The sequence below is a fragment of the Coptis chinensis genome, chromosome 8, assembly GCF_015680905.1.
Source record: "Coptis chinensis isolate HL-2020 chromosome 8, ASM1568090v1, whole genome shotgun sequence".
Taxonomy (NCBI): domain Eukaryota; kingdom Viridiplantae; phylum Streptophyta; class Magnoliopsida; order Ranunculales; family Ranunculaceae; genus Coptis; species Coptis chinensis.
The window spans coordinates 75,416,497-75,488,283 of NC_141463.1; the positions used below are offsets into that span (position 1 = coordinate 75,416,497).

The following is a 71,787-nucleotide window of genomic DNA, read 5'->3' on the forward strand; positions in this document are numbered from 1 at the left end:
ATTCACGATTTTGTCTTGAATTAAATTTGATCATATAAGGTGATTTGCTTTCTAGAGTCTTCATTTCTATATCAATCTTCTTTCTTTTCATCTTCTTTTAGCGTCTTTAGGCTCTCTCCATCATGTTCTAGCTATGGCTGAAGTTTCGTTGCTTTCTGAGTTTTGAGCTAAAAATAACCAAAATGCCCCTATAACCCTTTGGAGCCCAAATCTCGTTTCTTCCATTCTTTCTTTAGATGAGATTATTTCATATTTGAATTCCCCTTGAAAAATCCTTCAAAATGAGTACAAGCTTGCCTAGGTTCCTTTTGGATTTCAAAACCCTAATCTTGCCATATCCCGTTTTAGCCCGTTGTGCGCGCTGTTCAGTGCAATACATTTTTGGAGTAAGATTTTGACCCAAGGGTATTTTTAAGAGTTCATGGGCCTTCCTAATGGATTCATGAACAACTTTTGTGAAGAATAGTTTGCCTAATTTTGACCCGGTCAAAAGAAATTTGCAGCATTGAAAATATGGTCAAAATGGGCCTTTTTTGTGGGTTTTGGACCCGTGCTCGTGGGCTGTGGATCCAGCTCGTGTCAAACCTTTTAATTAGGGTTTCTAGACCATTCTCAAGCCTTCAAAAACCTATAGAACCTTCCTTAATTGTTTGATTTGATTTGATCCCTAAAATCAAGAATATTCTAGAGAATATGCCATTTTGGAGCCATGTTTGGAAACCCTGGATTATGGGCTCATTGAGGACGTATAAGGTTTGTTTTTTTGCCCTAATCCATCTAAAAGATCCAAAAACTAAGGGCCAAGATCGCACTCCTTATCCCACCTCTTGAATCAAGGGCCAGATTTAAGAGGTGCAACCAAAAAGATATCAAGCCATTGGATTTTTCTTAATCAATATTCAGCTATTGGATCAAACTCATTACCATATTTGAAATCTATCCCAAAAAATTATAAATAGGGGTCTCATTCAACCACAAAAAGACATCTGGAGCTAGTATTTTGGAGTTAATAATCTGGAACTAATTATTTAGAGCTAATAGCCTAGTAGTCTTCTTTTCTTAAGTGTTTCTTCATTTTTTCTTTTTTAGTTCATCATTTTAGGGTAGAATTTCTTTAGTTTAATCTTGAGTTGAAGGTAAAATTTTGACTTTGAGGTTTTTCTAATGAAGTTCGTCGTGTTCTTCGTCTTGAGTCTCTTTTTCTCCTAGTTCAATCCTGAGTAGAAGCTCCATTTCACCAAAAGTTGTTTATTCTCCTAAATCACCTGTTTCAATCCAAGAATCAAAGTTGTCAATTCAAGATCAAGTTCATCATCATCATTCATCAACAATCAATCAATCTACAATCAAGTATGATGCAACATTCCAAACAAGGTGACATCTTTCTTTTCTCTTTTATTTCATTTAGCATTGCATATTAGGTTATTTTTTTAGTTTTATTATAGCATATAGTTATTAGTCTTTAAATAATTTAGTGAAGATCATCCAATTTGGTAGATTAATTTTCAAGCTTTCTTTGTTTTCCTATCTCAAAACTTTACACCTCGATAGAAGTAAGGCTGGTTTTTACCAGGCGAGTGTGGGTGCCTAACACCTTCCCACATCGTATCTTGACTCCCGAACCCAATAATCATCTAGTTTCAAGGGCTAGTACTTCACATAGGTTTTACTTAACTTTTCCTTAATAAAGTTAGTGGCGACTCTAAAATCAATTGCATAGACCTAGGTACATATTTTTGTGCGTACAGGTTTTTTTGCGACTTTGCTGGGGACTACCCTAGAGAGTCATACTTATGTTTTCTTTTAAGGTGTTACAATTAAGATAAGAAAGAAGAAGGCTTATCTGGAAGCTAGTTCGAATAGAAAGCCAGGGTTAAGGTTATCTCGTGCAACTGTTAACTCGCTTATTGAAATGGAGAATCTACTAGCTAATTCTCCTCAAGGGTCTCTTCCACTAGCATCTCTACCAATGGTTAGTTACCCTTTTATCTCAAGATGAACAATCACTATCTAGCAACGGACAATCTCCCCATAGAGGTAGTCAAAATCTGATATCACTTTCAACCGGATCGGAAGAACTAATGAGACAAGCAATGGAGAGAATGTTTCAAGAAATGTTACCAAAATTCATGAGCATGGGGCAAGGACAACTGTCTCAAGGGCCATCCGCTCCACCACCACCAAGGTTTGATCTTAACCTACCTACTCCACATGCTCAGCTGCCTACTAGGAATTTTATACATCAATCCACCCAGCTACAACTTCCTATATCATCTCAGACTCCAAACCAACCAATCTTTCATATCGACTCAACCTACATGGCTCGACCTACCGTTCACCATTCATACTACAACCCAAACCAATATATATCCACACCCATGTTCACCCCAAATATATCCTAACCCATGAGTTCCACACCATTCATGTTCCTTCCTCCATACATCACACAGACACCACAACCTACCACCTACATGAACACCCAAAATCAAAATCCTATAAGCCAAGATCAATACCAAGGCCCAGTGGTAGATAGATTGAAAAAGATTGAGGAAGCATTGACAAAGATCGAAGCTAGTCTATGTCCATATCCACAAATCAGGGTTCCACATGGTTTCGAATTCCCTAAGATGGAGAGATATGACGGAACTGGGTGTCCTAAAGCCCATGTGAAAATGTACGCTAGCTACTTGCAATCTATGGGGATCGGGCTAGAACCATTGGTCCAATTATTCTAGAGGAGTTTAAAGGGTGCAACACTGACTTGGTGGATGAACACATACGCTCAGAAGATGAGAACGTGGGCTGAACTTGCAACAGTTTTTGTGACCCATTTTTCATACAATATAGACATCTAGATGGGTCGAAGACAATTGGAGGCACTCAAGCAAGGTCCAACTGAGACATTCACCGAATATGTAACCAAGTGGAGGACCAAGACAGCTCAGATTCTAGACAGGCTATCAGAGACAGAACAGATTTGAATGGTGGTAAAGAGTTTGAACTCAGAATATGCAAATCGATTGAGTCTCAGCTATCATCCATCTTTTCAGGCTTTGGTTTCGGTAGGGACTCAAATTGAAGATACTTTAGCTTGTGGAACTATGACCTCAATTGTATCTTCAGGTTCAAACGATGCTCAGAAGAAGAAGCCACCTTCAATTACTATCAATAAGCAGAATGACACACATGCCGTTTCCACACAAGTACAGTCTCAGCCACACGCACAGATCCAAAAAGAGGTGACAACTCATCCTTCTTCCAATCAGATTGCATATCCTCCAAGACAACAAGGATATCAAAATAAAGGGTTCCCTAAGCTACAGAGGCAGTTCACAGAGCTACTGTACCCATTGTCGGTCATTCTCAAAGCTTTGATCCAGCAAGGCCTAGTTACACTATTGTTATAACACCCCGTGTTTTTTATACGTATTTTTCTATTTAATTAATTAATTTAATTGTTTATTTTAAAAATTGCCTTCGGATTGGATTTCGGAGTTACGTTACGCTGGTTTTGGGCCAGGAATGCGTGTTGGGCTTGGGTTTGGAAGATATATAAACACTTTTCTAAAAAAATATGGTGAGGAAGATAATATAATATATTAAAAATGGAGGAGAGAGAAGTTCTGGTTTCTTTGGAGCATTGGAGCCTAATTTTAATCAATAGGAGGATTCGTCGAAGTTGTTCATACAGTGAAAGTTTAAAATTTATTTGGCTATTTCACGGAGTTATAGTTTTCGTATATATATCATCTTTGTTCAATGTTTCGTTTTCTTTACTGTTCATTACCTCGGAGGCGTCCTGTCGTGTTGTTAAAACTCGAACTCCGAAAATTTAGATTTAACTGTCCAAGCTTGGGCGTTAAGGGCAGTTAAAGTCAAATAGAAGTCGGCATTTTTCTTGTTTTCTCTGTTTGCATTTTTATTTACTGTGGATTTGGTTGTTATGGGATTGATTGATGGAGGTGGGGATATCGTTTTAAGCTTGTGTTGTCGGGGCTGTTGAGGCTGGAATCCGGCATCAATGGCGTCGCATGAGCTGTTTTATTGAACCGTTATGTTTCTTTGATGTGTTAACTGTTTTTATGGGTTGATTAGTGTGGTGGATGGATGTTTGATTGAGTGGGTGAGGGCGGTTGAATAGGGAGTGTTGAAAGCTCGGAGGGAAGCCATCAATGGCGGCCCAGACGTCCTCCAGTAAATTGACTCTTAACTGTTTTGGTGTAGTTGGTTGTGGTTTTGAATGTTGGGGTGGTTGTTGATGAATGGGGTAGTGAGGAGGAGTGAGGGCTGTCGATTTGAAGCTTGAAAACAAGCTTTAATGGAGGTCGATTTTATTAGATCTAGTTTTGAAGGAGTTAGGGATTTAATGATTTGGGGGTTTTGTTTTTATTAAAAGTGTTTGGTTTTTGTTTGTGAGTGAAACCGATTTGATGAAGTGAGGGATGGTGGCCGATGGTGGTGGCCGGATTTTGGTGGCTGTTGGTGGAGGGGATGATGAACAGTGATTGAATTTCGGTTTGGGCTTTGGGCCTTGGGCCAAAAGCCTTAAGTTTTGGTTTTGGGCCGGTTTGTTTTGTTTTGGTTTGGGCCCGATTCTATTTTATTTGTTTGGGCCCGATTTTATTTGATTAAGTTTGGGCCAGTTCAAATTTCAGTGGCTAGGCCGAAATTTCAGTGGTAGTTGGGCCGAAATTTCAGTTAAATTTTCGGACCACATTAGTTATGTTGGGCCAGTTCCCTTTGTTTCTTTGGGCCGACCCAAATTAAAGTGTTGGGCCAGTTCCAAATTAAATTGTGGACCAGTTTATATTAAAGTTTTGATTGGGCCGAATCCAATTATTTTTGGACCGAACCACTTAACTGTTTGGGCGATTCGATTATAAGTTTTGGGCCGTTTAATATTTATTCGAGGCGGTCCATTGGACTTAAAATAAATCTAATTAGGTCTTTAAATATTTCGGACTTAGGGTTCTAAGTTTTGGGCTTGGCACAGTTAGGTCCGAACCATTCGTTGGACATGAGTATGGCGTTGCCCCATAGCCATGAACCAGTAATGGTATGACCTAGACTTTGTCGAATTTTAAAAACGGTTTGACTTTGGTAGACGGTTTGACTTTGACCATCGACCCATTGACTTTGACCTTTGACCATGGACGGTTGACTTTCACCTTTGACTTTGACTTGGGCCGGTTTGACTTTGGTAGACGGTTTGACTTTGACCATGACATGTTGAGTTTGACCTTGACCATGACATGTTGAGTTTGACCTTGACCATGACATATTGAGTTTGACCTTGACCATGAGGTGTTGACCTTTGACCTTTGACTTTGACTGTTGACCGTTGACTTTGACCGTTGACCGTTGACTTTGACCGTTGACTGTGAATGTTGACTTTTCCAGTTTTTCATATGTTTGTTTATATGGATATATATATAGTAATAAAATACTGTCGGATATTGTATAACTTTGGTTGTCATTATCTAAGAAAGATTTGACCTTGATGATTGGGTATTTTTGTAAAACATAAGAAAGTAAGTTATGTGTGTTAGCTTTTTTAACGCAAAAAGCCTTGATGCATTTGGACACCTGTGGAAGCGTTGTGTCATTAGGAAGATAAAGTCGAAATCTAGTTCTTTGAATATTAGGATTTTTACCGTTTTCGACCTAAGTTTTCTTTTAGATGGGCTAAGGTTGGGACTTCGAGTTCTACATGAAAAAGTATATCTAAATACCTTAGTTTCTAAATAATTAAGTTACATGTCATTTGGATGAATGTAGGAAAAAAAAACCTTAGCATTGATTATGTGGCTGATAAGAACTACGAGGGCTTGATTCCAATCTTGAAAGATTTGGATCACGTTGAATGACTTTGAGCAAAAAGTATAAACACTACACTATATCTATAATATATATATTAGTTTGTGTGTGATAACTATGTGATTATGTTAGAAATTACTGTTGTTTTGAGACTACATAAATATATATGTGGGAGATAGAAGTTGTATATGAATATAGACTTTAGTATATGTGGATATGTTTTAGACATTAGTGTGTGTGGACTTGAATTTGGGCTAATGAACTATTTGTTTACGATATTGTATATATGAGTATGGTTATAAAAATTGTATTTGTTTGATTATAAGTCTGTTTACATTTAATGATATTTAAGTGCTTGATTTGCCTTGACGCGCGAAAGTGACTCTTTGCATGTGTGGTCTATTTTGACATGAGTAATGCTAGTATAATTATAAGTGATAATAATGTTTTAATGTGTCGCCCACATCTTTAGAACTCTCCACGCCTCAGGATTTGGTAATGAAAAGAAATGTTTATGACTTGTGATGTCATGTGATAGATGGGTATTCATTGAATGTGCCATGAATGACAGGGTATTCATTGAATGTGCCATGAATGACCCAATCGTTTGGGCCCTAAAGAGGAACTAAGGTATTAAGCCTTGGGTTGGTCGTATTCCTTGAATGTCACGGGAATGTAGGTTTGGGTATTCCTTGAATGTGGCGGGAATGACTCGGGGCATTTATTGAATGTGCCATGAATGGCAGATTAGTGTTATGATGGGTATTCCTTGAATGTAGGGCGGGAATGACCCAAGGTATTCATTGAATGTGCCATGAATGACTGATATTTTGTTATGCCCAAAAAGAGGCTTTGTGATTATGTGTATGGAAAGCCCAGGAGATGGTATCGTGACTCACAAGATTACAGAAGTTTACAAGATGAAAGTATGTTTCACGGAGGCGATAAAGCTTGGGGCATTATGTCTTGTAGTGGTACTTTCGGTGTGAGTGAAGATACGGATATGTGTGATTTGGCAAATGTGTGTAGTGCAAATCGTGGAGTAGGAACTAAATGTCATGCGGTGTCTTTGAATAAAGGAGTCAACAAGATAATTAATAAGCAAAGTAAAAATACTGATTTTACGTGTGATGGAGTTATTGCATATGATGTATATGATTTCTTATGATAAATGTTTACGTGGTTTGTATGAGTTGATACTCACAAGGGATGAATGTACTCCTTGGTTGTGACTTTTCCCGATTCTCATAAGTAGGCGAGTGATACTAAAAAGTAAAAGTATATGAATTGTGTGATGTTATGGATATGAAGTGTGACGGTGAATAATATTAGTAAATGATTGTAATTGCAATGTGACTGTGAAATGACTATAACTTGATATGTTATTACGAAAATATTAATGACTTGTGATAGTCCGAGATCTATGGTTATGTTAGAAACTTTATGACGTAATGACGTCATATGAATGATTATCATTGATATAGGTATTATGATAAGTGGTATTCCTCAAAAGATACGGAATGAACGAACGGGTTATATCAATTAGACTTCAATGTCTTAAATGAGGTTGGGTCATGAATAGAATTTTATTTGGGCCGAGATAAATCAATTTATTGTGATGTCTAAACTGTTTTGAGGGGAGGGTAGGATCTATTAATCTTTTTGCAGGGACGTAAATATCCTACCCTAAGACGGCGTGTTGGCTTAAAGGTAAGGTATACCAAACTCATATTTAATTAGGTTATCATATATGCGGTTAATAAATGAAATGTAAGTGGTATTGTATTGTGAGTTATTTTGGAAAGTGGGAATGACGAGTAATATTATATGAGATTCTTGGAATTTGTATGTTGGGGTGAAATCTTACTTGGGAAGAAACTACGCCGTTTTTTGGAAAACGGAACTATATTGTCTTCAAGTTGAAATTGTTTGTAATGTTATATTATTCATTTGAAAGATTATTATATATATATTTTGTTGTTAGTCTACTCATACCAAACAAATTCAATTTCTTGACCCATGTTTTGCTTTGTTTTGTAGCGTGGGTGTGTTCTTGGGAACATAGATGGTGGAGTGCGATGGATGAAGACCGTGACTTGGATTTGCTCTTGGAGTCTTCTGGTTTAAGTTTTTCGAAAGTGTATGGTTTTGAATTGAAACAAAGGTAATAGAGTTGGTTAGTAAAAATTTTATTTGTAAATGAAGCGTTGTTCTTTCAGTTTTAATTTGATCTCAGATTTTAAGTATTGTAGTTGATAATATGTTAGTGGGTTTTGTTTCACCCTGTGTTTCCAGATGATTGAATATCAGTTTTAATTTTTCTGGAAATTTGGGGTGTGACAATTGTAGCCTAGGCTTCATCCGAATCCACTACCATATTGGTATGATGCTTTTAGACATTGTGATTTCCATCAGTCTCTTGGACATCCTACAGAGAAGTGTGGAGCTCTCAAGCATGCGATACAAGATTTGATCGAATCAGGGAGAATTGATGCATCACATCTCGGTACTCCAAATGTTGCAACAAATCCATTACCATACTATAATGGAGAAGTTCACACATTAGAGCCTGTCAAGCAAAGTCCGGCCTCATTAATTACCCCACTCAAGCAAGCATCCAAGGTTAGTGCCATGTCGCTCTTCAAGCCGTTCAATTTTCAAGATGCAATTAAAGATTACAAGGCACAAACACAAGCAAGGCCCAATGCCAAGGCTATATCGTTGGATGAAAAAATGGCACCTCTGTTTGCTGAATCACCAACTAAGAAGACACCATTATCAGCTCCACTTTTGTTGCATGTTCTAGATAAGGAGTTTGATAAGCCTAAAGATAAGGTATATACTTCACCATCTTTTTTACGGCAGTTGAAGGATTGTGAGCCAAGTTTGTTAGGAAGACCAAGAGGTCCAAGAAGTGGTACTTGAGAAGTTTACCAAGTCTATGTTCGAACCGGGTGACCAGGATTCTCAAAACATCTCCCTAATAGATGATGTAGAATATTATGGTATCGAGCTCTTTGACATGTTTTGTCCTCCTATTTTTGATGAAGAAAAAGATTCCATTTCTGCTATCAAGATCATTTCACTAGAATACAATGAAGATGACTATAGTGATGCTTTCGCAGTACTTTTCTCTGAAAACCAACTCATAATGGCTAAGCCGGATTCCAATGTTAGGCGTTTTGAGAGTCTTACTCCTAGTCCCAAAGACTTGACATCTTCCTCACACTTGGAAGATCAGATGCCGAGCTCAAGAAAATCGAAGTCATTTGCCATTGCAATATTCTGGTAGGTTATTCTTCTAATGACCTTATTGGTATTTGGTGAATGGGACTACTTTATGTTTGTCTCTTCAAGATCTAGTTCTTATCAAACCCAGAGTGAGTTGACAATAGAGAGGTTGGGAAACACCACCAACCCTGGTCATATGAAATGGTCATTCGATCATCACCACTACTTTCAAGCTAGGGGCACGTCTAAGCACTCATGTGTCTTTGATGGCATTCATGCACTAAACCCAGGATGGAAAGCTGACTTCGTAGGGGGTGTGGCGTACAAATCACATAGCGTCACGAAGTTTGATATGTTGCTCATGGAGAAACCACATCATTCAGAAAACTCATCACTCATGCATGGAGCTACAACATTGGTTGATGGGTTCCGAATCAATTTCTCTCCTATATTTGATCCCGGTTCGCTGCTTGGCACATATAAGTTTTCTACTCTCAATTAGTTTGTTTTGTTCTTTTATTTGATGAAAAAAAAATAAAAAAAAAAATCAAATATTTCAAAAAAATAAAAAAAAAAAGTTTTCAAAATTCCACATAATATGATTTACTGACTTGCCTTGGTGCAAGATGATTTTGATTTGTGCATGTTATTATGATCCCCTCTCCCCCGAAAATGATGAAGAAATGGACAATGAAGCTACTGAGTCCATTCTTTGTCACTAGCAATATGAGGATTGACAGACACTAGTCATTATGGAGACAAAGACCATCAACCTTGGCGCCACAGATGAACCACATTATATGTGCATATTGGTATAACCTTGATCCCCTCTGAGCGTTGAAGCCTGATCAAATTACTGAATGAATCCATAGAAGTGTTGATCATACCTATGACAATCTATTGTCTTAAGGTGGTACATAATTTTCATGGTTCAAAGATGAGAGAATCACTCACCGAGAAGAAGAAATTAAAGAAGAGGAAAGTTCAGCAGTTATGTTTGAGAATATTTTTCAAATGTCTAAGATCACCAACATCAACATCAGCATTCAGCATTATACATTTACCCTTGTGGAGAGGGCAAAACTCCACAACATCATTTGATCAACTACCCTACTGATTGAAAGGGAATATTTTGCATTCCATCAATCAACGGCTACTTAGCCAATCAACCAACCAGCTACCCTACCGTGGAGAGGGTAAATTCCATATTGCATCATTAGCCTCGATCGAAGACATGAGAGCTATCTATCAAAGAAGTCAACTGACTTGAATCGGACTACATCAAAGAGATGAATGGTGAGAGGAGTTCATTTACGATCAACATTCTTGAGAGCCGAGATATATGAAGGAGGGCATTGATTTTCCACTGGGACTTAGATACTAATGGAGACAGATTGTTGCAAGTAAAGCTGAGCAAGCGGATCCAGACTAGAGTGGAATCAATACACCAGAAAGTTCAAACCCAACAGTGAATGTCCATTCACTATGAAGATTCTACATGGAAAATCCTACCAATGCCGACCAATTAAAGAGGTACTACTTTTTACCTAACTTTGTTTATTTTAAAACGAAGAGTATAGTGGAAATCTTAGAGAGACGATGGAACAGGCCATCTTTGATCGTTTTGTTTTTAGCCTCATAAGCCCACCTAATATCATATATTCCCAATTGAAGCCCATTTGAGCCCTACCCTACTTTTTGTTTTCCCATAATATAAGCTCATATCATTTAGGAAGCCTAATAAATCCTTGGCCTACCCATAGATTAACCATACCCACTCTTATAGAACTTGTCATAGTCCAGGGGCATCATTACATCCATCTTTGATCACGAACACAATCACCCCTATGTTATTTATCCCAAGAAGGTGTCGGAAAAAGAAAAAAAAAATCCTAGTGCAAGGAAAAAAAAAATCAAAACCCCGTTAGAACTCAAAATGCTTAGAGTTGCACAAAATAATCAACACCGGTCCAAAATGGAAAACCTAAACAAGGGGCAGTTTCATTTGAGATTTGGGATCCGTATCATCATCTCACTACCATCATTCTAATTACTCATCCTTTTATATGACAAGTTCTACTCCAAAAATAATTTTTTGATCCTATCCCTCCTTTCTGAGCCCATCACCTAAGCCTACATTATAGTCCTATGAAAGTCCGCTCTTGATCTCTAAGTCCACTATATCTCCTAGTTGAGAAGTACTCGAGGAAAAAAAAATTGAAAAAAAATTGGAAGGCATTGGAGGATTCACTACTAGTGATTGCGATGTATGAGGAAGTCGTCTCCAGAAGATTGGTCCTATGCTTTATGCTCTATCTATTTTGGAAGAAAGTTTTTGGGCGTCGTTCAGTGCTTTGTGAAGGTCGAACAATCAAAGGGAAAAGAATATCATCTAATTCATAGGTGCCAAGTTTGATCGTACTTCTATCCTATGGTCGTCCTCATGCTCAGCTCATCTTCTTGTCGGTAACTCATTCCCCCACCTTCACTTGTTATGCAATCATTTGTGGTATTTCTTGTTTTGTGGATAAAAAAATATTTTGTTTTACATTGTTTTCAAAATGAATTTCAAAAAAAAAAAAAAAAAAAAAAAATGATTTGTTTTCAAAAACTTGGTTTGCTTTGGATGGCTTATGATGAAAAATCTAGAATTTCAAGCATGTAGAAAATTCTGAAGCTAATATTCCTAACTAAACCATGTACTTGTTTTACTAACATAGCATGCATACACCACAATCTTTCTAACTATTCACGCTAACATAGTTGCATTGTTTTCATGCATACATATTGTATATTTCACTCTATTGTAATGTGTAGAGAGAAATAAATTGTCTAACCTTGGCCAAAGAAGTTTCTCCTAAGTTCCACAGGTTTCTAAGACATCAGATTCCAAGAGTGAGAGCAAGGCTGCCATTGGTGAATAAGGTAAGTGAGATTCCATTATATGTTGCCCCAAAGAGTCACTGTTAGTTCGAAAGAAAAGAAAAAAATGTGTTACCATAGCATGGCGTGTGGTGGACGTGGTGGCACTTCAACGCGATCTGCTATTCTTCCTCCTGGACGTTTGCAAGGTATGAGTTTTTATTTCCAATCTTATTTATAAGGGCTGCGACATGAGCTTGATTCATGTCTAGACGTCAAGTGAAGTTGCATGTGATTGCGATAGTTAAAAAAAAAAGTGGCTTTCATATAAAAAGATCAATCTTCTTCATCAGCTGTTTCGACCCCACCTACGTGGCAAACGTCCATTGGTAGGGATCTCCACTTTATCCGTTTAATCGACAGGGTGAAGGCCCAATTTGCAATATCATAGATTGATATACATGCCCATTAACTCATGTGTCTAGGGCTGAACCCTAGCCACATGGTTTGCCACTTACATACATTAATTTATGTCCAGATTTGTTTCTTAGCAAAGAGATAATCATCAACTAAGAGTCATATTCAATTACAATTACTTGTGCTACAAAAAGTCCCTACTCTACACATATAAATACAAAACTATTTTTCATAAAGAACTACGTTCTTGAGATTTGATCACATCAATAATTTGGGTACGTAGGCAATCGAAATGTACAGTCTCATCATTCTCTCGATCACCATCGCTTTTTATTATTTTTCTACGTTCTTCATCTCTTTCGTCACCACTTAGTGTTTTGATCATATTTGGTCAAAACATAATTGGCACCATTTGCGGTTTTTATTCAAAACCATCGATCACGTTCTACAACAGTTCAAGATGCACTTACTAATGAACATTCCAAACATGATATTCAAGGTCAACCTGGCGACAACAGCCAAAAAAAATCCCTTTTACTCCTCTTCAGTGCCAAACTCCACGTGACACTACTACTATTCCACACGTATACCAATGTGCAAAATTGTTCAGCACAAAGATATTGCCTCTACAAATTCTCCGCAATCTGATACTGATAATATTAGTCCAATGTCTCAAGAATGAAACACTTCTTCGATAGTTCAAGTGTGTACGGAAAAAAAACAATTACTACAAGCATCATCTACAACGAGCCATTCCTCTCGAAGATTATGTGAAATCTATCGCACCACAACATAACACATGCCAACGACACTGTAGCGTGTGGGATTTTTTACGTGGTGAGGATGAGATTCCCGTTGTTCCCAACGTTCGGTCATCCATGAGTTCTCGAAAATGGTGTTGTATCTATCACACCACAACGTAACACACGCCAACAACATAGTTGTGTAGGAGATCATTTACGTGGTGATGATTAGATTCTTGTTATTCACAATGGTTACCCACAAGTTCAAAATGGTAAATATGGACTTGCACTGGTTACTTTTCATGAATCTCTACAAAACATTTCGAATTCATCTTTGTCCATTGCCATTTGATAGTGTCGATAGTCGTATAATATTCTTTATTAGCAAGACTCTTATATCAGCTGAATCGAGACACTCTTGTATTGAGAAAATTGCATTGGCCTTGTTTCATATTGCCAGACGTCTTACGCTTATTTCTAGGAATGAATAGTCAAAGTTTATATTGAATATCCAATGCGCACATTTTTTCGCAATGTCTACAAATCGAATCGCAGAATGAAAAAGTTACTTTAGCGCTATAACATTGTCTTTGACACTCGTATATTTAAACAGTGACAAACTTTGGTTTCGCTAATGGTTAATTTTCTTATTGATGATATTCCTATGTCGAACGCATTACTCAATGAGAAAAATGTCAATCCCTAATTGTCATTCGGTTTTTCAATTTTAGCTTTCCTTTTGATGGTTTTTCGGTTTTAGCTTTCCTTTTGAGTTAAGCAGGAGACCGTAATCCGATATTTTCACATGGATGCCATTATACACCATTTTGCAGTTTTGCCCACAAACAACTAAGCGCCAATATATTTTGGATGGACCAAATAGAAAAACAAAGTTATCATGCACCTTAAACCATGATGAACATAGCATATATGAATCATCTACTAGCCCAGTCCACGTCAACTTTATTATTTAGTAGTTACTTCGGTACAATTTTCACCATCCATTTCTTTTTCGATTTTTGTGCCACCTATTTTAAATCTCACTTCAGCCTCTTTCAATTAAGTACATTGCATCCTTAGTTCATATAGATTAGTTTGAAATTATTTAGTTTACATTGATTCTCGCATATTTATCGATATTGCATTTTCACATATAATTATTCGTTTAAATTCACACACCCCTGATTATTCATTCCGTTTATTCTTTTCTCATTACTTTTCCTTATTTATTTTCTTTTATATTACTTTTCCTCATGTATTTTCTTTTATCTTCTTTGCCATATGAACTTTGTTCACATGCCAAAGAAGGGGCGATGTTTCAACCCCCACCTACGTGGCAAACGTCCATTGGTAGGGATCTCCACTTTATTCGTTTAATCGACAGGGCTAAGACCCAATTTGTAAATCATAGATTGATGATACATGCCCATTAACTCATGTGTCTAGGGCTGAACCCTAGCCACATGACTTGCCACTTACGTACATTAATTTATGTCAAGATTTATTTATTAGCAAAGAGATAATCATAAACTAAGAGTCATATTCAATTACAATTACTTGAGCTACAAAAAGTCTCTAATCTACACATATAAATACAAACTATTTTTCATAAAGAACTATCTTCTTGAGAGATCCCATCAATAATTTGGGTATGTAGGCAATCGAAAGGTACAGTCTCATCATTCTCTCGATCACCATCGCTTTTTATTACTTTTCTACGTTCTTCATTTCTTTTGTCACCACTTAATGTTTTGATCATATTTGGTCAAAACGTTATCCAAAGAGGCAAATGAGAAGGGTCTGAACTTGTAACCATCACCATGGTAGAATTTGTTCCGATATTCCACCCAATGAAGACGCAACGCATGGAGGAAAGCACTTAGGGTCTCCATCATTAGTAATATAAAAGCAGCAGCAAATACTACAAACCCCACCAAGCAAATCGCAAAATTATCATACCTGTCACCAACACCATAATCTGTTAATTTTTATCATATCATGCATCTTGCTATGCAATTCAAGCATTCGATCAGTGGTTTAATTTAGTAGTGTTCTCATCCATTCTTTAGAAAAGTCTGGTTGTAGGTCTCCTTCAAGAATTTTTTATGAAGATGTTTTCATTATTTTGAAGAAATTTTGGTGGAAAGACAACAATACGTTTATTTGCCTTTGGCATGGAAGATGAGTGTCAAAAAACAAATTGTGATAGAAATAATTCCTACTGAGCAGTCTGTTACATGTGATTCATGCCAGTGAAAGATCCCTATTGTGATAATTATTATTCGTCTCAATACTTCAACATTGCAAATGGTGCAATATGGTGTACAAACAAACATTCATTGTCACCTATATCATGATATTCACTTTAATAACTACTATGTATGCCAATATTATTACGATATTTCCTTATATTGAGATAAATGAACTTGCAAAAAAAAAACACAACATATGAAACTTAAATTAGATAAGGTAAGACACTGTAATTAGGATTTTTTTTTAGACCAACCTGTTTCAAGTATGGAATTAAGTCTTTTTCCAACCCAAGTAAAATTTTAAATGGAATTAAGCTTATGAATATCAATCCTTGATGCGGCTAAATTTTAAATTGCACTACATAAGTAAAATTTAAACAAAACAAAGTAGGGTACATGTCCATCAAAAATAATATAGAATTGCAAGTACTTAAGAATCTCAACTAAGTTTTCAAGACGATAATCAGAAGTCAATTCCCAGACTCGCATCAACTAAAGTATTTCTCACATGGCCAACAAAAGGACGCGAACTCAGATTTATTAGAAAAGAAATCCCTAAACATCAATGCAACAACAACCTACATGTAATGGGATGATCTGGGATGATAAAAAACAAATATGAATGTATGTTAAAATCAATTATAGCCAAAGTAATTTTATTATGCCAATTGGACATAACAGATAACTAAAAATAAATAAAAAATACATAAATCTCTAGAACTTGTGACCAATCCTTAACACAACTTTTCAAATCACAGGGAACTCAAAGTAAATCACTTCCAGTATACAATATATGTGATCAAGGGATAATCACGTTTTCCTATCATTGGTAATTTATTAAAATTTCTAACTATTTCAATAGTGGTAAATTTATTCTTTAATGACTGATTTGACTGAATGAATCCCAAAACAATTAAAACTTCATGTTGGCTAACTCATCTTCTTCTAAAGAAAGCAAGAGAAGGTTTATCATCATCAACCACACTTTTCATTCCCTACGTTGGTAATATGTTCAGTGTATTGAAACCTTCATAGATTGAACTTTTGAATCTTAAAGGAGTTATACTATCCAACTTCGGATCAGATCCGGAGTTCAAAAAATACACATTGCAGCACTGATATCATACATCAAAGAAACCACAAATTATATTTAGTACGTAAAGATCATCAGCAGTTTTATTTGGCCATTATATTTCCTTATCCCAAACAGCAATACATCCTAGTCCAGCCTTATACAGAATTCTATCCCCAAATTATCTCACTATCAATGTCTGGCCGGTTTATAAAAGGAGTCAAACTATCTCAGTAACCTAAAGTTGGACTGTCAAGGTACCACTTCTAAGAATTTTATTTCTCATATACAACTAGGAAATCTTTAACCATTATAAAAAATCTATTAGACAGACACATTTTTTTAATTAATTTGTATCCATAGAAACAAAGGACGAAATTGATTAGTCCATTGGGTTCCTAAGGCATAGAGCACACTTCCATTAAAATATATGAAGTAGTTTATTTCTTTGTTGCCCAACATTCTGCACCATACATGCCCGAATTACACCTCCACTTCAACCAAGCTCTTCTTATATGGGTAACATCTGCCCCAGTCTTCCCCATTTAATGAATGATGGACCTATATTGAATATTCGAAGGTGATCACTTTTAAACATTATTTCCCCACAGTTCTTTTCAAAGCATCGCTTCCCCTAATGTTACACTACATAGTTTGCTTTTTTCTTAAATCGGTTGGACTCTAAAGGATCTGTCTAATCATTGTTTTCTTTTTCTCGTAAAATCAAGCAATCAACTAATATTGCGCCAACTGCAAATAGCATGCATAAACCAATGGACCTCTTTTTGGGTGGGCAGCTAACTAAGTGTGTAATGTTTAAGCAATCAACTAATAACATAAACCCCATCGAAGTAAAACTATAGAAATTTTGAAAAAAAATTGTACCTTTAAATTTGATGATTGGATTATTGTGTTAAAGAATAAAGAGTAATCACTTACGACCATCTCAGTTTAATGATTAGAGAACAGCACCACTATGAGATTTGAGAGAGAGAGAGAGAGAGATCGTGAGAAGATGATTGGTTTTAGAGTTGTCGTTTGGGGTTTTCTACGTGAAGTAGAAATATGGGTTTTGTGGAGTCGAGCGAGTCGGCATACTCCATTGAGTTCTAAGATACCAATTACATTTGGTGTCATGTGTGTGGTGTGCAAAACTTAATCTAGACACTCAAGGAAACGAGATGTGGAATGGAGTTTTATTTTTGCTCATCATCCTCAAAAACAATTATTAGTGTGACCATTACTAATACCTTCCCAAGACCCTTCTAAGCGTAAAGGCGGAAAATTCAACCTCCAACAGTACTTATCAATAAAAAAATTCTCGTTCATCATAGTTACTGATTGAGGGTGTCGACTATATATCATTAGACATCAATGGGGTATTCCAATATTGTTTAGTGTCCAATAAAATAATAGAATCTATACACACAATTATCAATAAACTACACAAATCGAAAGAACAATGCAAACCAAAAGAGTAAATAAATTAAAATTAAAATCTTGTACCTTGAATAGGCTCAGTTGCTTCGGAGGCAATAGCAAAGTGCCAACTTGAAGCGTAGAACAATCACCCCTAGAGGAGGAAACTGATCGAGTCATTAGAGTAGTGATCAGGAACGACAACAGAGCAGAGACACGAACAATCAATACGATGGTTATTGATTTTCATAAATGGTGAAGATAAAATTCGTTTTTTTTTTAATGAGAAAAAGTTGTTGGGGTTGGGGTTAAAATTATGGAGAACATAGATATTGTTTTTGGATAGTCAAAGATTCTCGACTACATAGAATCACTGAAAAAGCTTTGATTGTTTCGTTTGCAGTAGAGATATCAATTACAATCGGCAAAGTAGTCGAGCACTCCATGGGAGACGAAAGTCGCTATATGGGTTTTCAAGATTTCAGTTTTTTTAAGTGAAAAAAAAAATTAAAGAGAGAATTTGGTGGGGTTTTTGTATCGAAGTTTAATCCGGTGAGAAAAAAGGGTTTCGGTCGGTGGAAGAGTATTGTTCAGGGAGCGACTCTAGAGGACAAATCGGCTGAAAGAGGAACTCCAGAGGACACGTTATTTTTGTAATCACTCACAAGGACTAGGTGGATGAAAGTTCAAGTTTACCCTTGATGCGAAATAAGAACGGCTCGGGTAGATGAAAGGTCAAGTATACCCCTGAAGAAAAAAAAATGGCCCGACCCAGTTGAAACAACCCGGTTATGAACATGGATACGTGTTCATACTTAAAGTAGGTATGAACAATACGTGTTCAACAGTAAAAAATGAACAATCATTGTTTGATTAACATTAAAATTTTAGAGGATCTTGGTGGAATCGAACCACCATCACCTTTGGATATCTCCAAAGTGCTCGCCTATTTAAGCTAAAGATCCACCAGGGTTTAATTATTAAAAAAAAAATAGATAAAATGATAATGGTGTGATACTTCATCTTCAATGTCTTTGATTTGTTGGATAATGATTGCCATCTTTGTTCAACTTCTTTAAAATAACTGAAGCTTCGCACAACTTCGTCTATTTCTCAACTTTGGTTTTAGGTTTTTTTTTTCTCATAATTTCGTTTGATTAAAATAGGGAAGGGGTTTTGTGTTTTTTCTCTCGTAATTTTGTTGATTAAAACAGGGAAGGGATTCGATTTGTAGTTTGATGAGGTGCGTCATGAATCAAAAAGTCAGGTCAGTTGGAGAAGAAAGGGGTTTTGGGTTTTCTCACTCGTAATTTTGTTTATTTACAGAAAAGAGTAAAAGTGGTATTTAAGAAATATAAAATAAACCGGGCCAACTTATTTTGCCTTTGAGGGTTATTAAAATAAATAAATTGGGTCTATGAGTTATTTCATTGATGAAAATGGTTTTGTGAGTCATTATCACAAAACACTGTCTTGTGCAGTTGTTTTGAATTGAAATTGGGCCTTCGGTCCAATTTCTTGTTGGACTATTGGGGGTTTTCTAAAATCAAGAGGTATAATAGAATACGAAGAGTATTAAACTTTTGGAATTCGTAAACTTTCCTGTGTTTTTTTTCTCATTACGTGTTTTTTTTCTCTATATTGTCACGAGTAAAAAGTGATGTGGACACTCATAGGTGAGAAAAAAGAACTGCTATCTCTTTAGTTTGTGTACACTTACCAGACAACGTAGACAAAATGATGTCAAGCTAAGGACCTTAAATAACTTCATAAAAATAACGAAAACAAATAAAGCATAGATTTATAGATTGCATAGTTTTGCATGAACAACAAGCAAGCCCATAACGTTTCCGAGTTTCTCATTGTTTCTTTGTTTTTCCTTCTTTCTTCTTATTATAGCTAAGCCCATAACGTTTTGTTAGGCACCAATGCACTTATGCACCGTTATCACTTAGAATGGAACTTCTGTTGTTTTCACCTCGTAGCCAAAGCTGAGTAAAAAATAATATAATTATCCGTCAAATTGATTGCCTTCATTAACAATAATGTATCTCTACTACTAAAATGGAAGAAAAAAATCTGTTGATAAATGAATCCCAATTTGTTGACCATTATTTATCAAGTCCTGTTCTATAATCTGGTTTGATCTTGTAGTCCAAATAATCCCCCGCACCATGATGTATCGGGATAGTAGTAATTAGTGAAAAAAATACTTACACAAACCAGTGAAGTGGCTCCATCTCCAACGGCCCAAAGATGGAAATTTTTGTAATATTCGAACCATTCATGAACATCACAAGCAAATACAATTAATACATTTATTGCTCCCACATAAAAATAAGGAGTCGTCGCGGCAGCTACAAAATGGGAGTTCGATGGAATATGGAATAAGGATGTACAAACAAGAACCAATCCCAATGAAAAGGCAGAAAAAATTGGATTGGTAAGTAATACCACTCCTAGACCTCCCGCTATAAGACCCAATCCCAAAAATACTAAAAGAAAGTCGTGTATTGGTCGGGTAAATCCATTCTATGTAAAAAGCGATAAATTAAATCGAAATGCTTCATAACCCTATTGATTGACCAAACGGGGAAAAAGAAGTTACCCTTTTTTTTTATCGTTCCTAGTTGAATTAAATCTAATGGGGTTCGGTTGATCTAGATATACTTAATTAATTGAATACCGTTTCTCTATCCGAAAGGTTCATTTTATATTTTATGTTTTTTAATATATTTATTCAAAATCTAATTATATTATTTTATATAAATATATAATTTCGAAACCATCAAAGATATATATGAAGAGGTTTTAAATCTAAAGAAAACAAACCATTATTCTCATCACTTCATAGTTAGGATTTTTAGTTATTGACCAAGCAAAATGAAAGAAGCTTCACTACTTTAGATCAAAACTTAATCTTAGTAATTGGTAATTGTTCTTGAATCAAGTGGGTTACCCGTGGCTTTTTTTATTTGAGTCGAATTCATAATTGTTCAAATTGTGTAATCTCCAATTACTGATATTGGTAACCGACCCAAAGCAATTTGATTATAATTCAACTCGTGGCGATCATAAGTAGAAAGTTCATACTCTTCAGTCATTGATAAACAATTTGTTGGACAATTCTCAACTTGATTAAAAAAAATATCTGATTCCAAAATCAATACTGTAATTAAGCAATCGTTTCTTTTCGAATATGGGTTTCCAATTTCCAATCAACAACGGGTAGATCTATAGGGCATACCCGAACACATACTTCACAAGCAATGCATTTATCAAATTCAAAGTGGATTCCGCACAGAACGCGTTACGATGTGATCAATTTTTCATAAGGGTATTGAATAGTTACTGTAAAAGCGATTCACATGGGATAAGGTAATCATAAAACTTTGACCGATATACCTTGCAGCCCGTACCGTTTGTTGGCCATAATTAATGAACCCAGTTACCATGGGGAACATATCTTGAATATCTATAAATAATTTGATGTTTCTTTCTCTTGTTTGAGAGAAGTTATGAATCTAGAATATCCTGTGCCTTTACAATGAAAAGAGTTGGGAAGAAGTTGTCAATAATAGATTACCTAAAGAAATAGGTAAAAGAAATTTCCATCCAAAATTTAATAGTTGATCCATTCTCATCCTAGGTAAAGTCCATCTTGTTGTGATAGGAATGAACAAGAACAAATAAGCTTTAGCTAATGTAATAAAGATACCTATTGTCGTTTCAAAGACTCCGCCCATTTCATTTATTCCAAAAAGCCCAGGAATTAATATGTACGGAATAGATAGATTCCAACCACCCAAATAATGAAGAAACTAGTAGATTTAGATAGGAAGCAACGTAAAATAAACCAAATTTTATATCGGAATATTCGGTTTGATAACCTGCTACTAATTCTTCCTCGGCTTCTGATAAATCAAAAGGCAATCTTTTAGCATTCCGCTAAGGAAGAAATTAAAAAAAGCGTAAACCCTATAGGTTGACACCACAGATTCCACCCCAAAACCATATTTTTTTGACTCAGCCTCAACTATATCAACTGTACTTGAACTGTTAGATAATTATAGTCGGTGATAACATCACTATTCCCATCGCTATTGCAAAACCGTACATGATATTTTCACCTCATACGGCTCCTCCATGGCCACAAATAAATCTAACGACCGGTTCAATATTATCTCAATATACTTGTAGGGTAGATAGAGTAAACATCGGAGAGTCACAAATTAGACCAATGCAATTCCATTTGCCATAATAACCAAAAAATGCTTCTGAATTGATCTCATTCCTTATAATAATAATATAAATTAAAGGATTACCGTTCGATAGTAATTTGTTTAATAAGTGGGTAAGAGCATACTCACGGATCGGGATCATGGGGAAGTACTTGCTTGGTCATTTCTACCAACTTAAGGCCCCATCAGATTCCTTTTATTTTTATGCAGAAATACATCTTTATATAATCTACATTATCTCCATTACTAATCCTTTGTGTACCTTGGTATTCCTAACCGTCCACTCATTTTTGTTCGATCCCCGGTATGGTAATCCATACAATAGTAAAAATCCCATACAGTTGATCTTTTGTACCGCTTCAAACTATGATGACCAATCGACCAATCTTGGGGTAAAAGCGTTTCTATGTTGTTTATGTTTACGTTCTCGTTTAACTCTTGTACCTAGGGAATGAGACTCATTCTTTTTACTGCCAATTTCTAAGATGTTTTGTTTCACTCATATAACGAGCTAATGAATCTCCTTCTTTTTGCCATTGTACTTCCCAATCAAACTCGTCATAACATTCATAATGATCAACTTTTACGAAGATCCCATTGAATGGGAGAAGCTTCGTAGCATTGGTCCCGATGAAAACCCCAATTTATTGCTTCTTCTCCGCCAATAATTCCCACCCCTCAACTCGTTCCAAAATAATTGGATTGCGTAATAAGCTTTTGATATTCAGTAACCCCGTTAAAAATAATCACAGAAATCCAAACATTTATCTATCCAGCCATGAGGTAGATCAGCTACTCCTCCGATCACGGAAATAATTATGCATCATTCGCATACATTGTGGCAGATTCTTTGAATAGATCATATATCAATTCTCTTTCTTGGAAAATATAGAAGAAGGGAGTCTAAAGCACCAATATCTGCCATAAAAGGGCCAAGCCATAACAAATGAGAAGCTATACGATTTCAGTTCTAGCATAATTACTCGAATATAGCTCGCTCTTTTAGGTACTTGAATATTTCCCAACTGTTACGGTCCATTTACCGTTATTGCCTCTGTAAACATAGTAGCTAAATAATCCCACCGTGTTACATAAAGAAGATATTGTATAATTGTTCTATTTTCTGCAATTTTTTCCATTCCTCGTGTAAATAACCCAATATGGGCTCATAAGGAAGAGTCAATAACATCTTCCCCATCTAGAGTAACGATGAGTCGAAGAACACCATGCATTGATGGGTGGTGAGGACCCATATTGACTATCATGAGGTCTTTTTTTAGTTGTAGTTGGTACAGTCATATATTTTTTTCCCAATTAATTATTCTATGAATTGCTGAAAACGAAATGAAGTTCATCAAAATTAAAAATCTAATAACTAATCTAATATAGTATAATATAAATCTTCAAATTAACTTAACAGGTTTTGGCCCGAATATCCAATTGACTAATTAATTCTTTATAACATTACTCTATTTTTCTTTGACAAATAAGCCAATAGCCGTTGGCGTTTTTCCCAGAATTTTCCGTGAGACCTCACATTTGAGATAAATAGTCTTTTTTTATTGCAATTCCAAATGGGAAGTAAGTCTCACGATCTTATTGGTGAAACTAAATACTTGAAATTCAACCGACCCTTATTTTTCTTCTTTGAAATAACTGAAATGAATAAATTTTTTACCATAAAAATTTTTCCTTTTTTTTTTTTTTTTTACAGATATGGATTTTACTGATCAGTAATAATAATACTAGTCATTTTAATTTGGTTTTTTTTTTTGTATACACAATAATCTGGATTTATTCATATGTCTTTTTTTTTTATCAAATCTAATTATCAATTTTATTCGGATTATGAATACAATGGATATAAAAGGGTAGTACATTTCTCCACCCACAAAAGAGAATACTTTGGACCTAAGATTAAGAAGATTATGATGATTCATTCCTAGATATAATTGCTAAGCCTAAGTTAAGATAAAGTCATCGAATCAAGTATCATGTACCGAATGTAATATAACACAAGGCGCATGATATTTGTTTGCCTTCATATACCATACCGGATATGCCACTTGATCCATAGGAAATTTATTATCAACTAATTCTTAATCGTGGATACATATGTATCCTTGACATCTTGAAACGGCTACCATTATTGCTATCAAACCAATAGCGATTCATACAAGCTAAATCTTCTAATCGATAATTGGGCCAAAAGAATAATTTTAATTTAAAAATTTATTTGTATCTACATCAAGATGCTTATCCTCATACAAAAATTTACCACAGTTCTTTGCATTATTCCCATTGCAAAAACTTTGGTTCTTTCCCCAACATTGAAATTTATCGAATTTAAACAAATTTGAATTCTAAGCTCTCTCTACGCCCTGGGAGATAAAATATTTTCAGGAACAATAAAATCATTATGATTTTCGTCTCTATTCCCAAACAACTTTTCATGTTGTGCAATGGATTCACTAATACCATTATTATTAATATTTTTTTTGCTTGATATCTTGATTAGTTTGGTGCTTACTCTTATGCACCCTTGAAATAGCTATGGTTTGGTACATGAGAAATTGTCCATCCCATTTTATGGATAGCCAAACCGTTTCAATAATAAATATTCCCTTTTTATCAATTTTGTAAGAGTTGTAGTCTTCGAATCAGCATTACATCGATACTCATTTCGTCTCTTTGAATAGAGGATATAGCAACTTCCTTTGGATTTATCAATCTAAGCAAGAGACAATATACCTTGATATTTTAGATTATTTTTTGGTTAAAAGAATGTTCCCATCTCGGTTGAAAAATAAAATATCCTTTCGGGGAATAAATCTAGCTCATTGCTATCTTTGTTCTTAGATTGCTTTTTGTTTCTACGTTTTTGAATGTCCGATACCCCAAAAGCTTCTTTCATTTTTTTTTTCTTGATGAATATGGATCCAATACAATATTATTTTGGTTTTGTGCAGTTGATCCAAGATTTCCTGATCGTTATTTGTTTTTTCTTCTTGATTTCTATTCTCTAATCCAAATTCAAGCAATTTTTTTTTATTAGATGATACACGAACATTTTTTTTTTTCGTTGATATTTTTACTAAAATTTTGATTTATATTTAATTTTAAAAGAAGTAAATTTATTGGTATGATCCGTGGTTGAATCTTATATGCATGATAAAGTAACACAAATTCTGGCAAAAACCAAAGTTCTAAATTCAATATGGGCCAATTTAGTATTTCTTCATTCAGTTCCATCCAATCAAAAAAATATATGTTTTGATTGGATGAGTTGATTTGTTTATAAATATCGAGATTAAAAATATCCTTATTAGTATAGCCTATAATGACCTATAATGATCGTGGCCTCTTAAATTCATCCGGGATTTTTTCTGACGCATAATACCCTTGATGAATAATAAAATCAGATGTCTAGATATTTATTAATGAGGACTACTTTGTCTTTTTATGTCTTTATAAATTTTAAGTACCGATATTGTCCTTAAATAAAAAAATTGTTTAACACCTTTAAATAGAACCAATCAGTCTTTTCATGTGGTAGTATATTAGAAAACCAAATCCACGCCATTCTCAATTGTACGCCTTACTATTAATGCCATTTAATTAGTAATAATTGGGTTATTTAATAAGAGGTTCAGCAAAAGAAAAGTCTAATCAGAGAATAGGAACCGACTCTTTTCCATTCTCTCCCACATCCTGGAACTAGAACAGAAGCCTAAAATCGATGCTTACCCCTTGTTTGTCTCACATAGAATCTCTTAGAAGCCCTCTCCCACCTAAAAAAAATAAAGGAGGTCAACAAGACGGCTAATTGAGCATAGAAACAGAGAAAAAGAAGGGCGACTAAAAGGCGGATATTCTAAGAGTACCCGAAAAAGAAAAATGAAGCAACTGACTGCTCAACAAAGCTCGACGAAGAGGTTGCAAATTTTGTCCAAAATCCCCCGTAAGACCAAAGAAAAAAAAAAAGTAACCATCTATCGCTGGTGATCCGAATGGATTAGAAGCATTGAGTTAAATCAGCAGAGCACATGCGCATTGAAAGGAATGCACTATTTTCTACTTTGTCAAGTTGCATATTCTCTTCCTTACATTTTATCAATCTTTGATTCACAAAGCATAAAGCCAGCAAAAAGAATGGACGATGAGTGGAGGAGGAGCATAACAAAGCGACAACATGGTCGATTACCACCAACAAGTAATTACAATCATCATAACTACCAACCAACTACTCTTGAAGAAATAAGAACTCTTTGGATTGGTGATCTTCAATCTTGGGTGAAGAAAATTACTTCAATACTTGCTTTGCTCACCTTTGGAGAGGTAAAAAGAACTCAATGCCCATCTTCTTTTATTTCATCTTTTTGTGTTTTAATTAATATTTAGTATGTTGGTAGGTGATGTCAATAAAAATCATACCTAACAAGATTACGCAACAGCCTGAGGGTTACGGTTTTGTGGAGTTTGCTTCTCATGGGGCAGCGGAACGAGTTTTGCAAACATATAATGATACACTAATGCCTGGGACTGACCAACCATTTAGATTGAATTGGGCATCTTTTGGGATTGGAGAAAGATGTCCTGATGTAGGACCCGAGCATTCTATTTTTGTTGGGGATTTAGCATCGGACGTTACGGATTATTTATTACAAAAGACTTTTCGAGCTCAGCATCCGTCTGTTAGATGTGCTAAGGTGGTGACTAATCCTAATACTGGTCGTTCTAAGGGTTATGGATTTGTTAAATTTTCTGATGAAATGGAAAGGAACCGTGCTATGAGTGAAATGAATGGGGTGTATTGCTCAAAGCGGGCCAATCGTGCTCCAAAGAAGGCTCTTGGTTTCCAAGAACCGTTATCTTGCACCGAAAGGTAAGAATCTTTTTCCTAAGAAAGAAACGCTACTAGTGCTATATTGGTGTTTATGTTGTATTGAACATTAGAGTTATTGGTGCTAAGTTCTGCTTGAAAATGGTCCTACATAGTTTGCAGATATGCATAGTACTCAACTGTCCGCTGTACCGAAAAAAAAAAAGATAAGCATTGTGCACAGCTGTCCATTGCACAGTTTGTGCCTTAGAGATCGTTAGTGGATGGTTTATGGTTGTGGACAGACTTACAAGTAAAATTTATTCTCTAATTTCTCAATTTGTTTGTGGCAGCAGTATATCCAACACCTGCTTTCAACACTGCGGTAGTGCAGCCATTTCCAGCTATAGACAATGATATTACCAACACAACAGTAAGTCAAGGTAAAGATATTCTGAATGAATTTCATTCCCATCTTTAAAAGTTAATGATTGTCTTATTTCTACTGTAGATATTCGTTGGTGGTGCGGACCGAATGTCACGAGGAGGAGGAACTGAGGCAAATATTTACGCAGTTTGGTGATCTTGTCTATGCAAAAACAATACCAGGTAAAGGATGCGGCTTTGTATGGTTTGGAACTAGGTATATTTGAATCCCCCTTTTCATTGTATTACCCGGTTTTATTTTGCTTTAATTTATATTTTCTTATATTTGTTTATTGATTAATTTATGTAGTACCTTGTTTTGTTTCGTTTTAGACTTTAGCTATTGTCAATTGCTTGCTTGTGACTTCCAAATTCTAAACATTAGAAGCATGCTACTTTTAGCACATTATTCTTTTCTTTTTGCTATTAGCAATTTAAGGGTATAATATTGTATTTCTGCATTGGTGATCAGTCAGAATGGTCATTTACATTCATTAATATTCAATTTCTTTTATCTATTTGTTAGTATTTAAGGTTTTAAATCTATGTTTTTCTGTCTAGGCAATCAAGGAAGTAGCAATACAGAGATTGAATGGAACTATGATTGGCCAGCAAACCGTACGCCTTTCATGGGGTAGAAGTATGACAGCTAAACAGGTAAATCTATGATATATGCTTGCTATTGAATAGGGAGGGCCTTGAATTAGATTTCTATTTGTGCATATATGGTGTGAGGATGAACTCTATAACGTTTTATTCTTAGATAAACCTGTGAATTTTGTTTACTATAACTATTTCCATACTTATGAACATTTTGAGGAGATTGAGGATTTGAAAGATTTATTCCCTGGCGAGTTTCAAAGCAACAAGTGCATGATGTTTTATTGTCACATTCCTCACAATTACCCCGACTTCCTTCAAAGTTCTTTTCTTGATTTTTAACTTGCCAAATACTGTTCAAAAATGTTGGAGTTCCATTTTTACATGGCCATTGACCGATGTTTTACTGTCCAAATTACATGATCAGCCGGGCGTCTGGGCTCAGCCATCAGATCCCCATCAGTGGAATGGTGCTTATTATGGTTATGGGCAAGGCTATGATGCATATGGTTATATGCGAGATATGGGCGGTATCCTCAACAGGCAAGATATTGCAAACACTTAATTTGTCAAATAATCCTTATGTTCAACGCTTCTTTAGAGAATTTTTTTGGCATGTGTTTGATTGGCCTAAAAATTTGATTATTAGTGTTACTTCTTATTTATAGGTTTATGAAACACTCGAGAATTGGTGTGCGTCTATATATTATGGACACTCCATATTTTAAAAATAATCCATGTCAGATATGTATCCATGTGTTTGTGTCAAACATGACACACACGTATTGTATGTGATATACCTAATTTTTGGTTCTTCACCATATCGGACACTTTGTATCGGTGTCGGATTGGTATGTGTACCCGTGTCAATTTAAATTAGGTGTGTGATACTAGATTCAAACAAAGGAGGACTAAATGATGGAAGAAATTATCTATTGATTTTTGGACTCTATATATTATTTTTTGCATCTGTACATTTTAATTTTCTTTAAGATGAGCCTTGTTTCATCCTTTTAAATTTAAATTATGTAAGTCATGAAAGTATAATATACATGAATATAATTCCATTGGTAACCTAACTGTTCTCAAGACATTTTCAGGCGGAAGGCACACAAGAGATGGTAGCTATGGCAGGTGTTGTCCCATCTGTGGAGCAGAAAGAAGAACTATATGATCCGTTGGCTACACCTAACGTTGACAAGTCAGTTTTTTCTCCTTTTGTCAGCTTTCATAACTTTATTCAATCAGGTCTACTATTTACTTCATGGTTTGTGTCTAAATCTACACTCATTGTTAACTCCTTATATGCCATGTTAAATTATGCATATTTGGCCGTCCATGGAAGTGCTATGGTTGGGCGACCTTTGTGGTTGAAAACTTCAGCACTCTATCAACAAGCTTAGCCTACTGATTCTGGTGGTTTTTCTTATTGGCATGGTTGCTAGGAAATCTTGATCTGGTTTCTCTATTAATTGAGAACTTCTTATTTTGATAGAATAAATGCTACTTTATTACTTGGTTGTCCATGAAAATGCCATGGTGGGGCAACCTTTATTATAGAAAACACTCTCACTGTCTCACAAGTCACAACAACCTTAACCCGTGTGCAGTTTGTATTCTGGTTAAATCCTTCTGGTGGTCTTTCTTATTTTGAAGGCAACTTTGGTGTCTTTACAAGGAAATTCTTATCTGGTTTGTCTCAAATTATTATGAACTTCTAATTTTGATAGGTCAAAATGCTGCTTACTTTGAGGTCCCTGGAAGTGCAATGGTGGGGCAACCATTATAGTTGAAAACCTTGACACCCTCATAACAAGCCTAGCCCGTCTGCTTTCTTTATAGGATTGTGTTTCCCTTTACCTAAACTTCTGCGAGTAAGATGAATATACATCTTTATGGAGTTCAAATTATACATCTTCGATGAAGCTTTATGTTTCTTACAATTTGAATAAATGGTGTTAGTTAACTTGCAAAATTCAGGTATACAATATTGAAGAGCAAGACGCTTACCTATATCCTTCTTTAAATGTTAAGTTCATTCCCTCAACAAGAAAATTTATCAACTATAAACACAATTTCGAACAGTACATCAATTTCCTCCCCTCCCCTCCCCTCCCCCCCGAGTTGGTTACCAAATAAGAAAGGTGTTAAGCAAATTATATTTACACTCTTCTTTAAGTTTTGTTTGACATCGTGTGCATAGCACGTGCATCTTGCTAGTTTGAATAATAAATGTACAATTGGTAATAAAAGAAGGGACCGCCACACAAAATCTTAGAAGCTTATGGTACCGGGTATAAGAACGTATACATAGACTATAGAGCAGGGGATTTACATAGCTAGCTGGGATAGGTCATGATAATATTTTGTTAGCCAATTTGATATTATCTTGATCTCTTTCTTTCTCACGTCTTTGAGCCATTCTGGATCATCCTTAGTTGAAAATCTTAAGTCTACATGGTGAGCTCCTGTTATAGAGTAACAAGAACGATCATATAATTGCATGTCACAAAAAGTGCAACACTAACAAATTAAAAGATATTTGTAGGAAGAAATGCTGAGTAGTTATTACCTTCTTTTGCAACTATGGCAATGAGACTCTTTGAAATACTCTTTAGAACCCTATAAGCAAAGAAAAATTAATAACCAATTGTGTGTGTGCCTGAAATAATGGTGAGACGAAAGAGGTTATATAATATAAATACCCTCCACCACTCCAAGGATCTCTTAAGCCATTGAAAAATATGATGTTGCTCCCAAAACGTTTCAGAACCATCTTGATATCCTGACATTTCAACATGCACTTACATTTCTAATGTATATGTGAGATTAATTTAAGAGCATAAAACAAAGCATTGCAATTATAATTGAAGGAATTAGAGCCTGGTTCAAACTAATGTATATACGTGTGATCAGAGGGGTTCTTGGGACATATATTTCAAAAACAAGTAAACAAACTTATGATTGTTAGGACATTTCTAAGTTTTAGATTTGACTAATTTTTTGTACATAAGATCTTCTAACTATTTTAAACATTGTCACAAAAAATTATTCAAATACAAAATTTGTAACCCCATCAAATGTAGCCAACAAATTAAAAAATTTGGGGACAGTTCAATTTCACGATTTTTTATATTATATTATGTTTTTTTTTTGTAAAAAAATTAGCCTAATCTAAAACTTATAAATACTTTAACGATTTTGAGTTTGTTTACGTGTTTTTATAAAATATGCCCATAGAACCCCTCTCATATACATGATACGTGATATGTAAAATTCCTATTTTTTTTGTACATTATTATTTTACAATATTTAGTATTTTTGGATTAAATATTTAATGCATGGTCAATGTGCTAAAAAATTTGGTTTGACTTTTATTATAGAATGAGAAAGGAGGGAAAACAAGAGAATATTTTTGAAATTTGTATTAAAGAAATTTAGTGTTTTGAATTTTAAGTTTTTGTAGAGATTTTTAATATTTAGAAAGTTTTCAAAAGAGATGTTAATATAAAGTATATAATAAATAGAGTACTTTTAATAGAGAATAATATTCTATATTTATGAATAGAGATATTTGGTAAAAAGGAAAATTTCTTAAAGTTAAGCATAAAATATGGTAGAGAATTCTTTGGAATGGAAATAATTTCTCATAAATTTAGGGTTTTAAGAAAATAAGGTTTTTGCTTAGAACTAAACAAATTAACTAAAAAAGAAGAAGGAGAAAAGGCAGATTTGTGCATCTCTTAGCTAGCTTTGGATCGGATTTTTGGCGTGATGTAACGTGATTTATATTATACATATTCTTTTTGTGGATACAAGAGGTGAGTAACCATTATTTTTGTGTGGTAATATATATTAACTTGATATTATAGAAGAAATGATTTATTTGTTGTTGTGCATGGATGAACATGATTATAGGATTGATTTTTCTATTTAACACATGCTATTGTATTTGGGTAATCTTTTAATTTCATATATATGCTATTTTTGTATGCGAAACCATTTGACTTTTGTCGGCTTACTTAGGTATTAGTTTTAATTTAAGGATATGGATAGACTTTCATTAATGGTTAAGAAATCGATTTGATTTATCCTGGTGTACCATGATGCTTGTTAGATGAAATACAACGATTTTTGCTTTTAAGTCAATTATGTTGTTCTTTTTGTTAAATGTTGTATATAAATCTGTGCGTAAGTGTTCTAATAATTATTGTTTTATGAAAATGTAATTGGTATTCTAATCATTATTGTTTTTATGAAAATGTGATTGAATCTGTCTTGTAGTTATTTTATACTTTGCTGAATGATATGAATATGCACTGTATTGCATAGTGTAGCACTAGTAAATATAATGTGTACTGTAGCATTGAACTGTAGCGCGTATTGTAACAATAGTAAATATATTGTGTACTGTAACGCATACTGTAGCATTTTTAATGATATGCACTGTTATGTTACTGTAGTATGTAATTCTCTAATTATTAATGAGTAGGGCAGGGAATAGGGCTGGGTTTGACCCAAATCCGAATAGTTCGGGTTTGGGTCAATTTTCATATTTGTTTATTTATTTGGGTTAGGTTCGGATATATTTTTTGGCATTTTTTTTTGAATTTTTAGTGTTATCATATCGGGTCGGTCGGGTTCGATTTGGATTCAAGTCGGGTTCGGATTGAAAATTTTGGTTTGATTCAGATTCAGGTTTGGATATTGTCAAACTATTTGGGTTCGGATTCGGATATAGCCATATCTGACCCGAACCCGACCCGTCCCTACCCTATTAATGAGGGTGTTGTAGCTCTTCTGAACCTTAATGTCATTTCTATAAATATTAAAGTTGCTGTAATAAATGTTATATAGTGATCTACAACATTTTTTTATGATTATTCAGGACATTTAAAGGATGTTATATTAATTAATTACCAATGTTATGGTGTGTTATAGTGTTATATTGCATTCTTCTAGCCATTCCGACTCCCTTTATTAATAATATAATATTATTGAGATTTTAAGATGTGCGTCCTCTATGCAATATTTTTGAGGAATGGTTATGTAAATAAAGTTGACGTTATATTTATGATTGCATTGCTATGAAATAATATGACAATGTCTTTGATAAATTTGAAACATGTTTAAATGTGGATACTTAGTTGGACTTTCTGTTGACAAGTTAAAGTGTCACTTAGAAATTTTAGAACGCAAAATCCTAGCTCTTAGCTACCACAATTCTTGTGATAAATATAAAAGTTGTCTTTTTAAGATAACGTGAATTTAAGGGAACTTGAAGCCCTTGTAGCCAAATGATGGTTTTGACTATTTCGTCGCCAATTCATAACGAGACACGCGATATATTATGCCTAATAAAGGCTTACTCACATAGTTTTGGTGTCCGTGTGGGGTTACCTGGTATGCGACATCCCGTTTAGGGTAACTATGCACGGAGTGGTTCCATTATGTGTAAGAGGCATGCGGATGTGCATAGTCGGCTTGATTGAGGGGAACGATTGTGGTAGACAGGATACTAGGTAAAACATAGAGACGACGTGATCTTAGGGACACTTAAAATAATAATTATGATGATATGGTAAAGTGTACATTAAATCTATAATAAATGGTTGACTATGGTTGCGAAATTTGTTGTGGAGATTGTTTCTCTTTGGTTTGATGAGATGAATGAAATTATGAATATGATATATTTTGTTATATAGTATTTTATTTGCAGTCACAATGGTTTTGCAGAATGGCGGGTAGAATTAATTATTTATGCAGGTATAACCCACTATGTGATCAGGCCTACACTAGTGTAAGTATAAAATAAGTTTTACTTTTTTTGTTATTTAGTTATTGTTAAATGCAATTGATCTAATTTGAAGCTAAGACACTTCGATGGAGGAACTAAATGTTTTATTATTGTTGAATTGGAGGCTAAAGCGCCTCAATGGAGGAACTATCTGCCTTAAATTATTGTACGTATGGATGTTGTAATATTAATTGGAAGTTAAGACGCTTTGATGGAGGAACTAACTGTTTTATTAATTGTGTACATATATGTATAAATATGATTTGTATTTTAGGGCTACTCATACCAGCATTATTTATAATGTTGATCCGATTTGCATGTTTGTTTATCGGGTGTGTTCATAAAATGAACATAGTCGATAAGTTTTGACATGACTAGTGTTGAAAAAGGTTTATTATTACATGTGGCTTACATTAACGTTCCAAGAAAGATTGTTGTTTGGTTTTTACTATAATAAGTTGTAATAGAGTCGAGATAAAAGTTGTTTTTGTTGCAATTATATTTGAGGAGTTGCTTAATCATATTTGTAAATTTTTGTACTGAAAATGACTTTGGTTTATTTTAAATTTTTATTAGTTTCATATTATTGGAATAATTAAACGGATAATGTGATATTTTGAAAATTGAGAGTGCATCACACCTCAAAAATCGAAGATTCGGAAACAAATATTGTTTTTTCCGATTTTGTTAAAAATTGAATGTGACATGATACATCTCAATATCTTAGGGTACCTCACAGTCTCACACTCCTCACAATATGCTAACCCCAATACCCAGCTCAAAGGTAGGCATGGCCGCATGGGCATTTAGGCTCTATTTGGCCACGTGAAATTCGGTAGTACTTGACCATGTTTAGGGTATGGAAAACAAGTGGTGGATACTCCAAAAGTAATTACTCTAGAAACTGTTTGGTCCCTTTTACTTTAGAGGGATTGTCTCGTACTGTTTTTCATTGTTTTTTTTTTCCAACTCTCCCAATGGAATAAAAATCCCCCAAAATTAAAAAAAAAAAAAAAAAAAATATATATATATATATATATATATATATATATATATATATATATATATATATATATAATGTATATAAAACCCATACAAATCGACCAAAGAAAACCCATATCAGTAACTTCAAAAAGAAAAATCAAACTTCAATTCAACATAATTTCATGGAAAAATCAAAACGGTGGTAGGTCGATCAGAATGGAGACGGTGAAGAAAAAGAAGTCATAGACCGTTTATTTTTTTTTTTTTTTGCTTGCTCCTCCTGTTTCTGATCTCTAATTTTAATTTGGAAAGGTGAAAGAAAGAATTTGTGAGAGAAGAAAATGAGTGGGTGAAGAAGAAGGTTCGATCTTTTGAGTGTATAACTCGAATGAATAATAAAAGGATGTTTTCTTTCTCCTGTATTTCTCTTGTGTATTACGGTATCTCACCTAAACCCAAAGATCCACTATACACGTTTTTTCTAGTTTTACAATCTATCCCGTTTATACCCTACTCATTAGTTGTGGCCCCAATTCATAAAATGAACCGGGCCAAACACTAGGACCTATTATACAGGGCCTTATTCCTTCTACAGGTTGGGCAATTCATGCTGCCAAACAGGGCCACATTGTTTAGGTAAAACAGATTCCCACGAAAAGAAATTATAACGGTACTAATGATTCAACTCAAGTCTGGTGGAGTAGTATTGTTCTATAAACCATGGCCAAAAACGATATATATCGGATATATTAATATATCGGTAGATATATATTCTTTTGTTGACCGGTCAAAATTTTGTTTTGTAAATCGATATATCAAAAATAATTGAAATATCGACAATTATATAGGAAATATCGTTGATATATTAAAAAAATCGGTTAAAGATTGGTCAAAGTCAACGATCTATATTTGATATATCAGTCAATATATATTGATATATATTGGATACAAAATGTGTCAATATATCCATCCGATATATCACAATATATCCATATCGAGTACCTAAAAAACCGAGATATATCGGTGATATTTTGGTCCTGGCTAGAAGCTAGGAAGCCAATATCTAACATGTGTCAGATCCAAAGATTATGGCCTAATGACAAAACCCAATAATAATTTCGCCATAAGTTCAAAATTGGGCTGACATCATCATACGTAGGGCTGTCAATGGATCGGTTTGGGTCGGGTTCTGAAAAATCCAAACCCAAACCGATAAAAAAATTAGAAACCTGAAACCAAACCAATAAGATATATTGCACCCCGAAACCGAACCGACTCTAACCGAAAACTAAAAAATCAATTAAATCATAAATTAAATCGATTAATTTTGTCACACAATTGATAAACATATACAAAATTAATCATAAATATTACTAAAATGTCATCTTATCGGTTCGGTAGAGGGCAAACCCAAAACCAACCCAATATCTTATTGGTTCGGTGGTGGGGGGCAAACCAAATTACCAAAATCCAACCCATTTTTTATCGGTTTGGTTTGAATCGGTTATCGGGTTATCAAAAGTCATTGACAACCCCGTCATTATTTTTTACTTATAATTTCGGCTTAAGGACAAACCGAGCTGATGTCATTATATGAAAATTTAAATTTAAATATAAATTTACCTATGCAAATTTAAATTTACATTTAAAAATTTAAAATTACATATCTAAAATTAAATTTTTATATGAAAATATAAATTTACATAATATTTTACATATGAAAATTTAAATTTATATAGTGATGTCAGCCCGTATTTTTAGACTTAAGGGCGAAATTAAAATTCAAGTGGACTTGGGGTGATTTTTTTTTTTGAAAATTAGGCTCTCAGGTCTCAGCCCAGTTACTTAGGTCCGATATTCAGATTTAATCTAGCCAGGCCGAATAAGACCTTACACCAGGGCCCAATTTTACTTTATAGAGGCCCAGTATTCAGGATTCTATTCAGGCCAGAAAGAAATGGACCTAGGACAGTAGGACTGATACTTACATGGCCACCGAATTCGGTTGTAATCCAATGCCGCCTGGGCTCAACCCCATAGTCAGTGTTGCAGTTAGAGGCTCGGTCAGTATAGTTCCACTGAGAGGCAGGAAATATGCTTTCCTCATTGTTACCTTCTGTCAGTAGAATCATCTCTGTACATGCCTGTATGAACCAAAATCATATGGATCAGAAAATCAGACATGCCTCCTACAAATGATTGGTTTACTACAAGCTATGTCACATTTAAGCAATCTCTAAACAGATTTTAGTTGATGTAATGATCAATTCTGTGGTCCATTCAGTGCGGAGCTTGGGCGGCGATGGGCTTTGCCAATGAACCTTGGAAGGCAGACTTGGCTCGGCCTGAGGTCCATATCAAAAATTTATTTACATTTATTTATTTGTATATATATAAGCAAGATAATAAATTATATGTGATACCTGCCATTGCCAGCCACCAAGGTCGTGAGGATCAGAATTATCGTTAAGATTAAAACAGGTAGCGTTGCCCGTGTAATTATAATAGATGTTCGCTGCACCATACAACTTAGCAAATGTGTTATTTCCTGCCATTGGATCGTCAATCGCGTTGCACATCTGAATCAGATAATTGTCAAAATTCATTAATAGATTTATAGCTGCCAGTTGTAGTACCTCTGTCAATAATCATCGAAATACTACTATTCTATAATCTTGAGAATGATGACACTTGTATAAATATAATATTATGCCAAAGTTAATGTTTCTTTGGCGTATTAGGGCATATCTTGCGCTATAAAACATGCTTTCTTTCTTACACAGTAGAGGTTGACAGGCTTATTGTTCATATCATCATATGAAAATCACATGTAAATTAGACTTTATTACTGATAGCTTGTGGTCCAGCGTAATGGGTGATAATACATCAAATGGAAATATGATTAAAGTCAGTATTGGGTCACTTTTACCAATTTTACCAACTAGACTATTTCGGAAAAGATTTATCTACAATCAAAGGTTAAGTTTAGTTTTTTTTTTTTTTTTTTTTCAAAGGTTAAGTTTTGAAAGACAACTAGAAGGATGATGATTAATTAGGTCTTCAATGACATATGTTTAGTATTAGTTTGAAACATCAGTTAATTTCTTGAACGTTGGTCAACTATAGTTGACTCCAAGCAGTTTTTAAAGTATTTTTAATTTACTTTTGCATTACAAAGAAAGTTCTTCAAACCTGTTTCACTGGATGAGCTGGTAAGTGATTTAGAAAATTTGAAGGAGTTGGATAATCTGTCATGGCTGTGTAAACAAATGCAGTATTTAGCCAACCCTTTAATGAATTCACATCAATGTAGTTCCTGTAACAAATGAGGCAAAAATAAGGAAAGCTCATAAATACAGGGAGTCAGAGAACTATATCTAGACTTAGGCAGTGATACGTAAATAAATTTCTTACTTGCATATTTTGAATGAATTTCTAAGCGACTCAAGTCCACCTTTTTGTTGTGCTGTATTTTCAATTTCACTCCATGACCCTTTGATCACTTTGTAACAATTTTCGCTTACGCTCTGAAAGTGGCAACAACAAAATTAATTTATATCACGAACTTAATTTATAATTATAAATGGCATACGAGGAAACTTTTTGAAATTTGTTTAACAGTCGTGGTTATCGATAGCATTGCTCTTAAGTAAAAAAAGATAGGATTATTGCTCATATATTTTACATATGCCGACGTGCTGTTATTGGCATTCATGCTTTACTTTTAGAGCTGTAAATTTTAGTAAAACAAGTATGCAAGCACATACTATTTAGCTAAAATATCTTGAAGCATTGCACATTATGAACAATTGACATATTCAAAGTTATTAACTGTGGTTGAAAATGCACCTCAGATTAGTGGATGAAATTGATTCAATGGTCTAATTATTGAATTGCATATAACTTAACTGGATTGCAATGAGCTGTGAAACTCTTTTGATGCATGAATCTGTATAATAATGTTGTAACTGCTAAGTGCTAAGGTTATAGAGTTGTATATCCTCAAGCAATTCAAAAAGAAGCGAACACATAAAACACAAAATGTACCTTAAAATCCTCTGTGATAATGTTGTTGAAGCTATATGGAGAAACAATGTCATCGAAATTAAGAATTGGAGATGAAGATGCTAAGGCTCCAATAGCTACATGGGGGTACTTCAACCTAAACCATGCAGCTAACACTGCAAAACCACAATAAATTTAGCAACAAAGAAACCATTATTTAAAAGAAAAAAGAATTTCTGTTTGCAAAATGAACACTTACTTCCACCATAAGAACCTCCAAGAACAATCACTGGTGAATCTTCTGCAGTCAAGTTTTTCTTCAAGTCGATAATCAAACTAGCATAATCGGCTAGTGCTTGCGTCGAGCTCAAATACCCAAGCGTACTTGAATTGCTATAAGCCACTTTTTTGTCACCACCAAAAGGAATTGATTTGCCATAAAATCTGTGCTGGATATCAATAAAACAGAATGCCTCTAAAGTTTAAACATCTATATACATTTTCTTTCTATAAAACAGGACTTACAAAAGAAAAAAAGTAATCTCCAATAAAACATTGAAATGATACAGTTACATAGCATTAGTTTAACCATATATAATTACCTCAGTAAAGACTAGAAGAGCTTTGAATTTTGGTGCAGTCTCAAACATGAAGCCAGTATTCTGAGCAAACCATTCTATATCGCCTTCATTCCCAGTATAAACAAATATAGGAGCCTTCTTTTGAGAACCATCCCAGTACTTGTCATTGATCAAATATCTTTGTTGAAAAGTTTGGTAGCTTTCAGGATGATAATTGAAATGATCAAGTATTTGAGTGAAGTATTTTGTTTCGTAAAGTTCGTTTTCGGTTAAAACAGATAAGGATTCAGGCCTAATAACTGAATAAGGGAATCTAGGAGTGCTTTCTGCAATGGAAGGAGAACAAGAATGTAGCATGAAGATACAGAGCCATATTAAAGTAGACCATGTTGTTATTTTCTTCATGTTGGTGTTTTAATTTGTGGACAAGTACAAATGTGGAAGAAGAAGATTTTTCTCCACTTTCTTGAAAGGTTTCTAAACTTTGTTAGTTGAGTTCTAAAGAGAGTGAGGTAAAGATGGAATCTCACAACTTGGAGGAATAGTTTGATATCTAGCTGAAGTTAGAGAAGAAGAGTTTGTTTCTATCTTTGACTCTATTTGCAAGTAAGTAGGACACTGTACTCCAGGAATTGAGTAGCATTGACAAACTCCCTCTGAAAAGCTCATTTGATCGGTAACTTCTAGCCATTCGATACAAGGTCGCCTACTTGTACGTTTGTGAATCATGCTTTTACCAAGATCAAATCCGTCAATCAAGGCCTACATTTTGTCAGTTTAATGGTCTTATGCACATTCTGCATACGAGACAGAGGCCTGGAATAGGTAAGATTAGAGCCTTCTGGTGTACAGGATTGAGAATATCATATTGGACTCGATTTGTTAATATTAAAAGTTTCTAGATAGTCTCTATTGTGATAAAACTTGGGGAATTTCGACATTTTTGGCTACGTGCATATGGCCCCATGTTCATCAGACTTATCGTCTTTCAACAACAAGAAAGGAAAAAGAAGGATTCCCCCCCACTCGATCACCCTGTGGTAGTACTAGTGGGCCAAAACTTGGGGCAATTTGCATGTGCTGGAATTTTGTCTAGATGAAGTGGGGAAAGAATAATAAAATCATGGTGGTTAGTTGCCTGTTATATATTCTTCATTCTTGATAGTTGATACGCTAGGAACAGTTCAACAAACAAAATCTTCATATAATAATTTCCTAAACACATGTTTGAGAGCCCTGAATTTATTGCATATATGTAATCTCAAACAATTAATGTTTGCAAAATAAATAACCAAAGGATACCAAAAAAAATACCCCAAAGGATACCGATATTTTTAAAGAGGTTGTCGCATATTTGAAATTTTGGTTCAATAATCTAGGCACCATATCTTAAAATCCTCAAAGATGTATGAGCTCAAAATTCATAAGATCATTGTAAAGGTTTTAATTGGGCAAACTTTAGGTGTGTAGGAAATTTGGGGAGAATGATGTTGTGACTGAGTTCGAATAATCAAACTGCTTACGTATCCAGTTTTCTGATGAACGGAATCAAGTCGAACGTAGTTCATTATTTGGATTCTTTGATCGAATGATCGATGACGAATGGAGAAGAAGCATAGAATTCTCCTTTTCTTGTTTGAGTGGAAAGAAAATATATAGAATTATTCTCTCCCCCCTTTGGTGCTCCATTGGTTAATGACATTTAGTATTGCATTGATGCACGTATTAATGTTCATTTTGTAACCATTTGGTAACTCATGACTCAACTTTTGAGATGACCAATTATAATGATCCACTAAGTTAGTCTCAAGATATAATCAATGACATTGACATGTGTCGCAAATATATTGATGACAATATATGTCCTTCACACAGCCCCCTCTCGTTAGGTCGTGCTTTCTTAAGAACGATCTGACGAGAGAAATAGTTTGACACGTGTCCAAGTGGAACAGTTGTGTTCTAGTTATATATGTGTCTCGTCTCTTGGAAATGTCCAAATGGATTGTAGCTCGAGAGAGCATTGGAGCTCGTGTGAGCGTTCTACTCTAGTGAGTATTTCACACTTAGTTGGTCCTAAAAGTATAGGTCCTCAACTTAGTAAAAAGTTTAGCTCGAGAGAGCATTTTTGAGCTCGTGAGAGCGTTCTGCTCAAGTGAGCATAGGTCGAGGGACCACTTAGTGCTTATATAAGTGTTTTGCTCAAGTGAGCGTAGGTCGAGGGACCTTTTATCGCTTATGTAAGTATTCTGCTCCAGTAGGTCAAGGGACACTTTAGAGCTTATGGAAGCGTTCTGCTCGAGTGAGCGTAGGTCAAGAGACCTTTTATCGCTTATGTAAGTGTTCTGCTCCAATAGGTCAAGGGACCTTTTAGCGTGTTCTGCTCAAATGAGCATAGGTCAATAGACCTTTTATAGCTTATGTAAGCGATCTGCTCCAGTAGGTCAATGGACCTTTTGGCGTTTATGGAAACGTTCTGCTCGAGTAAGTGTAGGTCAAGAGACCTTCTATCGCTTATGTAAGTGATCTGCTCCAGTAGGTCAAGGGACCTTTTAGCGCTTATGGAAGCATTTTGCTCGAGTGAGCGTAGGTCAAGTGACCCTTCGTGCTTAAGTAAGCATTCTGCACTAAGTCAGTCCTAAAAGTATAGGTCCCCAACTAGTGAGAAGTGGTGACACTATGTAGCGTTTGAGCTAAAGTGAGCATCGTGACCCGAGTGAGTCTGCCTGCTCGATCTAGTGAGTGGGCGGCTCTAATAAGTGTCCTGATTTGATAGCTAGCCTTGAATTGGCGTGACTATAGTTGAATCGAACTTGGTTTTAGCAGGGCATCTAACTGATTGGTTGTTAGCTAGCCTTTTGGGGGCGTTACTATGGTTGACAGTTAGCCTTGAATTGGCGTGACTGTAGCTTGCCCCAATTTTAGAGCTTGATTGACTTGTGAAAAATGTGTGCTAACTCCAAATAGTTAGTACAAACTAACAGTAATAATTCTAGAGATGTGCATCGTAATTACTAAATTGAACATGTTTAGATAACAATGACTAGCCCCAGTTCAGAGATGGTTGTGGCTATCCCCCAGTTTGGAGATTGATTGACCTGCACTAGATTTACGCTAATCGTTGTAGCTAGTCCCAGCTCGGAGTACGTGTAATCGACCTATAGTAGGTCGAGTTGTAGATATAGAAATTAGTAGTATAATGCAAGGTTGATAGTTTAGTCGAGCCCTTGCACATTGGGTGAGGATGTCCTGCAAGGTGGCACTCAAAATGCCAAATGCCAAATGGCAATACTAGTCATTGAAAATGCAAGTTATATAGTCGATCCAGCTCAGAATGAATATGTTCAACATGCTAATGTAAGTGACCACATCTATTGTATCCCTCACTTCATATTGTAAGTGACCACAACTATCGTAGCCCCAAATTTGGAGTGGAATCAACGAACTGACTATGCCGCCAAAGCTTGCTCCAAAACAACTCCTGCATTTTGTGATAGTCATCTGTATAGAGTCTATGTAACCTCCTTAATTCACCAGTTCTCAATATCTGAGTACAGTGTTAATTAAGTCGACTGAAAGCTTGAGTTGTTATGTATATCTGCTGCACGTACCAGTTCGAAGTGCAAGCGACCTGCCAAGGAGGGTGTTGTATGAAAAGTAATTAGTAGTATCGATTTGTATGGGGCGTTAAGCATAAATCTTATATCAATTGGACTTTGCATAGGACATGGCTATAGCTATCCCCTAGTTCGGAGTTTGATCTCAAATCAAAACGGAGTTGAATTGAGCATCCATGGATGTAGATCGCCTGCAGTTCTTAGCGTAAAAGACATGTACAAGTAATGCAGCCCCATGTATGTTCAAAGAATAGCCGACCTGCAAAGGATCCAACTATAATAGAAAATTCATTAGTAGCTACGGGTTGATGAGGTTGTAAAGTGCGAAGATCGAATTTGTATCTCCTATAACAGCTTAGCTACACCAGGAAAAAGCAGTAGTAGTCTCGAATTTTGCGAGGTCACCTTATGTAAGAATGAGCCAGATTGTTTAATTCCTTTCTTGATTGCTAGAGGACGTCTTGATCGACTTCCTGTATACAAACTTTAATATTGATTGCATAGTTATTAAGTAACCGATGTAATGGTATGTAGGAACAACATGTGATGAAAATTAGGTGTGAGTAGTGCATAATTTTATGTCATTCTGTTTATATTGCCTTAACCAAAAAGATCATTAGCATCACCGAAAGTAGTAGCTAGTACACATATTTGAAGAAGAAGATTCCTTATGCAGCAATTCTCTGTAAACTGAAAGTTTCTTGTCAAAAAAGAAATAAATGTGTACAGTACACAACAAGCAAACAAGTGCAGTAACCTGTAATTTCTTGTCGGGACAAACATTTAGGTGGTTCAAAGCCAAGATTGGTCCAGGCCCCATGGGGTTCTTTTGTCGAGCCCACAACGAACAACTCGAGATCTGATAGATCGACCATGATTAATTAAGTCGATAGATCGATCCTTAAACATAACTAGAATTTTAACTATGTTAAGGTGTTCATTACCAAATCGGGCATATTGTTTATGAGGTCGACATGCTAATCAAGCTCACGGTGGTTAAAGGTATGGTCATCTCTAACATAACATCTTCAATTGTCTATATCAAATGCCAAATGGTACTGGATGCAAGTATGTAATAACTGAAGATGCAAATAAATGAATATATGATATTGGCTCCTCTAGATTGTTATGTACTGATATAAGTCATAACTAAAACTGAGGCATTAAGAGAAGGGAGTATGTGGTCTCAAAATTTTCATGATTCAATTCCCTTTGAGCCTTGACAGTGCACAATCATTATTTGAGCATAGAACCTAGGTAGGTAAACAAAGCTTTTGCTTTTTATTAAACACACACAAACTTTCAAGGTTGGGTGACCCCTCCGTAGTGATTTTTTTGCAGAGATAACCCATGTGACCATTAGGATGGGCCAGTTAAGAAAATATATAGTATATCATACATGTCAGATAATGGGAAAACTTATCTTTCATGTACTAGCTGAGTAACTCCATGAGCTAGCTTTTGTTTGATGACTGATCCTCATCAATTCCTTCAGAGTGACTATCACCACGCTTCTTGGGATTGGAAATAGAACGTATAGAAATGTAAGTTAAAGAAACAAAAATTATAGTAGTTGAATTTCCAAGAAATTTGACCCACGGACGACGCCAATGTAAATGTTTTAATTGGGCGAACCTTACGTGTGTAGGAAATTTGGGGAGAATGATGTTGTGACTGAGTTGGAATGATCGAACTGCCTACGTATCCAGTTCTTTGACGAACTAAAATCAAGTCGAACGTAGTTCATTATTTGGATTATGTGATTGAATGATCGATGGGCGAATGGAGAAGATGAAGAGTGGAGAAGAAGCATAGAATTCTCCTCTTCTTGTTTGAGAGTGGAAATGAAATATATATAATTCGCTCCTCCCTTTGGTGCTCCATTGGTTAATGACATTTAGTATTGCATTGATGCACGTATTAATGTTCATTTTGTAACAATTTGGTAACTCATGACTCTTGAGATGACCAATTGTAATGATCCACTAAGTTAGTCTTAAGATATGATCAATGACATTGACACGTGTCGCAAATATATTGATGACAATATATGTCCCTCACAAGTATCTGTAAGGAGCAATACCAAAAAAACACCAAAATTTTTAACCGAACCAAACCAAACCAAACTTATATTAACCAACTTCAGGAGCGATATCAAAAAGTTGACATCAAATGCCGCGGTTTTGGATAAACTGCGTCATATAGTCCACGCTGTTTTCGCAAAACCGCGTCATAGACGCCCACCACAGAAGCCCAAGCCCACGAGGTTTCCAGAAGCCGCGCGGTGTGTCGCACACCGCGTACTATCATCTGTTAACCACATGTTTTCTGCGTAGCTCTCTTTATTCTTCATTTTTCATGTTCCCTCTCTCCGTGCAGTTTTCGCAAAACTGCATCATTGAACCCCACACTCTAGCTCAATCCCATGCGGTGTTGGAAACACCGCGCGGTTTTTCCAAAACCACGAGAGAGATTTGATACAGCACCAAAGCAAACACCAAATTTTGGCCGATTTGGTATTTGCTTTGGTGTTTTTATCAAAGTATGTCTGTCCTAAAGATGAAAAAACACCAAATTATTGAAAATTTGGTATTTAATGCTAAGATAGTGCCTCTTTAGATACTTTGTTGGTGCTTCAAAACAATTTCTCGTACATTTACAAATATACTACGCATCCAACTTCTTAAATTGCAGAGCTAAATTATTAGGGAAATTGTAATTATTTTGGCTTTAATTTTATATGGATTCTATTTGCTTCTTCGGTCAAATGGCAAGCTTGCCAACCAGGTTCACAGGACAACATTTTACTCTTTATGGCATTTCCAATGGGGGGTGTAAATAGTATAAAGTGTAAAATTTACACTTCAAATGCTAAAAAACTCCTTCCAATGGGGGTTGTATATCGTAGGTAATAAGTTATTAGTTAATAGATGGGGTGGGGAATTCCCCATCCCGCTATTAGTTAATAAAAAAAACCCAAACGTCATTTATAGTAACGTCTGTTTAACTTAAAAACGCGGACGTCACTTCAACTCATGTTTGAAGCTTTATTTTTCTGTTTGCGACGGTCTAAGTCCGTCGCTTAGTGATTTACAACTATTACAAAGCACAAGTAGACCACTATTTGTTTTAAGCTTTTGCCCGACAGACCAAACCTGTCATTTTTCATTATTTTGAATGGACTACAAATAGTAAATATACACTTTATGTATTTGAGATTTAGATAGAGTGTATAATCCTTATGGCACCTATGTGGAGGTGGATTTTTACACTCTCTATTAGATATGGCCGTTACAATCTTAGTTTTAACCAGGTTCCAACCCGAATTGAACGTGGTGAAGAGTGCCCTCCAACCTCCTGACAAAAGAAACACCCACTTGGATTTCCGAGTGCCACGCTCCTCCAACCTCCCGTGAAAAGAAACACCCACTTGGATTTCCCTGTAATATACTTGTAACTATCACCCTTCAGATCTGGATCTACTATCTGACATGCAGTGGGTACTGTAAGATGGGCTAAACCTAAAACCTAGTCAAATACTTTATCCCGTATACCTTACTGTCCCATGCATGGTGGATAGGTCATAGGTGATCTTGGTCATGGTCCAGGTCTACCTCGAGAGTATGGTTGTATCTAGATACAAAATATTGTTCTATATGATATTGAATCAGATGGATTATCGAAAAAGAAAATAAAAAATCAGATGTATATGTTCCACTTGAAACTTCAAAGTCTTGCTTCCACACCCTCAATGATGAGCACGCCTACACTAAGCCCAGGGCAACAGAACAAGAATGATGGGCTTACCGTTTTTATCCCAGACCTTGGGCTTCCAAAATTACCCGCTTCGATCTGTCTCCAATCTATTGGTCGAAATGGTGAACAAACCCTCAAGTCCTCCCTTTGTGCTTAGTCAACAAATTAAACAAAAAGATTCAAAGTAGGCCCCAACGACACACCAGAAAGAGCGGGGTTATTACACAAAAACAGACCTAATAATCTTTTTCTCCAAGGCAAGCCTCCATAATATATCAATATCATTTCTTTCACAACAAGCTCGGAAAATATCGAAATTACTTATAATTTCATGTTTTGAAAAAGGAAAAAAAAGACCATGCCTACAACATTCACATCATTATCACTAGACAGATTTCTCCAGCCCAAATCAGCATCCCTTAGTAGTAGTAATATGCAAACCATTTCCTCAAAATCTCCGGGGGAGGAAGTTATTAGAAATGAAATAGGAGATTACGAGGACTTTTTTGACCCACAAGAATCAATGAGTGTAGTTGGCAGTGTTGAAGGGGAGAGTGACCGGTTCTTTGACCTGAGTGTTGAAGATGTTAATAATGCTGGGAGTGAGTCTTATGGTTCTCTGAAGTTTGTCGATGCTATTGAAGGTCAGTATTTATGTGTATATGTATCAATTTCAAGGTTATGCTCAAAATATTATGTTAAAGCATTCTACTTTAGTGTTTACCATTAGGCGGTTTGGTTAGCTTATAAATTGCTTGACCAGGAAATTTCCCATACAATATTTTTAAGGTCTAAGGTTAGAGTGAATACTAGAAGGGAAATGTAAGTGTAGTGTTCTTTAAAAGAAAAGGGAACAACATGAATTTTAGTCTTCAAGTGGCATATGAATTTGTTGGAGTTATGCTACCTTTTTACTCAGACTGTTTTTATTTAGTTGACCAAGCAAGTTCTGAATTTCTCCGTTGAGTTTCTGCAAATTGATTTAATCATAAAGCGTGTGTTACTCCCTTCTTATTCTAGAAATACTAATAGTTAGAGACTAGTAAGTGTTACACTAAATCATTTTAAGGATTGTTATAGATATGGTTAGCTAATGTAAAATATTTGAGGGTAAGGCTTTGTTATTGTTGTTTCTGTGGCTTACTCGAGTTCTTTCTTGGTGTAGAACTTTCAAGTGAATGTAGCCCACATGTTCTTCATCGTGATGTTACGGCTGAGCTGCGTAAAATAAGACGGAGTTTGTTGATGGAGATAGATAGTCGTAAGCAAGCAGAGGAAGCCCGTGATATAGTTCAAACACAGTGGGAGAGGCTTGCACAGAGGCTATCCCTTGAGGGTTTGACACTTCCTACACCTTCAACTAACGCAACAGAGGATGAAAAGTCAGAAGCTGATCCTGTAGAAGAGCTATGCCAACAAATCATTCTTGTACGTGCTGTTTCTACTTCGGTCGGGAGGGAGACTGCAAAGGCTGAGGCTGAGATAGAACTGGAATCCGAGATCAATTCTAAGAACTTTGAGATTACTCGACTATCCCAGCGATTACATTATTATGAAGTTGTTAACAGCGAGATGTCTCTGAGAAACCAAGAAACTGTTGGTGAGTTTTTCTTTTTGATACTTTTATTCGTCTAAATACTATTGGTCAGAGTTGCTTGTTAGCATTCTCTGTGTTGAATCTTTCATTTATGATTTCATTCTTTGGTTGCCTGAACCTTTAATTTGGTTTAGTTGTTCAATCATATTTATGGTCTTTTATCTTAGTTTAAATTGTCTGCTCTGCATTTGATTGAACAAAATGATTTATATTATTCAAATCTACAGCTTGCCTTGGGGAGACAATGGGAAGTCACAAACAAAATTCCTTTAAACCTTTGAGGAGGCTCTTCCCCCTCACAGCACATGGTTTAATACTTTATCAAAGAGAAGTAAACCTTACATGCCCTAATAAGACAACTGTCCTTTTTGTGCTTTCTGACCAGTGCTACAAGTTTATTTCAAAAGGAAAATGCATTGATTTTTGTTTGTGTCAAACGTTCTTTTGTTACCTTCTTTGCAGAATCATGTGAACTTGATCAAAGTGTTATGCTAAACGTAATAACACAGTGCCCAACTTGGCTCAGTAATGCTGCCATTTTGGGCACGCTTAATAATCTATCAGATTAAGCACCTTCATAGCTGTTCATGTCTGAGGGCTTAGAATGTTCAAGCTTGCAACAATAATTTTAGGCGCATGGTCATAAAGCACTGACTTTGATTTCTCTGTGTTCGTCAACCAAGGGAAGAGTCTCACACACAATATATGAATATGCCAAAATTCATTATTCATAATTTGGTTTGGTGTTAGTGTTGCTGTCAAATGAAAGTTTTTGGCCCAGTATATGTCAGGCATTTTAGCCAAGTTTGCTTCCATTGTCTCTGATTCATGTGATTTTGATCTGTGGAGACATTGTTTTTGTTGCTTTATGCAGAGATAGAACGCACTCGAAGGCAAAAAAGGAAAAGAAGGCAAAGGTGGCTTTGGAGTTCAGTTGGTGTTTCTCTTGTGCTTGGCTCAATGGCCTTAGCATGGTCTTTTATTCCTACTGATGGAGTATCATTTCCAACTGATACTTCTCATGCTCCAGAGGTTGAAGGTGCAGCCAATGAGCTTTGACTTGTTGTAATAGGATGATGCGGTCTCACATAAAATGCGAGAAGGAAAAGGAAGGTTCAACTGCATTGTGATGTGAATATTTAATCATGTTTTGCTGTATTACAGCTTCTTTTGTAAAACATTGTCTAAGCCCCCAAATCTCCTTCTCGAATACAATTTATATGGGTAAGTAACTGGGAAAATTGTTGTGCCCTTGTTTGAAAGTTTTAATTGCAAGGTATGGATGCCGTTTTTGAGTAGGATATGAGTACTACACTGTTCTCTTCCATAGATCCAATATTTGCTACATGTACCTGGCGTGTTTTAACTTTAATTGTAGCACCAGCTTACCTCATGTATATTGCGGCTGATTTGAAAGTTCCAGGATGTTATCTGCCCTTGATTTGTTTTTCTTGTGATAACTTGTAAACGTAATTCAGTTGCACCGAATGTTATGAAGTCACACGTCAGACCACTGGGTTCCATGGGGCTGCGGTTGTACCCTGCTGTAGTTGGTACTTGGTACAAGCCTACTTGCAGAACAAATAAGAGATTTCATTTGTAAATTCTGTTCTGAAAGCAGGGAAAAAAATTCTGTGGAGGAAGAATATCAGTTCCATTAGAACTTGGCTTTCAGCAATGGAGTAACGAGCAAACTCCTTTCCTTCATTATGCCAATTCAGTTATAGTGGATAAAATTGAAGACATTTTTCTTCCCTGAGATATATGAATCTGTTTGTGTTGGCCCTTTTGAGATGCTAGGTATACATGTCATCTGCCTTCCTACCCCATTGAATGGTTATATGCCAGCTTAAAATATTTCATCTGATTGTGAAATAGAATGACAGAATCCTGAGTTTAATAAAGAGGGAAATAGAATCAAAGGGCTGATTAGAGTCGTAAATGTCAAAATGAAAAAGTCGTAAATGGCTAAATGCCCATATTCCAAGCTCGTTTTTCTGACCTCTAGACAACATCTGAATGGATACCCAAAAGAATGACATTCCTGACCTTTCAAATTACTTATTTCAAAGTAGTTCTAGAACTCATTTAATAACACTACTAATTATTCAATAATCCCATTTGACTAGGTTCTTAACTTCTTAGGGTGAGGAATTGTTCTACCAACACAAAAAATTCAGATCCGAAGAAAGATCACACTTTTTTCGTCCAATTGTCCCCAGCGGTTTGATACCAACTAACAGACGGTGATACAGTAAAAGAAGGAAAAAAAAAAAAAAAAACACGATCAATCATGAAATTCATTTAACAGTCGAGCAAACTGCATCACTAATTAATCAGTAAGCCAACATTATGCAACCAAACAAATATACGTGACAATGTAATATCTGACATTATGGCCTGGCATATTAAAATTTAAAATATTGCAAGCTGAAAAAGGTAGTTGTTGTTATCAGGCCTTTGAGGCCATGACAGAACATAACCCAAGGAAGAGGGAAGGATAGAAGGATGGAGGTGCATGACTTCTACATAATGTGCACAAGGGAACACTGATGGATGCAGGTCTATGGTCTTCAGCACAATTTACAGCATGGATCTTTTCTAAATTCCACCAAGATCATGACTCGAGCTGCATTACCCTCTCTTACGATGCAAGGATTTTGAAACATTATTCTCATCCAACCCAGATTACAGACTACAATACACTACTTAGCTGCTGCCTTCTGCCCTTTTCCATTTTACTGCCTGCGGACTGTCAGAAAACCTTTGTCCCTGTGCTAACGTCACAACTGAATAAAGCAGCTGAACAGTTTCTCTTGGTTCATACGGCGATAGATTCAATCAAGGGCTACGGTTCAATATCAATTACAGGCGGGGGGGACTATATGTCTTATTCCAAAATACACGAGTTATACGAGTTGAAATCTACAGAGGTTCAGAGTTTCTTAAAACAAAAAGTACACTGGTAACCTTACCACATTTTTGGTAACCTGAAAGTTGACATTCAACTATATCTCGTATCTACAATATTCTTAAACCCCATTGCATCATGTTATTTATATCTAATCTCTAACCACAATCTATAAAACTCACTTGCTGGAACCAACAAAACCCAGCTTCAATATCTAAATTATAGTTGACAAGGAAGAAGTCTGTCAATAAAGGACAACGAGATCACTATGATGACCAATAAATAATTTGGTGGGACTCTTGATTTGCCATTAGAGTTCAACAACAGTTAACCTTCGTTTTTAACAAAAGATACCGAGGAGACTAGTTTACGATTCAAACCAAGGGAAGCCGCATGCCTCACTACATCATACTCAAGCTTCGCTTGGGTGATTTCGTCAAGATCTGCAAGTTTTAGAGAATTAAATATAGGTGATCAGTATCAGTGTGCACTTGAAACACAGGATTATTCACATAGCTGCAATACTTCAGAATTAGACCCAGTCCAACTAGTTGAATTGTGAGCCAGTGAGAAAGTGCATTAGCATTTTGTTAATTTCCTAATAAATGTTTCTTGACCACCCATTGAGCAGGTAAATAAGTGCTCTTAATAAAGAATTTGCATTGGTTATTGGCTATGTACCAAGACACCAGGACGTAAATCTTATACTGCAATTTCCTCTTTTGCATGCTTAGGGCAAACATGCCAGAAAATGACAGTGAAGAGGAAGGAGGGATGGCCCTACCAGACACCTAATTAATCTAGCAGATGATCTATTCCAATGGTGAAAATTAAATGAATGACACCATACCTACAAACTGGGCATGTCTTGGATATCTCATTTCAGTTGATGAAGATACATATGCTCTACTGACCATAGATTTGATGGTTTAACAGTCTACTAATGACCAGTTTTTAATTCTTAATGCATTTTAAAGAAGAAAATCTTCCATACCTAGATCAGCTGAAATGAGGGACTCCCCTTGGCAATTTGGTCCTGCCAAAACAGCTCCTGATGGTGAAATAATGACACTGCCTCCAGAACAAACAACTGAGTCTGGCGAGAGATCTCCATTTGTATCTCTGGAGTCATTTACTGGTCGTAGAGGATAATCTTTCCTTTGACAGAACTGATTTGCAGATAGCACAAAGCATCCACCTTCAACAGCGATATGGGTCATCGATGCTTTCCACGCATCCCTCGCATCTGCTGTGGGTGCACAATATATTTCGACTCCTGCAGAAAATAACAAAAAGTTTGTTAATGTCATTGTTTATAGGTGTTATTTCTTGATAGGTATGCCTAAAAGAGTACAGGGCAATATGGGCTTGAATGATCATGCATGAAATGACAGTCTAAATATCTGTGATAATATGTTTTTCTGATTTTTCCAGTTATGACTTTTGAGATTTTGTCTATATTGGATAGTCATCTTATGCATCATATACTAACAGCTGCGTAAAAGCCATGTGGATATAAAGTTCAGAATTAGATATTCCACAATAGCTCATTACACAGAGTTTCAAAGCACAATATAATCTTTCACAATGCAGTGTGAAAGATAGATATTCCATAATAGCTCTTTCACAATATGTCTTTCACAATATAATTTGAAGTCTGTAACTTCAAATTATAACTCGGTTATTTCAGGAATATTTAATATTAATAAATGTATCTCTACAAATAGACGATCTATACTGTTGATTGATACAATGGCCCTTAGTATGTATCCAATTTCTTTAAGGCGTCATGAGTAAAGGCTTTTATCATATTCAACCATAAAAATTCTATGTAACTGATGATGCTTCAGCTAACAAGGTCCTATGATTTGGGATAGCCAAAAATATAGACTACTTTCAAGATCTTTGATTCCTCAACCAATTTAGTAGTAATTATAAATGAAAACATCCAATATTTACCACCCTTCCACACAAGATAGTCTGCTGAACAACTCTTTTTGACCATGAAGATATTCCTAAATAAGTTAATTGGTTAAAGGAAAATACCAATATCACCACACCTTCTCTAGGAATGAGCATGAGCACAGTGTGCACTTATTTCTCCAGTCTAGGAACTTATGTCCTTAGAATTACAATGGCCATACTTTAATGATCACAAACTCTTAATATCTCCTATGAAAAGACTAAAATAGCCCCCTTCCCATAGTATTGAGGGCTTGGACAACTTCCTTCATGAGTCCCTAACATTGGTTCTGACCATGATTGATATTGTCATACAGAATATAGAGTCCAAAAACGGTTGAGATACCGACATCTTAGTCTCTTAGCACAAACGAAATGAGAAATCAACATTATAAACAGGTTTTACTTTCGCTCTTCAGCCCACTTCACAGAAACACACTAAGCACTTCGCCATTCTGATCTCGGAAAAGACCTGTGATCCTGGATTCCCCTTCTCTAGACCACCTCCATGATTTCTTAAACAGCTAATTTCATCCAACCTCAATAATTTCAGAAGCTCCCTTAGTATAGACCAGTGAGGGGATTCTAGGTTGGGAGATCACCAATTTCTTTGTTGTCCAACGTATGGTCATAATCTCAGCCCTCTAAATAAATCCAAAACCCAATATATGAACAAGTATTTGACTATTTTCTATAGTTTATGGACTAGAAGTATGATGTGAATTAAAGGCAGAAGCAACTTTAATCAACACACCATTGATAAACTAAGACTAATTCTAACCCTAAATTGATGGAAAAAGGGGATTTTAGTCAACCCTAAAATCAACACACTTTTAATCCGAAAATCACTACTATATTCTCAATAAATCAACCAACTAATTTGTGAGACCAAAGGCCTTATTTATGCAATTCAATCCTTGAGCTCCAAGGACTCCTAAATAGAAACCAACTACTAAAATAGAACCTACTAGAATATTAAATACTAATTAGACTATATTACTAAATACTTAATACTACTAATTCGATCAAAGTATCTCATAACACAGTAAGTGATTTTGATGATGGATCTGTATGACATAGTTTTAAACCATAGTCAAAGGTCCAGTTTAAATTTTGATAACAAATTTATGTTTAATATCACAAATACAAACCAAAACTCACACTTTAGTGAGATGCTCATCAAGCGTGCACATGACTAGTATATATGTAAACACAAAAACTTTTGTAGGTTCCCATGGCTACCAGTCCCATGGTTTCTAAATTGTATTCACAGGTTCAAACACTCTGGTGTGGGATTGCCATTTGGAATCATGCCAAGCATTTAATTTGGTGAACATGTGAAGCATCAATTCTTCCGACCTCATAAAAGAAAGTAATAAAATATCATAATCATAGAGTTGGAATATTTACCTTCAGAATATAACTCTGTTCTTAAAGGGGGCATTCTATTATCCCAGCATGCGAGACCACCTATCATTCCAACAGATGTCTTATATACCGGGGGTGTCGCTTTCTCCCCAGATTGCCATATCATGTGTTCTGATGCAGTTGGAATAAGCTTGCGATTTTTACCAAGACACTGCCCCTGCGAATCAAAAAAGAGGAGCGTGCTGTAGAGTGTGACTCCTACTCTCTCTACCACTCCCATTACTAAATGGACTTTATATTTTAGGCAGATTGCTGCCAATCGATCAACTTCAGGACCTATAAGGTCAAACAACAAACATTAGATTCTAATTAAAACAAGAAACTTATAAAATTTGGCACAAAAAATAACTGATAACAAGCACAAACATAAAATACATAGATTTTGTGCATAGTGTTGGCAGCAAATAAACAATTATCAGATGTATATGACAGAAATGCAATAGTGCTTTAAGTGAGGAGGGCAATGGGCTTATTCGTAGCATTAATAATTCCAATAGGTGATAGTAGACGAGCAAGTTAACACAAATCTAGTTCATCGGAAGCATAGACTAATATGGCAGGACCACATAAAATTTAAAAGGAATGAGTGTTCCAGAAAAGCAAAGGGAAGACGGAAGAATACATGAATTATGTGATGAAAGAAGCTATAAAGATAAATGAAGTACCAGATATTTGGGACCAGGATGCAACTAAAAGGAGGAATAGACTCCCTCAAGCATTTGGGACCAAAAGAGTTGAAAGGAAAGTTTCAAATCTTCAGAATCCCCGCATTATCAATTCCACGAAGAGAAAATGTCCGCTTCTTTGCCGAAAAAATATATTTAACCCCAATTTATTCATCATATATCAAGATCAGGCATATAAGCACGTCTACATCACTGTTAACACACAAAGAAATACAAAAATTGACACAAATAAGGGGAAAAAAAAGGGGAAGGAATACAGGATGTTAGCTCTATATAGACCTTGACACCACTGGATCTTGGCTATCTATCTATCTAAGAGTAAAAGGGCATTCTGTGAATTGGCTCGGTTTGCCTAAGTTGGGATCTGTAAGAGGCCTTCGGAGTTGCCATATGTATTTTTTCATTTCGGTCAGAATCAGATTTTCATTTATAACTGTATAAGAAGGAAACGAGATTATAAGACAGAAAAACATACATTACGACTTGACTTAATAAACGAGAAAACACAGATGCAGGAATTTCAAGGAAAAGGGCAGATAATGCACAAGTTTGGTTCAAATTCCCCAAACCGCAATTTAAGAGCAGGAGAGGCTACTACACCCATGACTTAACAAATCCATTACTATATCTAACCGATATTTTAGGACATAGCAAAAATGGAACAGTGCAAATATAAGAAATATCGAATTCCTTTCCCGAATTACCAATATACAATATATATTGTGGGATATTCTCTGCCATGTTTTGAGCAACAATCTATACTGGTTCTTTGGGTCACCCAAACAGAAGTATAAACTTGATTCAGTTAAAGGAGAACTCGGCACTCACCAGGAACATCAATTGCTGCAGTATGATACTTTCTGAATTCTTCATATTCCTCAATTGGATGGTTTGCATCAGTAATATCAAAGTTGATAAAACGGGGATAACCCCCAACAAATGCCTCAGGAAACACAACTAGCTGTGACCCATATGCAGCAGCACCTGCAATCAGCCTCTCCGCCTTGTCTGCGTAAAAAAAAGCAAAATCTTTGATTATATTACTAGAAAACACAGAATTTGCAGAAGGAAAAAAAATATTAATCATGTAAAGGAAAGCAAAGCAAAGTTAAGCAACACATGCAGGAGGATTCCTCAGCTAACCAATGTCCAACAGAGTACTCAAAAAAGGAAAACGGAAATAAGAATCTTTAGAGGATTCAGACTCTTCTCTGGACAATCTTGTTAAGGGGTTAAGACAGTATAGTTACTTTGTATAAATTAGATAATAGCGTCTCCAAACAGGTACATGTAACTGGAACCATAACTGGAACTGTAACGTGTCCATAAAACCACATAAGTGATGATTAAGGCCCACATTGTGTTTGGGTTTGTTCCACGGCCTATAATTCCCAGATATGGAGTTCCGTACGTAATTTGATATGAAAACTGTGCACAAAACATTATTAAATCTATGACAATATGTTACACAAGCACAAGACATCAAAACAGAAATCTGGTAATAACCAATTCAGATTTCAGATACAATGGAAAACGAAAGAGAAGCTACTACGATCTCCTCTCCCCCTCATTCCATTCTAACTTTCTAATACGTGAATAGTAGAATAAAAGGCATTTGATGCTACTACGAAATCTATGGATTGCAATTTATCCCCATCAGCATGCCCATATTCCTATCCACATGCCAGCAATATCACAAACGATTCAACCTCTGCAAACACTTTGCCCCAAGAAGAAAATTCTGACAATCGTCACAATCTCAGCATTTCCAACACAGATACCAGTACATCCCTATCCATTCTAAAGTTAAATGAATGAAGGGCCGTCAAAATTTACATGATAATAAATTTAAAAAAAAATTATTTAAAGTAATCTAAAACTTAGTCTTGTATAAAGAAACTTCTAGCGAGAGATATAACACAAGGACTTTTAGAACATGACCAACCATCTAAACCCACAACTCCTGAGTCCTGATGATAACACAGAACTTTACTCTTGAGAAGGTGATGATCACATTGATTAAGCGTCAAAACACAAGGAATACTGCCAGGGTTTAAATCTGATAAATGATGTAAAATACCAATGAAATAATAAAAGCTATAAGTATATAAGACAAAAAAGATACGATTAACGTTTATCCTGAGAAAGACAGCTACTGAACTACATCATCTATGAGTTGTACTTGGAAAAAAGGAAGGGAAAACATCTGAGATTACTTGTTGTCCACCTTTGCTCTTCTCACCAACACATCCATACCCACACACACACACACACACACACACACACAAAAAAAAAAATGTCATACTTCCTAAAACTTTAAAAGGAAACATGTGTGAACCTAATTGACACACATATGTGTGACCGTATCCGACACGGATATGAAGTGTCTGACATGGCGAATTATAAAAAATTGAGGTATATTACATACACTATGTATCCGACAAGGACACGTGGATACGTTTTCAACACAGATTAATTTTAATATAGGGCGTGTCCATGTAACCTAAGTGTGAACCATTCACTGAGACCCCCAGAGTTCCACCATCTTCATCTTCTTATCAAACACTTCGTCTTTAAGGCTTTCCATTTAACAAGGTAATGATTACCCTAGATTGAGACAATACAAGCTCCTAAGGCAGTTGACAATTGAAACAATAACCAAGACCCTACCAAAGGGAACAGTATATACTAACTTTGTGATCATTTGCGTGAACAAGACACATTCCATGATGGAATCCAGAATTGGAGGTTGACATGGTTGTATGCTTGCACCATGTTTACTTTTATATACAACCCCAAAGCATTCAAGTATTCAACCTATCCTCTTAACAAACAGAATAACATATGATCAACTTGTGGATGATTCCCCAAAATAGCAATTGTTACCCATACCTCAATAGTCAATTCCATTCTCCTTTTCATAGACATCAACAACAAACAATAACATAAAACCTAGTGCAAATATGAAATGTATCTTATAAAGGCAAAGAAAACCTCTTTGGATAACTACTGTAAGGGAGACTCAAAACTCTCTTATAGCATCACTGGCAAGTAAATTTTTACCTCTGCTCACAATGGTCAGAAGTCAGAACATTTCCTCATTATTCCAAACTGTCCTCAGTTCTTGTTTACCTCAAATAACCTATATGTGATAGCAACTTAATATATGTAATGCACCAAAATTACCCAAAGGTTACTATGACCCAAAACTTAATATCTTGTAGGGATTACTATGACACCCTCCTTAAAAAGCAGTGTAACAATTCAATTTCGTGAGAAAGTGTCCAGTTTCCACCACAGTTATGAAGTGGCAACAATCTGACCTACATAACTATATAATACACAAATCATATTGTTGAATCTACTTGTCTCTGAAACACGGGATATGTAGTATCTGACATAATGGGGCCTTCTTTTAAGATAACCTAAATATTATTTTTAGTACAGTGGATAAGTTAATGAAACGTTCATCAAAACACCATCACATTTCCTATCAACCGAATACTTATCATACTATGCACTCTAAACGATTCTCATTTCGTACATTTTTCACCTAAAATTCCTTAATCAAATAATTTGGCATCCTTGTAAAGTATCAACCTTGACATAACAAAAATGTCAAAAAAAACACCCCAAAACCTCAAACCAACAAACAATGAGAAACAAAATGAAAACAAAACAATACCCAATGTCGCAGGCGTATCATAAAACACAGTAGACGCTTGTACAACCGTAGCGCGAACAGTGGGCCTCGGCCCACGACAATGATCACCCATAAATGCATCCCCTTCCTCCTCCTCCTCCTCAACTTCTTCATCATCATCACCCCCAAGCATAAATTCCCCATCACCACCATTCTCACCCACAGGAATCAAAGCATTAATCTTTCCATTCCCACCATCTTCAGAATAAGCAAAAGCAACTGGGTTAGGTACCAAAACATTAGTACTATTACTATTACTATTATTATCAGTAGTGTTAAGTTTCGGTGTAGCAGTTTTTTTGGACCCAACAGGTGGTTTGTTAGGCAATGGAGAAACTAGTTCGGGTCTAGATTGTTGTAATAACCAATGAATTGCTTCACCATTTGAACGTAAGCCAAGTTCTTGTGTTATTTGTGCAAGTCCAGTTGCACATGATGCTGGTATTCTTATTCTACTGTTGTTGTTTCTTTTGTCTATTTTTGTTGTTATTGTTGTTGATGGATCGGAGGGTGTTGATGAGTCCACTCGTTGTCGTTTTCTTTTTTGTGGTTGTTGTTGGGGTTGTGAGTCGTTCATGTTTTAGTGAGTTGAGTTGTTCATGAAATCGGTGTTTATTGGTTTTGATTTCGGTGTTCGTTACTGCAGAGTGTGAGGAGAGAGAGAGTATTTCAGGTTGTGGATGGATCTGGAAAGGCCCATCTCAAACAGTGGGTTACTCAGCATGGGCCTCTAGAGTATACCACAATTCAAAACATAAATTTAGGCCCAAAACACATAAATTTACCAATAATTTCGGTTTTATGACAAAACCGGGGCTGACGTCATTTTTGGACAATAATTACAGTTGGCATCTATCATTAATAATTTCGCTATAAAGACATTTTCGGGCTGACGTCAACAAGTTATTTTTTATTAATACCAATTATGATATTTTTCTGATATACATGCAAACACCACTATGCATATATGATATGCACTACATATGTATACCAGTATGCACACATCATTATGCATGTGTATAATACACATGCAAACATTATTATGCATGTGTATACATGTGCATAACAAACATGCAAACACTACTATGCATGTGTACACCGAGTGGCGGAGCCAGAAAATTGGGTGAGGGTGAGCCACAACTAGTCACTATAAAACAAACTAAAATAAGATAACACCCAATTTGTCGAATTTTTGTTTTCCTTGTATATTTCTTAAAAGTATAAAAAAAACACAATTCGAATCCCATCACAAAAGACATGTAAATTTTGGAATTACAAAAGATTGATTGCTTAATAGATTGATTTAGGAGAAAAAAATAAATACATGGACATTTAGCTTTAGAAAATTAAGAACTTAAGAAGAAAGTGCCTAGAAATATATGCTTATTACAAATATATATGCTTATGGAAACCATTTTAAAATTCCAAAAAAAAAAAAAAAAAAAAAAAAAAAAAAAAAAATGAATTCTTTGGAACTGTAAGGAAAATAGTCCAAAAGACATTAGGAAAAAAATAAACACTTAGGCGCAATAAAGAATATTGTACAAATGTTTAGACATTTTTTTTGGCTAAAGGGTAATTAATATTAATAGCAAAAAATGGTGTTACAGACTTACAAAACGTTTACAAATTCTATATTGGGAATATAATCCCCATATTTATGCTTTCTCAAAAATCTATAGGGTTAGCAAAATTTGGATTTTCAAGCTAGCTTGTTACGCCAACATGGTTTATGATCCCACCATTGTTTTAAATTGTACATGTTTAGACACTAGTACATTTTTTTTGTCGTCACTTTAGCGTTTATTTTAATTGTTTTTATTTTCATTCAATCCCGAAATTCCAATCAATGCCTTAAGTAGATTCAAAAGTAATAAATTCACTACAATTGACAATCAAAAAAAATTATACAACAAATTAAAATTGTAATGGACTCGAGTAACCGATAGATCGAATTCATTATATACAAAATTGAATTATAATTAATAAAATTTATTAACAAAAAACTAAAAAAATAAGAAATTGGGGAATTAAGGTTTAGAAAACATACCAATAACATACATATGAATTATTGGGACTGAGACTTGAGAGTGTTATTACTCTTTTTTTCTCTTTCATCTTTTTTGTTTTTCCAAACAAGGAAAAACACCTGGCAAAAGTGTTGTTTATCAAAATACATAAAATTAGAGATCAAGAGCTTTCTCACGTTGGTTATGGGAAAGGAGTTTTTATTTTGGGGGTTAGTTACGGTGAGGGTATAGTAACAAAACCGTTTTCATATATATGGTACTTACTTTTTTTGAGTATTATCGAAAAAAATAATAATAGAAAAAAAAAAAATTAAGAAGTTGAGGGTGAGCCAGGGTGTACCCTGGCCCTCCCCTGGCTCCGCCACTGTGTATACCACACATGCACACACAATTATGCATGTGTGCAACAAACATAAAATAAATGAAATTTACATGCACACACCATTATGCATGTATGTGTGCAACAAACATGCAAACACTACTACCACACATGCACACACTATTATGCAGTGCGCGGAGTCAGAGATTTGGATGAGGGTTAGCCATCAAGACAACCTAACTAACACACACACACACACAAAGTGACACAATTTTGTTTTAACTAATTAATATTACGAATATATGCAATTACCGAAAACAACTAAACCTCGAATGAAAAATCATATACAGAAAAGACAACAACTTAAAGACAAAGTTAAATAGGGCGGTGTTCAACACCACTATAAACATGATGAAATAATTGCCGAAACTGCAAGCTAATTAGCAAATGTATAGTCATACTTCATGAATGTATAAAAGCATGGCGTACGTGTGTGTGTGAAAATCCTCATTGACTTATTAGAAAGTAGGTGATGTGTTGCAGACAATGCTTCCACAACAATGCCTAGCTTAGGAAATTGGTTTCATCGGTACTGCTAACCGATGGAAGCTTGTTGTTAGTTTTGGAGGTGGAGATGGTTGGCCAACATTATGTGGAGTAGAACTTATTAGGACGGTTGAATTGTGATATGACAACTTTGCTTGTCTAACAAGATATTTTTATCTACTGTGTTTTGTATGCATGGTTACTTTGTTTTTGTTGGTCTCAATTAGAGATGCTGCATTAGAAGAAAAAAAAAAGGGTCTAACCGTCTAACACCATACTGAATTTTTCCAAGTTAAGATTAAACTATGAAACTATCCAAATCTTTGCCTTTTTATGAACAATTTTAGTGTTCACAGGCTGACATGTTTGCTAAGAGATCATAGAAATTATAGTTTAAATATAAATATCAGTGGACTATCATATCAAGCAACTGTGGGCATTGTTGCATCGAGAAACAAAGATAAGAAATTTGTTTCAACTCCTACAGTAAACCAAAGAATCAATGGAACGAACACTATACATTTGAAGAAAAAAAATCAAGTTTTAATAATAAACTTAGGAGTTACCGTACCAAAAAGGCAAAATAAATATAAACATGGATTAGGGAAATAGGGAACTTGATTCGATTAAGAGTTTAGAAACTTAGTAACTTACCTTGAGTGTTGATTCTTTATTTCTCTAGAGAGTTAATTAGTGAAGCAGATTGAAGAAGATTAGAAAAGTACGTGGAAAGTAGAGGAGGTGAGGGAGTTTTCTTTTCTTTTCTTTTTCTCTTTTTCCACTAATAAAGGTAATTGGGTAAGGGGGGTTTTTTTTTTTCTTAATGTTTATGAGTAGTATTTGTTTTTTTCCCCGAGAGTTGAGGGTTAGCCAGGGAGTACCCTGGCTCCACCACTATCAGTATGCATGTGTCCAACAAACATGCAAACACCACTATGCATGTGTACAACATAAAATAAATGAAATTTCTCATGTTAGTCCTAACATAAAATGTGAGTGTGCTGAGGGTCAAAAAAAAAATTGAAAAGTCACGTGGGATTTTGATTTAATTGATAAAAACTTAAATGAGGGTAATATCGTCTTTCAACAGTGGTCAACCCCGGTTTGTCCTTAAGCCATAATTATCTGTCAGCCCAAACTAGAAGCTAAATTAATCTCCAATTCTGTCCTGTGGGCTTGTTCTCTGCGATTCAAAATGGGTATAATCTCGAAAGATGGGTGAAAGAAGCCCGACCAAGGACTAGTCTAGATTTTTTTTGGGAGCAAAAGAGAGTTAGCCCCTAAAAAGGGGCCGCTCCCTAAGATTACAAAATTACAGACTCAATGACAACTCAATTAAGGACTGTGATGAAACAGGGTCCAGACAAAAGTATGGAGGGGTCGTCTACCTCTAAAAGCTAAACTATGGGCGACAAAGTTCAGGATAGTAAAGTTTAAACTCAACTAATTTAGATAATAACTAGTATATATTAGGAGCTATATATGCTACTCCCTAAGAAATCATTGTTCCTCTACGCTCCAAAACAACAATAAGGGTTTGACAGTCTGGCAATATTGTTATTTTGTTGATTTGCAACCGCTGTGCTAACTTCAATCCTTCAAGGATAGCTCTGGCTTTGCCACTTATGTGTCCCCTGCCTCTAACTAGTCTGGAATTCTAAACAACTCTTGCTAGTAGCTACTATAATTTTCATTTCAAGTGTAGTGAAAAACAAAGAGAAAAATGGATGCAAAAACGCAAAAGTTGGTGAGAATAACAATAATGGTGGTTTACTCCTCACTGCTGATTATGTCCCGACACCCAATATGCTTGTTGTAAAGGTGTGGTTTAGTTCTACCTTACAAATGTGACAGAGAGGAGAATGGGTTTGGAGATGGGAAAGACCGAGTTTGTTTCTGAGCGAACTACCTACGTATCAAGCTCTCACTTCTAGGGGGAGAGTTGAATCAGGTCTGACGTAGTTCATGTAGGGGGTATTTATAGTTGTTGAATATGAGGATCCATACACCACGTGTACTGATAAGCATAGATGTATGGTTGAGATTGAGAAGGAGTGTGTGAATGGCGTTGGTAGGACTTCTATAATGATGGGGAGCGGTTACGGTGGTTCATATTTTGCAGTAATGGAATGTGTAAGTATGGTTTTGGCAATGATTGCTTCTAGAAGATAGGTGATGTCATGAGATAGAACATTCTGCGTGAGTTCGTCCATGCGATTTGCATCCTTCTGGAGCGAGCTAGTGGGACGAACATCTTAGATCGGGTGATGATGTCATTGCTTGTAGCATGAGCTGAAGTGGACCACCTACATGAGGCGAGTTACTTATGAAGCGAGCTCGGAAGACAAGGACATGAGGTCGGTAGGATATTTCTGGTTATGTTGGACGCGCGCCTGATCTTCATTAGATGTGAATTGATAAGAGCCCAAAACTGTAGTTTTAACTCCTTAATAATAATGATTTTAGACCAATTATGTGAATAATAAATAAGAGTTAATACTAATTACGTGCTTTTATGTATTTCAGGCATAGAACTCAATTATGTACATAAATGTGCCACTTTAGCGATATAAATGAGCAAAGGGTTGGTTGCTAAGAAGTTCTAGGATTAAAAGCTAAGACGGGCAGAAACAGCACACAAAAGTCAGCAGAACTTTCAAAGATTGTATCTTTAGACTCAGGCCTCGGAATTGAATGTACCTTATGTCAAAACGACCGTCTTGGAAAGAACTTTCCAATGGTCCAAACCTTGACCCAATCAGAGGAGCAGAAATGGATGAAAATCTTGTTGAAGTCGAAGCTAACTGAAAAGGGCCATGTGGACTGAATAAATTGGGCTTTAGGCTCAATTTTCTGGCCCAAAACATGGACCCTCAGCCCATGCACGAAAATGTGGATCTGGTCTCCTCCATTTCCACACACAAGACTTAGCTCTTAAGGATCAATTAGTTTAGGTTAGAAGGTAGCCATTAAGGTAGCCATTAAACCTTAGTTCTAGATCTAGTTTTGATAATTTTAATTAGTTTATTAATTAGTTTCATTCCTTGTTTTAGATTAAGTATTTGAATCATTGTTTATCATTGATTAGATAAATAAAATAGTAGTTCTTGTTAAATTCGATTTTGTTATTTAAAATTGTTTAGATCTAATTTCAATTCTTGTTATTCAATGAATTATTAGTTGTTAATTTAGATTTCAATTATTGTTTAGTTGAATTTAGTAAAGTTAGAATCTTTATATGATGTCTAGTTTTAATTCAATTGGAAATGATAGTTTGATGAATCAAGGCTAAACCTCCATTACAGGGGTTTGATGAAGCCTTGGTGAAAACTTGATTGTGTAGTGTAGAATCGTTGTAAGAGTTTATTCCACTCTAGAAAGGAGTTGATTCACCATGAGAATGGGTGGATTTCCTCACATGCTAGTTATGAATTGGTAGAGATGTCATGTATAATTAGGGATTAGAATGACCAATTCTTACCGTAAGAACGTAAGAATTGGATTACAACAATATATGCTAGTTCTTAAGTTGGATTCAAAGTGGATTCAATTCCCCCCTAATTCTTATTCTAGATTCAAACCTTAGTATTCAATAGCATTTCGTAGTATAATTCGTAATTCTCTCATTGACTTTGGTAGGATTGATAGTCGTAGGAAACTTGAGTGCTAAAGAACTAGGAGTGGAACGAATCTTATATTCCATCTCTACTTCAATAGTATCGAGAGTAGAAATCTTTGATAAGTCTAGTATAAGTTCAGATTGTAGTTTTACTTTCGTTTATAGTTTCATCGCTTTATTCATTAGTAAAACTATCATTTTTATGATTATCATGAATATTACTCCCTCATATATCCCCATCTCAGTAGGTCGCTTTATACGGAGAAGTGATCTGTTGAGAAAGAACGATGGAGTGTGTCTAGCATATGTGAGGAGGCGAACGTTTGTACAGAAATATCCACCATTCTAGAGAGATCATTCCATGTTGTATAACGAACTGGTGCTGGACTGTAGCAGGCACGTGATTGACATGTGGGTGAATCTGAGCAGTTGAGGAGGAAAATGTGCCGCCATTTTTTTCGGGATTTTGAAAAGACAGGTCTTTGGTAGATGTGTGGGATATGGCTTAGGTTGTAATCATGAGGTGCATCGGGAACTGGAGGGTCGATCACACAAAACCAAATTTGGAGATCTTAAAAGTCATATTTTATTTCTCCTCCAGAAAACACAAGGCTAGGGTTTCTCAGGTTAGTTCTTCTGCCATTGTTGCTGTTCATTTCTTTGCTTTGTTCTTGCTTTTCTATTGAGTTGTTAGGTCTTATATTTTATTTAGTATTGTGGTAGTTGTGAGTTGTGAGAGGAAGATGTCTGATTCTGACGACACGCGATCTGATGAGATTCGCTAGGTTTCTCTGGGTTTTGATGATGTTGAAGAAAAGAGAGAAGAATCAATTGGGTTTGAGAGTGAGAGGGAGGAGGTTGAACCTGATACTGTTGTGGCTGTAGAAAGTAGCTCTAATAGTAGGGTAGCATCGACCTCTAGTGGTTTACCCCCTAGGATAGTAGATAGACGAGCTGTTAAAGCTTTTGCCTATATGAGGAAAGTTTATGGTGTAAAAGTGAGCAACCTGGAGATACATGAACTGGCAGAGGATGACGAAGTTTTTAGTGAGACGTTCATGCCAGCGAACTACGGGATAGTTATCTGCGAAGGGCAGCTGAGGGTGGGGATGAGGATACCACTCTCAAAGCTGGTTTGTGAGTTTCTGAAATTTTGTGAGAAAGCACCCTGCCAATTCGTTGGCAATACCTGGAGGTTGTTCAGGGTGTTTGACCTGGTGAACGGGAGTGGTGAATATCGCATTGAGGTTAAGGACATTATTGAGCACTTCTCTGTGAAGCGATCTCGGGCTAATAACTTTAGCTTGCAAACACAGACTAGAAAGTCTAGCGTGTTGGACGGTGTGAGTAACGAGCCTTGGGTGAGAAGGCCGTTGCTATTAGTTGAGAACTTCTGTGCCAGGGGATTTGGCGTACACACTAGGGTTTGCAACTTTTCTGGTGGGTGTTGGTGTTTTGTCTTGATGTTTTGATTGTTGATCTGGTACATGATATGTATCTTTTTTGTTTTTGCAGAGGCGGCGGTTAAATGGCGAACTGAGCGTGGGGTGATAGAAAGGTTTGCTAAGCTAACTCGAGCTAAGAAAAGGGAGATATTGCCTAAAGTAGCAAACTACTTCGTTGAAAGGGGAGGTCATCAAATCAGGGTGAAAAGAAGGAGGCAAAAGAAAAGGGATCGGGGCCAAGTTAATCGTGAACTATCTACTAATTCCAGCATGGAGAGGGAGAACAACAACATTAAGACCAGGGAAGATAGGGGAAGGAACCGTCCTGGGCATGTGCGACCTGCAGGTGGCACTGGGAGTTCTAGAACTGGAGGTGGGAGGGGGCATGAGAGCGCACCCTATGATCTGGATGACATCTCTATTGTTCCGCATGAGCGAAGTCGCTTCTTGAAGAGGAAGGGTGATGAGTCTAAGTCGAGGACTGCCAAGGTCGCAAGAGCGGTTGACATCATACTTGGGGGTAGCTCGGGATTTGGCGGTGATGGACGAACTGGTGGGAAGACAATTCGTAGCTCGAGGTCAAGGTCTGAGGTCGATTTTAGTGTCCTGGGCCATGGGGGTACTAAGGTTGTGCGGACCAGGGCTGCTGGGGACGCTGCTGGTAAGGTGAAGGGAAAGGCTGCTGCTAGGGAGACTGGCAAGGGTCACTCTGGTAATGGGAGGGATGATCTGGAGCGTAACCTGGTGTATGTAGATGATGTTTCTGGCAAGAAACGACTTGTTAAGAGGTCGGACTATAGCTACAAGTCCGCACCTGTAGCGGCCTGTTTACTGGAGGGGATGACACTAGATGATGACAGGAAAGATTTAGATTTGAAGGAGTTGGAAGAGAACTTGAGGGAAATGGATAAGGCGTTATGCTTGGTACGTGCTTATTTTGTTGTGGTTGGTTTTTCTTTGCTTTGCTTCATATTACTGTTTGGTAATGATGCTATGTTGTGATCTCACTGGTGTAGGTCATTTCAGGGTATCAAAAGCTGAAAACAGCGGCTTAGATTGCTGAAATGGAGAAGACTGAGGTCGAGTCCTTGAAGGATGAATTGTCGACTCTTCGAGAAGTGCAGCAGTCTGAGAAGAAGGAATTGGACGCTTTGAAGGCACAGCTCACTTCGGTGATTCTGGACAAGACGGTGGCTGACAATGAAGTGGCTAACCTAAAGAGAAAGTTGACCATGGCGAACGACTTCACTGAGAAGTGCAAAAAGGTCACGCTGCAAGCTAAAGAGGCATATGATGACATGCTCCTTGATTTGCAGGAGCTGGAGAAAAAAATATGAAGAGTTGCAAGAGGAGCATGAACGTGGGGCTTTGGGTGGTCGAGGGAATGACTCGCTCGAAGATGCTAGTAATGCTCTTGAAGTAGTGTCATCCTCTACTGTTGCTGTCTCTACTGATTTGCCTCAAGCGAGGGCGACTTGGGGATGACCATTGCTGACTCGGCTACGGCGACCTCCATAGACCCTGTCTCCCCGCAAGTGCTAAATCCACTTCAAAGTGAAGGTTTTGAACATCTTGTTTAGAAAATTCTTGTGTAGGTAACTGCTTTTGTATGGCCATTGGCTTGAAACAATAAAGCTGGTTTCCTAGGGTAACCTGGGCAGTTCGCCTTAATTAGTAGGTTTTCTTTATTGTACTTTGAATGACCTGGCTTCCTGGATTGTTCTGGGGAGTTCATGGAGTGATGAATGGTGGATAACCGAGTTTGATTTCCTAAGTAGACTCAGCAGCTCGGTTAGTAGACAAACTGGGGCCTAAGTTTGGCCAGGCAGTTCGTTTTTTTACCTTTATGAAATGCATGTTTCTGCTTCTTGTTTATTTTTGTGATATTGCGAATGCGATCTTCTTGATGTTATTGTACCTGTTTAGCATTGTAGCCTTTCTCTAGTAAGATTTGATGAGGATGATTAGCCTGTGATCCTGATTAAGCGTCTTGCTCTTTAATCGGTCCTAGTGTTGTAGGTCCATATAGTGATAGGTATTAAGGCCAAGTAACCTAGGAGGTCGGGGGAACGTCTTGTGCATATGCGAGTGTTTGCCATGTCGGAGCGTTCTGCTGAAAGAGGACCCTAGCACGTGTGAGAATACGAACAGTTGGAGATCCAAAAATGGTAGTTGCCAGGTGGTGTGCCGTTTTACGTTTCGATGTATTTATGATGTGCCTTGGGAAGGTATGCAATTTGAACATAAAAAGAACTGTTGTAAGAAGTTTAGGGCATTTGTTCTGCATTTTCTTCACGCTGCTTCTCTAAGGTTCTTGTGCAAGTTCCTTGATCGTTCCAGGTTGGTATCTTCCCTTGTTTGTTCCTTCTTTCTTGTTAACTTACTGAACGTTGGGTTGTCCCTTGTTACCGCGATCACACCAGTGACGTGGAGATGCGCATGATGATGGAGGGGCGAGAGAAGCCTCTCCCCTTGTGATGGATGATATTGAATTTATGCCACGTCGCCGGTGTGATCGCGGTAAACGGAAGGCGGTTGCTTCTGGCTCGAAGAGCAGCAAACGGTCCAAAGCGGAAGGTCGCTTTACTTCCGGTTCGCGCGAGCGAACTGGAGGTATAGTGTTCAGGTCCCCCAGTCATAGGGATGGTGGCGACCTAAACACGGAGGACCGTGGCGTGCTGGGTCGGGGACAAAGTGATGTTGGTGAGAGCTCTGGGACGCGTGTTGGTGACCTGGGAAGCGAGTTCTTCTATATTGGGAAGACAGGGAAGAAACGTATGGTGAAACATTCTGACTGTAGCTTCCACTCAGCACCCATAGCGACCTGTCTGCTGGAAGGAATTGTGTTGGATGGTGATAAAGAAGAACTTGGAAGTGAAGATTTGGGAACGACTCTGGGGACCATGGACATGGCATGTTGTTTGGTAGGCTCTTCATATGGTATGGTTTCTTATTGTTTTGTTGTCGAATATAACATTGATGTTCTATTTGTAGTTCCTTGCTAGGTACGATAAGTTAATGAATACTGTCCAACGTGTTAACGTGCTGACAATGGCGAAAGCGATGTGAGCAAGGTCAAGGAAGAACTGGTGAGCATATATGCATGTGAGTTGCATGGGAGGCTGATAAGAAGAAATTGAAGGCTGTGACGAAAAATCATCAGGACGCTTTAGATGAGAGGTCGGTTCTGGTCAGCTCAATGATCGATCTGCGGGAGAAGCTGGCTACAACACCCCGTCTTTTTATTTTATTTTCCTATAATAATAATAATAATAAGAATAAGAATAATAATAATAATGATAATATGTTAAACTAAATATATGATAACTATCAGTTAAGGATAAAATCCCCTTAGGTAAATAGATAAGTTTCATCCTTGTTTTTCAGTGAGGTTTTAAAAACTAAAAAAGGGGATTCTCACGTAGAGTTTATGAGGGAAAAACACAGAAAAACTTTTATACATAAAAAAGGGTTTTACTGAAAGAAAAGAAAAGGAAGATTTTTCTGTTAGCTAGCGAATAGTCGGAACGCAATACGGATGAGTAGTATGAAGACATTCTTTTAAATTTTCGTTTACTGCTAATCATGTCGGTTATATTGTTTTCCTTACATGATATATTGTTATTGAACATATTGTAACTCTGTCAATGGTGGCTGACGTTCATAAAAAAAAAAGTTTGAAGTATTGTATCTACGCAAATTCTTATTTTTTTCGTGATTATTATGTTGTGATGATGATGAGCATGTGGTATTAGTAAATACCAAATCATTGTTTGATTGGATTCGAATAGATATGCTATTACAAGGGTTTTGTTTTACTGCTACTATTGGTCTATAGGATTTTGTTGGTGGTTGGAAGTGTTTTGTGGTAAGGAGATGATCCATATAGGTTGTGTGGGTTGCCGGGGAATGATTGGTAGTGGTGGAATCGTGGTATGAGCGTTGTGAAGCTCTGAGCAGCCATTAATGGCGGCAATATCGCGAGTTTTGATAAGGGAGGAAATCGAGAGTTGATGGGATCGGTAGATGGGGTTTTTGGTAGGGATTAAAACCGTGTGGTTTAGTAGTGGTGGTGAGTGGTGGTGGAGGCGCTGGGGAAGTGAGGAAGAAAAAGAAGACAACGTACTGTTCGTTTCTTTTTATTGGGCTTGGGCTTGGGCCGAGATATGGCATGTGGTCTTAAGTGTTTAGTTGGGCTTGGAAAGGTTAAAGACTATGGGCCTTAGTTATTAGGTTTTTGGGGTTAGATAAGTTTAGAATGCTTGACTGTTGTTGACCCTTGACTAGTTGACTGCTGTTGACCAGTCAACCCTTTGACCAGGTTTGACTTTTGACTATTTGCTAGGATTAGGTCCAGTAGGATAAGTCTAGGGCTATTAGGGTGTTGGGCTTTAGGCTAAGTCTAGTTTTTACCTAAGTGTGTATGTGTATTAACTACTATGTGAATTTCATTTATTATTAAAATTATGTTAGGATATATGGCTTAGGCTGTGAAATATGTGTATGAAAGCCCAGAGATGGCTATGATATTGTGGTATTCGGTGGGAGAGAGGCACACAGGAATGTGTGATTTGGCAAATATGTGGAGTGCAAATCGTGGAGTAAGTACTAAAGGGTGGGTGTATAAGAAAAGTAATCGATTAATTAATAAGAGAAATAAAGTTGATTGTACGGGGTGCTTAGACTTACATTTGAAAACTTATATGATATCTACATATGTTATATAAAATTTCTAACTTTCGTTTGCAGGAGGGTAGGACTTAATAATATTTTGTGCAGGGACGCGGTCCTACCCTTATACAGCAGTGGATATCGGTAAGTTTAATTCAATTACTTAGTTATTATAATGAGTAATAAATTGAGAGTTTTGCTTGAGAAGAAACTATGCCGGTTGAAATGACG

General features: G+C 36.1%; 4 protein-coding genes across 4 annotated transcripts; 2 read left to right on the forward strand and 2 right to left on the reverse strand.

Annotated features, from left to right (window-relative positions):
- The first annotated feature begins 26,206 nt into the window (after positions 1 to 26,206).
- Positions 26,207 to 29,691, forward strand: LOC147483061 (polyadenylate-binding protein RBP47B'-like). Its single transcript, XM_086579479.1, has 9 exons — positions 26,207 to 26,392; positions 26,467 to 26,939; positions 27,011 to 27,078; positions 27,230 to 27,309; positions 27,388 to 27,455; positions 27,613 to 27,742; positions 27,864 to 27,959; positions 29,003 to 29,103; positions 29,559 to 29,691. The coding sequence occupies exons 1-9, from the start codon at positions 26,207 to 26,209 to the stop codon at positions 29,689 to 29,691; spliced, it is 1,335 nt and encodes a 444-aa protein (XP_086435605.1).
- Positions 29,692 to 30,039: 348 nt separating this feature from the next.
- On the reverse strand, positions 30,040 to 40,053 carry LOC147483062 (uncharacterized). Its single transcript, XM_086576768.1, has 10 exons — positions 39,291 to 40,053; positions 38,948 to 39,137; positions 38,731 to 38,864; positions 38,098 to 38,210; positions 37,876 to 37,999; positions 37,107 to 37,262; positions 36,672 to 36,827; positions 30,608 to 30,687; positions 30,475 to 30,524; positions 30,040 to 30,370 (listed from the first exon to the last, which is right to left on the reverse strand). Exons 1-10 carry the CDS (start codon positions 39,672 to 39,674, stop codon positions 30,234 to 30,236), a joined length of 1,524 nt encoding a protein of 507 aa, XP_086432894.1. The 5' UTR covers positions 39,675 to 40,053; the 3' UTR covers positions 30,040 to 30,233.
- Positions 40,054 to 46,625: 6,572 nt separating this feature from the next.
- On the forward strand, positions 46,626 to 49,537 carry LOC147483063 (uncharacterized). Its single transcript, XM_086580297.1, has 3 exons — positions 46,626 to 47,283; positions 47,805 to 48,239; positions 49,111 to 49,537. The coding sequence occupies exons 1-3, from the start codon at positions 46,998 to 47,000 to the stop codon at positions 49,293 to 49,295; spliced, it is 906 nt and encodes a 301-aa protein (XP_086436423.1). The 5' UTR covers positions 46,626 to 46,997; the 3' UTR covers positions 49,296 to 49,537.
- A 1,678-nt stretch (positions 49,538 to 51,215) lies between these two features.
- On the reverse strand, positions 51,216 to 59,624 carry LOC147483064 (bifunctional nitrilase/nitrile hydratase NIT4B-like). Its single transcript, XM_086578312.1, has 5 exons — positions 58,909 to 59,624; positions 56,052 to 56,231; positions 54,520 to 54,813; positions 52,142 to 52,423; positions 51,216 to 51,590 (listed from the first exon to the last, which is right to left on the reverse strand). The coding sequence occupies exons 1-5, from the start codon at positions 59,501 to 59,503 to the stop codon at positions 51,475 to 51,477; spliced, it is 1,467 nt and encodes a 488-aa protein (XP_086434438.1). The 5' UTR covers positions 59,504 to 59,624; the 3' UTR covers positions 51,216 to 51,474.
- Between the last annotated feature and the right edge of the window lie 12,163 nt (positions 59,625 to 71,787).

Coding starts and splice junctions, on each gene's coding strand:
- LOC147483061 (XM_086579479.1), top strand. CDS start 26,207: ATGGACGATGAGTGGAGGAGGAGCATAACAAAGCGACAACATGGTCGA. Junction 27,310..27,387: donor ATGATATTACCAACACAACA/GTAAGTCAAGGT, acceptor TTTCTACTGTAG/ATATTCGTTGGTGGTGCGGA. Junction 29,104..29,558: donor GCTACACCTAACGTTGACAA/GTCAGTTTTTTC, acceptor CTTATTTTGAAG/GCAACTTTGGTGTCTTTACA.
- LOC147483062 (XM_086576768.1), bottom strand. CDS start 39,674: ATGAAGAAAATAACAACATGGTCTACTTTAATATGGCTCTGTATCTTC. Junction 38,865..38,947: donor TGGAGGTTCTTATGGTGGAA/GTAAGTGTTCAT, acceptor GTGGTTTTGCAG/TGTTAGCTGCATGGTTTAGG. Junction 37,263..37,875: donor CAGCTCATCCAGTGAAACAG/GTTTGAAGAACT, acceptor TATCTGATTCAG/ATGTGCAACGCGATTGACGA.
- LOC147483063 (XM_086580297.1), top strand. CDS start 46,998: ATGCCTACAACATTCACATCATTATCACTAGACAGATTTCTCCAGCCC. Junction 47,284..47,804: donor GTTTGTCGATGCTATTGAAG/GTCAGTATTTAT, acceptor TTCTTGGTGTAG/AACTTTCAAGTGAATGTAGC. Junction 48,240..49,110: donor GAGAAACCAAGAAACTGTTG/GTGAGTTTTTCT, acceptor TGCTTTATGCAG/AGATAGAACGCACTCGAAGG.
- LOC147483064 (XM_086578312.1), bottom strand. CDS start 59,503: ATGAACGACTCACAACCCCAACAACAACCACAAAAAAGAAAACGACAA. Junction 54,814..56,051: donor TGCAGCAATTGATGTTCCTG/GTGAGTGCCGAG, acceptor TTGACCTTATAG/GTCCTGAAGTTGATCGATTG. Junction 51,591..52,141: donor CCTCATTTCAGCTGATCTAG/GTATGGAAGATT, acceptor TAAAACTTGCAG/ATCTTGACGAAATCACCCAA.